Genomic DNA, 72,089 nt, shown 5'->3' with positions numbered 1-72,089 from the left:
TATTTAATATCCAAACTAAACCTCTCCTGACACAACTTCAGGCAATCCCCTCAGGTCAGTGGTCACAGGAGGAAAGAGGCTGATGCTTGTGCCCCCTCTTCTCCAGGCTGACCTCAGCTGTTCCTTATATGGCTTCTCTTTCCAGACCCTTCACCATCCTTGTGTCTTTCCTTTGGATGCCTCTAAGAGCTCAATACTTTTAGTAATTCTCTTTTCTGGTTAGGTTAGAAAGTCATAGTTGAGAGGAGTTGAGGGCTTAATTTATTTGAATTATTGTGTTCTAAAAAGCAACCTTTGATGTCAAGATGTTCATATTTGTACCGTGGCCCTGACCAGAAATAGGAAGCAAAGTGGGAAAACGAAAAACAAGTCAGTGAGGTACAAAGCTCTTTTGAAATTTGTGGGGAAATTAGGGGGAAAAAAAGATTTGCTGCAAGCTTTTAGTGGCAATTTAGATTCTGCCCTTATTTTAGCTAAAGCCATTCAGCCATCTGATATTAGCAAGTCATGTTTTCAGGATGAATGGCAGAACACATCTGCAAGGAACAATTCTGACTTTTTGTAATGCTAAGAAACATTTTATGAGTGATTAGGGTTCAGTTAGTAACTATTCAACCTAGGCTTTTTGGTTAACTGAAGCAGATCGACAATTTGAGTTTCTCAGAAATACAGATGGACAAGGTCAGTACATCTCTGTTTTTCATCCAGGTAGTCAGGTAGAAAATTAGCCAAATGAACTTCATAACTCCATCTGTCTTTTTAAATTTTTTTTCATTTCCCTTTTCAAATTTTTCCTCTTCTCTCATAATTGGGCTTGTGGATAAGCTTTAAGCTTACTTTTATTTTCACTTTTAGCCTTTCTCTGTAGGCTAATATTGTCCTATCATAGCATTCCACAATTCCTTTGCTTCTGTGCTTTTTGCACCGCTGGCTACAGATTTTAAATCAAAGTCGTTAAATTGTTGTGCAATTTTTAGTCATATGATCACCAAAGTAAAGGTCAGGTCACCCATTTCTAAGATAAACTGCTGAGTTATATTTTTATTGAGTATAAGCCTGCATAGACTTTTCTTGAAATTCTTCAGTGGGAAACATCCCTACATTGACACAAAGTGTGAAGTTAGATGAATTTAAATTTATCAGCCATAAATAGAAAAAAGACTTTCTTTTTCTGGCCCTATACTGGGACCAGAATATATGATATACAGCAGTGACATGACTCATGTGAGACTGAGAAATTGAAGTATAGTTCCTGATTTAAACAGATAAAGACATTGAATCATTATATCCCACGGGAATTTTCTAACTATTTTGAGTAACTGCCATTTTGTGGTTCTTAATAATTTTCTCTCTCCTACTTCTCTGTTTCTCCTGCCTTGTCTTGATTTCATTGTAACACAGAATTGAATTTTTTCTTAAATGTCATATTTAATATGGAAACCTTGATACTAAGAATGTTAATATCTCCACCCGCAGCTATTCTATCAGACATCATGTTTTAAGCAATTCTTACATTAAGCACCAACTCCACTGCAAAGGGACAGATATTTCCCAACAGAAATGATTGTACTTGCCACTGCTGAGGCCACACCTCGAATCCTTCTGGGCCCTCACTGCAAAACAGACTTTGAGGAGCTGGAGAAAGTCCAGGGAAGGGCAGCAGAGCTGGTGAAGGCTCTGGAGCACAAGTCCCATGAGGAACAGCTTGAAGAGCTGGGGATGCTCAGCCTGGAGAAAGCGAGGCTCAGGAGGGACCTTATCCTGCTCCACAGAAGGTTTAGATGGGATGTTAGGCACAATTCCATCACCAAAAGGCTGGCAAGCACTGGAACAGGCTGCCCAGGGAAGTGGCTGAGTCACCATCCCTGGAGGTGTTCAAAGGGTAGCAGCTGTCCCGGATTAAGGATTAGACTTGGTGATCATAGGAAATTTTTCCAACTGAAATGATTTTAAAGTGATTTTAAAGCTAATGTAGGGATGATATTTTTTGTCTTCGGGGTGTGCTGCCACAGAATACTTCAATAATAAACTTTATGCTAATTATCAGCAGCTCCTTGAGAATCTGCATGTAGGTAGCCTCATCTATTTCTCTAGCAACGCTCTCCATTTGGACTACTTCTTTTCAATGGACAATGTAATTCTTTCTCGTCATAGTCTTCAAATACCCAAAATGAGTGATGGAAAGTCAAGAAATACCACTAAAACACCACCCATGTCTGAGCTCTAGTACAGAAAATAACATGGAACACAGTATAAGTATTAAATAAAGAGAATGGGACAGTAATCAAATTAATCACTCCACAATTTCTCATAAGGATATCAATAGTACAAAAGCTATAATTTTTCTGGTAATATGGAGTCGTTAAGTGACACAAATTTTTTTGGTGTGTACCTCTTCTGAAGGAGAAGAATTAACACTGCACTTAATAAATGCAATAAAACCCTGTAAAACATAATGATAACAGTTTCTCTCTACTGTTTTAGGGAGAAGGAACTTGCTACTTTAATTTAAATTGAAACACATTTTTAAAGTTCCTGACCCCTAATATCAAAATTCTAATTGTTCTACTTTTATGCAGGGTAAGAAAGTAGTCACAAAAAAAGACACTAAATGAGATCTAAAATAACTTCTGTGCATCAAAAATGCATTTTCAGAGTGAAATATACCCAGTGAAATCCTGGTAATGATCCTTTTCAGAGGTAGAAAGGTGCCATTTTAAACCTACAGGGTTTTAAGATAAAGAGACTTTAGCTCATCCCACAACATAATCTGCTTCTGGCCTTGAATATGGACCCATTTTTCTAGATTTCAAATTTGTGGAAAAGGCGGAGAGGGAGACCAACTGAGTTATTTTTAAAAGTAGCTTGAAAGTGCTAAGAAGTTGCAATCTTAAAATAAGTTCAAAGGGAACTGGATTAACACAGGGGCCAGATTGGGAGGCTAGGATGAGTAAAAAATTATTTGTGACATTTTGTGCCACGCTATATAATTTCTTTTTTTTTTGCTATATAATTTCAAACTTTTTGCTGTCCTTACACAAATGTACATAGATTTACTAAAGGGAAAACTGAAGCAAGAGAATTATTTGAAAGATTTATTTCTATTAGAAGTTTAAGCAATAGCTCAGTTTCTTATTTTTTTTCAAATGTAAATATATTGCATAAAAACAAAAATGGCAAATCAGAAATGTTGGAGGTGAAATGCACTTATCAAGCTATACAAAGTATTTGGACTGAGATAATGTCAATTTCATATCATATTTTAAGTTCTATTTTCAAACCCTATTATTTTCACCTGGAATTCCAAAATTTAGGGGGGCAACTTCCCACTGAATTAACAGTTCAAATTATCAGGCTCCTAAGCAAGCTCACAGTTCTGCTAACTCAAATTCTGCTTCAATCTGCAAAAGCAGCACTAAAATGGGCTGCTTATTTTAACTCTGCTTTAGCATGGAATCTTCTGGATCAGGAGATAGAAATTAGCTCAACTCTTGAGTTTACATCTAATCAGAATATTTTAAGACACATACTTTATTCTCTATCCAGAAAAAAGATATCACTTACAGAAAAGGGATGTAAAGTATTTTTCTAATTAATATGGATTTCAAGTTGACTCTGAAGCTACTGAAATGCCTGTTACTGTCTATTTTTTCTGAATTGTGCATCAAAAAACTGTGAAATTGTTGGGTTTGTTGTATGTGGGACACAGGATGTTATAATTTGTGTTTTGACAGTGAAATGCTCTTTGGGTACCTTTTTTTTGGAGAACACAAGAAATCTTTGATTACAACACAGATGAAAAATCACATTTAAAATATTCCATTTTAAAAATATGAATGTATTTGTAAGGAACATCAGCTATTATCAGAATCCTCTGAAGCTCTACAAAACAGTCTGATACATGAAAGTCAACATTTAATATGCTATAGTTTCATGTTTCCGTGCAGTAGCTCCAAGGAAATCAATTTTTCAGCTCGAGGGTGTTTTGATTTGGTGCAGTTCTGTAACATTCGTAAATGTTATCCAGAACGCCTTCAAAAATAACACAATTTAATAATCACAAATGTTCCTACTCTGTCTTCATAGCACTGCTAAAATATCATGACAATGAGATTTATCAGATTTCATGGTACTACAATGTTCACTGAGCTATTTTTGGCAAGGTTTTAATATGACGAAAAGTGAATGAACTCAATTGGAAACTTTAAGAAAACTTTGCATGAAAGTTTTGTGATATTTTCAAAAGAAATGCTGTCCTCTTCACAGCTGAGATAGGATCAAATTACAATCATGTGATAAATTCTGCATTTGTGCTCCAGGATATTGAAATTTTAAAATGTTCTCCTGAATCTGGCTGAGGGATGAAATGCTTTAGTGTTTGAGGCATCCTGGGCTGTTTCAAATGGTAGTGATGCCAATTGCTCTGAAAGGACTGTTGCAGCTAATGCATTATGATGTTTTCTCCCTCATGTCTCATCATACTTAACGTAGGTAGGTAGAGTTTAAACTTCAGGCTCCTAAATTAGCAATTTGCCACGGTGTGCCACTAAAATCGCAGTGAGTAGATAGAGATGTTATCAAGGGCTTCATATTGCATTCTCTGGATCTGTGGAGGCATCCACATCTCCTCACTGACTGCAAGGGAGGTAATGACACTGAAAACAGGCTCAGTTCAGAGGCCAAACACAGCTCTGATGGGTCTTTGCCCTACAGTTTAATAGGGAGAGATTTCCTTGTCCTTTTTTCTGCTAAAGCAGTGCTGCAGGCAGGCAAAAGGTTGATAATCTGTCCCCAAAAGTCCTAACAATCAATAAATAAGAGGGAGTTTTGTTTTAAAGTATGAATCAAAAGCCGTACGAGAAAGTGTAAATGTTACGTTTTAAGCTTGGCTTTGTGGAATAGTGAAGTCAATGATGGTCACAGATTCTGGGACATCAAGATTCCCCCTTAAGTGCCTGGAGGCAGAAGGTGCCTTGAAGCTAAAAATAGAAAAGTAATGACTGACAGTAAAAAACAATCCCAGAACAGAGGCATTTACCATAAGACACTCTAGTTCTTTGTCTACAGGTCTATGCTTTAACTACATATTGAATAAGCAAGGTCAGTCTGCATTGTCTGCATCCTCCACTCGTTCTTGTCACAGAAATAGATCCCTCTAACCTTCTTTCTACTTAAATGAAAGCCTTTTACTTCTTTTTTTTTATTATTCTCTAATGTTTAAGGAGCCACAGTTCTGTGCTTGTAGAAATTGCAGTCAGAAAACAGGAACACAAATGATAAAAGGGAAAAGTCACACATAATACAGCATTAATTTCCATTAAAACAGTACCTCTATAAGCCTTTATTATGAATTTCATGGAAAACCTCTCAATGAATTTACTATGATGTTTTGACTTGGCTGAAAACATTGCATTGCTAAGAGAATGAAATGATGTGAGGTAACTTGCACATTAGTTTTTGTTAACTTGTCTTTTTTATTCAGCATTTTGAAAATGTAAGTAATACAAAATGAATGTTGTTGCAAAGGTCACAGGTTTTAACCAGCCTATTGCATATATTTCCTTTGATAAAGAACTGAGCATTTTCCATGCTGCGTATTTGCCATATACTTGTAGTTCAATTAGGTGTAGAGAATTCTGATTTTTGAGTAGCATGAGAAAACAAAACATATTGTACAACTTTAAGTATAGTTTATATAATCCATGAGTGAATTTTGTTGCTCATGGAATATAAAAAAGCCAATGTACAAAAATTAAGTGTTGCTGTTTGACTCACTCAGCCTAAACTGTGGTGCAGAGAGAGCTCATAACTGTCTGGGTCTAGATATCCCATTCCATCTGTGTTTTAACTGCAAAGGGACTGAGACACAGACTCAGACCATTGTCTATCGACCACACCATGGCTTTCCTTCAACAGGGAATGCAGAAATACAAACCATCAAGTAATCACGGCTCTCTTCAGTAGGTTTATTTGTCTGGGCTGTTGGGACACTGGGATAGGGAATTACTAGAAAACACCTCACTTGCAATAAATTGTCACAGTGAAATAATCTAGGATTTTTAAAAGCAAGTGTGGGGCACTTCCCCCTAAAGTAATTTTCAAGGCAGTACTAACAATATTTTTACAATATTTTAAAAATTAAACTCCTTTTCTTTGTCTTCCATTTGCACTTTTGTCTTATCCTCAACTACTGTGGGGTTGTTAAGGAATTTTTTTCACAATGATAAAACATGGAATTTAGAAATTTTCTATCAAATCCACTGACTGCTTTGTCTGGCTAACCTGACCCAAAAGCCTTTCTCTGGAGAGCATTTTCAAAAGCCTTAAATTGACAAACACTTTTGTGCTTGTACTGTTTCTACCTGTGAAATTTAGCAAACCTATCATTTGGACACAGGCTCTTGTAAGTAACAACTTCACCTTTGAAATTATATTACCTGTGCAAAGCACATCTGAAGATAAAATGCTTTGGGTACTTTTGTTTCTTTGAAGCTGTAATTTTGATCTTCTAGAAGAAGATTAGTATCCTGTGTACCACTGTGTATATCTCAGTGTGTCTCTCTCCAACACCTACAGCACAATTCCTAATTTAGGGACATTATTTGAGCATTTAGATTGGAACTGAGCTTTTGTGGTTTTTAATGTCTTAATAACAATTGCTATTGTGTTGTGTGTGCAGCTTGGTTACTTCCTGGCATTTCTGTGATGAGGCCTTGGAGTAAGATGCTTCAGTCTGAAAACGCTGTCCCAACAGTGTGAGGACTCTGGATTATATCATATCAGCAATAAGTGTAGACTCCTTTTTGGATTTTTTCAAGTGATCCTGCAAGCTGGTGAAGCCATTGATGTAGGAAGGTGGGTAGGTAGCACAGTGTTTGAAAAGAGGGCTTATGGTGAGTCTGATTCCCAGCAGACAGTACCTATTAGACACAGGTAAGTGATATTTTTTTTGGCGCAGTGAGACTTTAGTGCCATATGAACGACTGACACTGGCCATGGGCTTACTCTGACAATATGCTCTGGATCAAATGTCATATTTAGTTAGAGCAGAATATTTTGGTGAAGAGAGGAAAGTAAACTCCTGTCTCTCTGTAGGAACGGGTGATCAGGAGACATGACTTATTGTGTCAGCCATCGAAGGAAATTTTCCCTCAGTGCAACTGCTAGAGGGTTTTCTACTGAGGGAAATGCAATCAGTACTGCTAACGCAGCAACCACTGAGACACCTCAGCTGCCTCTGCTTGTAAGGTTGGATTCAAAGAATGCTGAATAAATGGAAAAACCTTGCTCAGAAGTCTCAGGCAAGTGGTTATAAAATATCAAAATCCACAGCTCAGATTCTAGTCTTTTGTTTGCTCTGGAGGAGCACTCAGCAGACAAGTGGGGTCTCCACAACTTTTATACAAGTGCCAGGTCCTTGAGGGCAGCAGGGAAAAAAATTGCTACTGCACTCTGTGCACAGACTTCATTTAGACCTTCCATAGAAATGGTATTCAACCTTCTAAAAGCAGAAAAAAGTCTATTTCTAGGGTGCAGAGTTCACATTAAATCCTAGCACAAACTGCCTGGCAGAGTCCAAGAAGCATTTGGACAATATTTTCAGGTAGATGGTGTAGCTCTTAGGAATGATCCTGTGCAGGGCCAGGAGCTGGACTCTGTGATCCTTGTGGATCCCTTCCAACTCAGCTTATTCTGTGATTCTGTGAAGTTCGGTGATGATCAATATCCATGCTATTGGTCATTGCACCTCTCTGCAGTGCCTTTTAATCAGTCTGACTGTATACAAACTGCAGACCACACGCTGCACGCACTGCACATCACTTACTAAAACAGCAAAACAGAGCAGTTGTCATAGTAGTACAAGAGTTTACAGAAAGAAAATTAAAATAAGAAAAGTAACAAAACACTAATTGTCACTGTTGTAATTTTATCATGAGAAAGAAGCTCTTTATTTTCTAGATAGGTGGCAGAGGTTTAATATATTTTTTTAATCATTAAAAAAAAGTCCAACCAAAATGAACTTTTTATTTTTTTATGTTGGAGCACCAGGTAGGTTTTGTCAGAGTGAAATGTCTCACTATCACATGATATTTTCTTAAATGTGTAGTGTCTTATTAGCAGTGCCTGCTCTGTATGTTTTGTTTTGTAAATTTGGCTGTCATTTATCCACACTGTGCCTGCTCAGCCCTCCCATCCTGCTCACACCAGCCTGCTAAAACACCACTAGTTTTCTTTGCCCTTGCTCTTTCAGTGATATTCTTTTTCTCTGTCTGAGTCAATCCCCTCCTCATTCTCACTGCCTGCAGAGTGATGAGTTCACAGTGCTGGGGGGATCAGGAGAGGAATGGAACCTGTGAGCTTGGTCCAAGTTCAACCATGAACACTTCCAAATGGTTTTTCCACAAAGAGACTTCACTGATTTTTTTAAGCTCAGAGAGAGAGTAGCACTGGTGATACAGAGAGTACTAATAATTTGACAAAAGGAAGTTTGTTTCATCCAGGTCCCATTTCATTTATACATATTGGCACTTCTTCTACATGGGATGAACTCTTTATGTAAATTCAATGGCTGTGACTTGTGAGTGAGCACAGAAAAATGATCAATCTATTGTTGAAAGCATGATCTTTTTGGAGAGGATCCAGAGTGACAAGTATCATTCTATAGAACGTGATATTAAAAAATGGGGGACAACTCCTATTGACAAATGCTAGCATGGCCTCACTACTGGTACAGGAAAAGAGCAGCAATTTTCATTTTGCTTATCTCTACTTTAAATACAACATATTGCATGGGACCCATTATTTCCAGTCATTTTCAAGGTTTCTTCCAGTCTTCTCTGTTTCTAATTCTACACCAGACATCCACTTGAACGATATAAGCCATCTGTAGTTTATAAAACACCTCTAAGCTATTGTTTTAAAGTTTTATACCTTTTAATGTTTTCGTATTTATTTCCTGCTGATATCAACACATATGCTGCCAAAAGCAATCTTTAGTGGATACTAACATATTCATATTAAACACTTGATCCAGAAATTTTGCAGATAATAGGCAGAGGGAACATCTGTGAGAAGCAGATAATTTTTAATATTTATGGATAGCTCATTTCCATGTTGTAATCCTTAAGATGGGAGCGGGTTTGTAAGGCTCTGTGCAATGCAAGACATTTTTCTATATTCCCATCATGGTTAGGTAATGAAGGGAGAAGTGGCTCTGAAGAGGGAACTCCAACAAGTTTATTAATTAATGATGGAGAAAAGATCTCTACTGTTACTTGAATGAAATAGGAATAATTGTGCAAAAAGGAAGATATTCAACAAGTTAATACTCAGGATAATTTTTCAAACTGGACAGTTTAATCTGGATGGAAGACTGCTCAAAAAGTAAATAAGTAAGCATAATTAACTGTTTTCTGAACTTCTAAATAGACAGCTTTTATTAATAAAGTCTAAGGACCAGCAACATACTCAAAGCACTACCTCAGCATTAACAATGATTTACAATTTTTCTTCATTGACAATTAAGTCAGTAGGTTAAGCCCTTGCCTTGTCAATGGATTGAAATTCTATACTATTATTTAAATTGATGCAGAAAAATGACACAGCTTAGACAAAAACACTTTCATACTGAATTTTATTCCTACAGTCATGAATGTGAAACTGGAGATTCAGAAACCTGGCTTATGAAGATAGTGAAGATGCGTAAAATTGGAACTAGATTTCTTGGCCTTATTTATTGTCACATTAGGTTTGTGTGGGTTTGCAAACACTGTAAATCATAAGTGTCTCACCTACTATTTTTTCATTCCTGCTTTTAACAATGAAAAGTACACCTGATGTAAACTTCTTCCTTTTCACTTAGAGGCTTAAAAATTGTTTTACCTTTGATACCTCAGTTATGTTTCACTAATAGGAGCAACACCTTGTCTAGCACATTATCTCTTAAAAAAGTGAAGAACGAATGAAAAACCAAGATAAAAATCCTATTTTGGGACAGCTCCCTGTAGGTCCCTATGTTAATCAAACATGTTTAATTTAAAATTTAATTTAATTTAATTTAAATTTGGTAAACTATACACTTTTCTGATAAAAAGAAGCAGAATCAGACTGTCTTGTTTGTCTGTTTACCTTGCTTTACACACCCTTATGAAAATTTGAGTGAAGGCTGTAAAATTTGAGCCTCACTGAACCATCCTATGGCCAAATATATGTATTACTTTATAGAGAGATACTGTGTTTTCTGAAAATCAAATGGGGGGAGTTGAATCATTTTATATTAAGAAATACTTCATTGCTTGTGGAAATGAATAGGCTGAAGTACATATATGGAAGAGTTCCAGTTTGTACAAACAGGCTCATTGACCAAATATCTCCTTCAAGTGGCATTTGCAAAGGGCTGCAGCTGAGAAATACTAAGAATGCAATTAGAACGCAGTGGTGAGGATCCAAACTGGAATGAACAAAGGCTGAGATGCAGGAGAAAATTTCTATCACCATTTAAGGTTTGCTTCTCACACTCTTTAACAGCTGCCTTGTCAGTCACATGAAGTCTGAGTGGATTAGAAGGATTATCAAATGCAGTATGCCATCTAATTCTGCTTCAAAGCTAATCAAAATTGGGTACACACGCAGTTATCCAATGCCAGCATCAATCAGAGTGTGACTGATGCTGACACTCCCTGAACTAACTCTAGGATGTTGCCCTACTGAGCACAGAACTAAGCATCTCAAAATTCCCATTCCCGTGAGACTCACCTGGACAAAAAAAAAACATCCTCTAGCAATTCAAATTCAGATCAGTTTTTTAAAATATATGACCAAAGCCAAGTTCAATTTTCAGCAAGAATGGCACATATTGAAATATGCCACTTTCAACAAACAGCTGAGATTTCCCAGGGACACCATCTTTTCACACACCAGCATAACTGGATACTGCTTATCTTAGGGCATCAAATGAGATTCTGCTCCTGGTGTTATATCTCCAAGTAAACATGTGGTAAACAAAGGAAAAAAAACAAAGGCACCAGACCTTAGACTGAGACTGCTGCAGAATACTTGGAGCCTGGTACATGCATATGAATGTGTTTAGAATGTGTTTCAGCCTTGGCTTCATTTCAGGTTTATTCAGAATTTCTTCTGAACTTTTAATTCAGTAGCAGTACCAGCAGCTCCTCTCTACTTTTCCCTTTCACAAAGATCTCAAAAGACAGGCTGAATCTTTAGAAATATATTCTGACCCCAGCCTTTATTGGGAAACAGAAAGGAGTGTATCCATTTAAACAGTGACAATGAACCATGCAATTAACATTAAAAGAAAGGGGCAACAAAACACCTTACATATAAGGACAAAATCCTTATGACATTGAGAGAAACCCCACAATAATAGTTAAAGTCACAAAAAATACCAAAGCCTATGAAATATTGTTTATGGTTGTGAATAATGTGAGGAAAATCAAGTAAATAAGAAACATTTTTAACAAATATTGAAGTCAATCAATGTGTGGCTGACATCAAAGATTCAGGCACCAGGAAAAGCAATCTGAACTAAAAACTGTAATGCAAACTCGAAAAACATTGACAACTACCAGAATATATCAAATGAGAAAGCTACTGATAAATGTGGAGATAAAATATATTAAACTAAGCAGATTTCTAAAGTGTCTACAAATGTCAGCTGCTTGGTACTGTGCATTTGTCACTAGTACAGTTGTCTTGGCAATGAAGATTATATTTTTTCCTTCATTATAGAATTTAAAGTTATTATTGGGAAGTTTCCCTAGATAAATGTTTATCCCTGTGCCTCAATGGGTATTTAGGAATCATCCAAGATAATGAATGATACCATTGGTGGAGTGTTGTCACATAACAAATGTGATCCAAATGTGATACATAAGGTAAAAGTAGCAAAGATTTGTTTCCTTTGTGGGCAAGGTACTGGAACTGGCTCTTTTAAGATCTCAACAAAAATCTAGTTCATAAGGCAGGTAGAAATTCTAGAAAGAACTGTAAAAGGACTTACCAAAATGATCCTGACTCTAGAAAATAAAATTTGCTATGCAAGACCAATTTTGATGTATTCAGTTGGTTAAAAAAAAACTAAAAGGTGATGGGATTACTTTTTATATGCAGTAACAGAAGGAGAAGATTTCCAGTAATTGAGAGCTATCTATCTTTAATGTTCAAGATGTACAAAATCCAAAGATTAGAGGTTGAAACTGGACCTTATTTTTTGTTTTTCCTTCCTTAACACCTATTATCAAGATTATTTTCTAGGCTCATCCAGGCATATTTCATCTAATTAATTTCCTACCATTGCAAGGGCATTGGGGATTAGTTCCAGTCTTTGCCTATAGCATAGTTAAATCTCATGAGGTCTAAAATTCTTTGTTCTAATGAACACCTTTATGTCTAGAATAAAGCCTTGGTAAACCTTAATGACCTGGTATAGATGATCTGAGGATCCCTTCTGGCTTCAAACACCAGGAAACTTTGCAATCATTTCAGAAATCATATTTATTAACCTATGCTGTACTTGATATATAAGCCACCTAGCACAGGTGATCAAAGAGAGCTGTCCCCCTTGAGCCAAGAGAATATTTTAGAGAAGAGCATAAGAAATAAGTGCTAGTTAACTGAAAGCACTCCCTAAACCCCTGCGCCACGGAGCACTCCATTAAAATGTTACTTTGAATCCCTAACAAGCTTCAGTGAAGGCAGACTGTACCCTTAGCCCCCAGCCCTGTAAGCACCTAATCCTGCAGAATTCCGTGTGGGTGCCCCTCTGCCTCTGCCTGAGGTGTGCGAGAGCTCATTGCTGGGGCTGGGGCTGCCACCAGAGAGGCCAAGTCTGCTCTCCCTCCTCAAGCACAGCGCCTGGGGAACCGGGGCGCACACGGGCCAGCACTCCTCTCCAGAAAGGGAGTAATGAGCTTCCCTTCTAGTACTGGCAAGTGAAAACTAAGCCTTCCTGAAAAAGAAATCGACTTTGTGCTCCAGAAAAAAAAAGAAATGGATACCTGGGTTATTGGGAAGAGATGGCATGAGAAAGAATAGGGTCTCAGAGAATGGACCTGAAAAATTCTGGGGCCAGTCTGCTATATTTACTCTTCCCCGCATCTGCAAGAAGTACCAGAGTTTTATCTAATAAATTGCATTCAGCAGTTATGCTTCACTGAGGTTTATGCAAACTTAGATTTACAGAATGTTTATTTTTATGTATAAGTATCTAAAATCACCAGTATTTTCCTTGTGTGAATTTAAGGCTCAAGATGAAGATAACAGGTTATTTGCAATACTGGCTTCTCTTCTATATTAACACAGATGTTTATAAACTTATAAGAAAGTTGTTGTAATTCTTTGTGCAGAATAGAGTCTCTCAAAGAATTTAATTTTTCATTGAGACGGCACCCTTATATTGAATACTAAGTGATTAGTAATATTTAAATAAACTACTTACTGATGATAAGTGGCTATATAACAGACACATATCAATGTGATGGGTTCAAAATCTTATTCAATATATTTTGGGTATTCACTTGGTTGTTAACCAATACTGTACTGTGTGGCTGTTTAGATATCGTTTCTAAGGTTTTTGAGCTGGTGAAAAGCATAAAAAATGCAACAACTGTGTTTAAATACATAATCCCCAAGGTGTTACTGCATGTACTTATTTAATGTTAAAATCTATGTAATAAATTACCTACTTTAACTTTCACAGGTGTTAAATAGACACAATTTTATTATTTGCCAGGCAATCAGGAGAGATTAAATACCTTAATAAGATTCAATTAAAATAATCAGATATTTATGATACTCATTGTAAAGGTTCATAAAAAATAACCTGTCATTATTTATAGCTCTTCTCAGATGACAATGTTTCTGAAACAGACTGAACCATCACTGCCACTAGCAACAATTTAAGAACAGGATTATTTAATTTGCTAGAAAGTAAAGTACAAAAGTGAAATCTAATAGATGGTCAATGAATCAATTATTAGTTGGGTAGCCAAGTGAAATTCTGTGAAGACCAAAACACTGCTACCTTCCCCCAGCAACAAGAATTCCCCCCTAATACATACTAACTCATCTTATTATCAGTTATCCAAACAAACATGCATGTGTAATGACCTCCACTGATGAAAATTATTACAGCACTATACAGGGGCATTTGCAGAATACAGTTTTTGTCATCTTTTGTCTTTGTAGTGTTGATTAAATGAAGATGATAGCCTCTTAGTATGAAGCATACCTGTGCTTTTCAGTCCTCCTTTCAAAGACTTGTATTGTATAAATTATAATTGGGAGGTAACTGAGAACCACGGTTCCTTATGAATCTGTCAGTTCCGAGAGAAATTTGAACTTCAAAAATTCCTTTCTTCTGTGTTTATTGTGTATGTGGATCAAAAAAAGAACTGTCTGGGAACAAGCAGTCTTTGAGTAAGTCAGCATGAATCCTCTCTTACACACAAGCCACCCACCCAACATTAGACAGCTATGAAAAGATTAATAGAAGGATATTCGACCTTTATATCCAGCAGTTTTTTCTGTAGAGAATCTAAGTTTTAAAAATAGATATTGAGATAAATATGTTAAGAGGAGAAAAATAGCACGTGTGAGAAATGTTTGTGCAAGTCAGAAAAGTACCTGTTTTCTGCTTTATTTATTTCAAAAAATTTTCATTTCACAATATCCACACCAACAATAACTGATTGAAGAGGATTTACATTGTCATAGAACATCCCAGGATGGGAGGGACCAACAAGAATCATTGAGTCCAACTCCCAGCCCTGCACAGGACATCCCCAAGAGTCACACCATGTGCCTTGGAGCATTGTCCAAATGCTCTTGAACTCTGAAAAGCTTGGTACCTGGCTGATAAATGCCTAAGCATCACTAAAAGATATATTAGCATAAAAAAATCCCCCTGACTATCAAGAAAATATTATAACAGTTGCACAGAAAATTGTTATTCTGGTTGTTCATCACTGACAGAAAGATTTTATTTATGTGTCTGTTTATTTATTTATTTATTTATTTATCTATCCTCTTTAGAGTGAGGAGCAGCTGTTCAGAGAGTCATGAGTGCTGGAGTGTAAGCAATGCGTGGCTTTCTGCCACTAGTAAGACCTGGTGCTGTCACTGTGACTTGTTAACACCAGGGGAGAGATAATGTGAGTTAGCAGTGGCATGAATGGGTGTCTCAGGGTTGGTACTTCAAAACCTTCATTACCAAATTGCTATTTTGAGGGCTCAGAAAAAGAGAAAGTATCTGTTCAGCAAAGGCATGGCATTGCTGTAGAGGAATTCCTACCAGCACAAACCTTCCCTTTCAGTGACTATTTCTCAGATCCTTAGTGGATTTGTGCACATACAGTTACTTAAGAAAAGGACAGAGACAAGGAATCAAGGTCATTATGAGACTTAATGTGGTCAAAAGTAATCTGTGATTCTCTCCTTGTCTGCTCTGCTGCAGAATGGCAGAGAATAGCTGCAGGCATAATTATTTGGATTTTGTTTTCACAGAAAGAGGGAGTGGCAGACTGCTGAGATCACAAAAGGGATTTTTTTAAACACAGCATCTACTGAATAACTTCTCAGATACAGTCCCCTCACCTTTTCAGATTTTTCCACTCACCTTTTCACATTTTCTATGAATGATCTGCTTCCCAGCTGATCTTGGAGGAACACAGAGAAGAGTGTGGCCTTTATTTTATGACATGTAACCAATGAACTTACAGCATTTCTTTCAGAGATGAATTCTGGTTTTACAACTTCCACCTCAGCAGTGAGATTGCAAAGTGATGAAGGGAAGTCTCCATACAAATGTATCTAACCTGAGGTGGAAAATGAAATTCATGCAGAACACACACACACCCTGAGGTCAGCAGCTGCCTGTGAATGATCCTGGGCACTCTGCACAGCTATCCTGGGGCTGCACAATTATACAGGGTTTAAAACACCTTGATATTCCTCTTCCTGCTTGAAATCCCGATGAAAAATGAAAATTGCTTGGATCAATGGATTAAAAAATATGCAGTTTGCTCGTTCTTCTCCCAGATGATGTCCAGAAACTGGAGGTTTCTTCTATCCGGCAGGAATTACAATCAGAAATAAAATAGACACAATTTTTAACCTCACAACAGAATAATAGGGCTTGGTTTTAGGAATCTCTTTGAAAGGAAAGTATCTGGGATGAGCACTGTTGATAAAATGTCCCAACTTGAGTACTGTCACATCTATAACTCATGGTTAGCAAAGGCTTCTGGATTTTTCTGAATAAGAGTATAAACACCCTTAACACATCATTTTTCCTTAAGGTGAGAGAGTGCAAATAATCCACACGTGGTAGGACTAAACATTTTGCTTTGAAATTTTAGGATATGGCTATTCGTATTTTGGAATTCAATGAAACAAACTAATGATTTTAAGTTTTGATGCAGATGTTTCTTAAAGATCCTCTCTTCCAGAACTAAAATAGCATTTAAATGTATGATAAACCTATACCTGTAAATAATGACAAACCTAGTCAAATATATACATCAGACCTAAAGGGTGGTCATATTTCCAATTTTTAATTTGTTTTTATGTTCTCTTCGCCCATCTCATTTCTCATTTGCAGTTCATGAGAATTTTCTTTGCTATTGCAGTTTTTTAATGACTTAGTGTTCTGTTGCTCTTTCCTTGAAAGCCTAAAATGCAAAAGATTTATAGACCAGGATTTTTTTAATTGGTTCTACTATTTTCCCCAAGAAAGAAAGGATGATGTCTGGCATTTTTCATTTGGACACAGTGCACTTTTATTGAAAATTAAAGATAATGGCTTTGGCAGTTCCTTTTTAATCCAATCTACTGCTTCGTGTCCTCGAAAATAAAATTGGAGAACATGGCCACAGTTGGCATTTTGTGATAGAGTCCATTTTTCTTGTATTGAGGATGCAAACAGTGGCTGACATTTCTCAATTAGGTCTTCTTTTTTCCTATTGATAATGAATTCTTTAATGTGGCTTTCACTTTAAACTGCTTTATACCATGGACTGCTCAATACAGTGAGTCTGACAAGTATGTGAATAGCTGTTTGTTATAATTTCATAGTATTTCCTGTAATTGCAAATGACACCATCCTTTGTTCTAATACATATAGTTGGGAAATTTGGATTTATTTGTGTAACACTCAATAAAATCATTCCTTTACTGTAACACAGACAATTATGATAATAGACTTTCCCCCTACTGTTTAGCAACTAATTTTACAGACAATTAAATTACACTAATGAATAGATTAATCAACTTTATTGTGAATCAATATACTTGTTTTCACTATATTTTATTTAACAGCAAAATATGTCAACTTCACACATACATGTAGAAAAATATCCACTAGCCATTTATATCAATGTCTATTATTCAATTAACCCACTTTTTATGGATAATCAATCTGCATTAATTTGGCTAGGGTGTTCACTAATCAGATTAGGGATGTGCACATGCACAAATCAATTGTCTTCTAAAAGGCATGCTAGAGGAATCACACAGAACTGGCTATGCTGATTGTGCCTATCTTTACAGTAGAAATAAAAAGAATAAAAAAGTTACTTATATGCTGAAATTTGAAAATTCTGAAAATTTTCTTATGTTTTCTGCAGTGTCTGTTAGATATTTTTATGCAACTGCCCTAATATATGTACTACAAATAAGCTTATAAGGAAGTTTGCCCTGAGGTCTATTTTGATAAAACCTAAAAACATGAGCTTCCTTTTTGAATTCACTTTAAAGCCTAGAAGTTCTTATTTTACCTGGCAGCAATATGAACAATTTTTTTATTGGCATGTTCATTGCTTCAAAAACTTTTCTAAGAACTAAAATCATCTTATTGTGGCCGCGCAACAAAATGACCTGCCTTATAAAACAGTTTATGCTCTTTGGCCCAAGGACTTATTGTGCTAATAAATGAGGACAAGGCCCAAGATTCCTGGGACAGAATGGCTGGGCTGTGGATTCAGAGCAATCTGACAGTCCGTAGTGCTGGGGCCTCCCTCCCATCTTTGCTTTGCTGGAGCTCCAGACTTATTCAGACTTATGCAAATAATTTTCTGATTAAGAACCAGATTCTTCAGTAGACGAGTATTAAAAAAAAAAGGGGAAAAAAAGGAAATTAAGTTCATTAAAAAAATAAATGTCAGTTATAAGCCAGTTGACTTTGGGTACATGTAAGCAGAAAGAATTTTGAAGTTTATGTGTGCTGTCTGCAGTGTGAACACATTTTGGAGTAGCATCTTTTTCTGAAGACAAGGTGAAGGATAACCCTCAAGGGCAGAGTTGCAAGCTCTTTTAAGACAAAATAGAAATGCCAATCAAAGTGCAGATGGTTTTTCTCCTGAGAGGTGATTATTTTTTCATAGATCCTTTCCTAGAAGGATGGCTTAAATACATCAACTGAACTTCATAGTAGCATTGCAATAGTAAAAACCAAAAGGAAATATATCTCAAGCATAGCTCTTCTCCAGCACTTTAAACTACATTTTCACTCCTGAATAAAAAATCCCCACAAAAAAAAGTCCACCTTAAAACCCTCCACAAACAACAAAAAAACCTAAACAAAACCAAACACTGCCCTTTTTTTCTTTTTCTGTGCACTAGCAAAAACTTTGCACACCTGATGAACCTTAACTTATGGTTGTATCTCCACTCTAACATATATTTTCTGAGGCAGGTCTTCTTTTTAAGCCCTGTAAAACTGTTTAACTACTTAATGTTTTCTTGCAGAAATGATAGTCTGAAAAAAAATAAAGGTGTTGTACAGAAGCACAGATCTCAGATATATATATATATTTTAGTTACAGACTAATGTCATTTAATAAACTGCCAGATAGAAATGATATTCCATTTATATTTATTTAATGTTTATTATTTGCTTGTTTGCCTATTAGATTTGAAATTTCTGCTGCTTAAAGTATGATTTTGAAGAAAAAAATTGGTGAAAATAACTTGGAAAATGTCTATATACATCTAATGGCAGATGAATAAGTAGTCCACTAAACCAGAAATAAAGCTTTTCTGGATGAATAATTTAGCATTTAGGTTAGAGGATTTGACTTTCTTCCCTGGGTGGTGCAACATTTCATGTTCAGTTATAGCATTCCTTAATTTTATAAAGGAGCCTCGAAAGGTATCTTCACTTATAATTCTTTTATCGTTGGCTAATAGCCATGCCTCTCGTCCAAAAATAAGAGATGTGTTTGAATTGCTGAGACTTTACAGAGTTTGGAATGTAGGTTTCATAAGACCTATAACCACTCATAAGAAAGTGATCCCAAAAGTCATTATCAATGTGGTGACAATCAACAGGATGTGATTTGAGGAGTCACACCTACTGTTGGGCTTTTTATGGTTGCTAGCTGTTTTGTAAGGATTTTATCAAATTCTTCAAAAATATGGAACCTGGGAGTTTCTTCTGTTTTGACATTGGTAAACAATTATTTTGTGGGAGCATTTCAAATGAAGGCAAGAGGCATGACTAAAACAGAAAAAAAAATGTATTAGTAAGTCTATACCTCGGCTGGATGCTTGTTTTATCCAAGAGACTCAAATTCACACTGCAAAAGTAAGACTTAGAAACTGAATGGAAGTAATACTTTAAGAGGATTCTATGACGTGGAGGGATGAAGAAGTAGCTTAAGAATCTCCCAACTGTATCAGTTTTCTCCATGAACTAATCAGAAAAGCTAAAATTATCAAAACTTTAAAAAAAAGTGTCCTAATGAAGCAGAGTAATGAATGGCTGGTGCAATGAGGAAGCAGCTGATTTTACAAGATCAGTGGCAGCTGGAATTGCACCTTGCCACCCAGCAGGAAAAAGTGACAGGACCTCCAGACTTGACAATCCCATGCTGTGAGTAAGGTGTTGCTGCAGAAGGGGAAAAAGCAGCCAGGTGGCCCAGTAGCTGCTCAGTTAAATTCACCAAAGCAGACTTAAAAATGCAGAATTCAGCTGTATTTTAAAGCTATTCCTGTTGATGCAGCCTTTTGGTTTGATTTGAAAAAAATTCATTTTAGTTTTGAGCTGTGGTCTGCTGAGCATCAGAAAGGTTCAGGTTTTGAGGTCAGGGTTTACAACTGGGGTTTAGATGAAGTTTCTTTAAATTTGAGCCAGCACCTTTTTCTTGCTAATTACTTGGGGCAGTTAAAAGGTATCAAGAGCATTCAGGACCAGAGCAGAAATGCTAAATGAATTCAGATAACTAGAAATAAGGAATCTGAAGTTACAAGAAATAATCTGGATAACATTTTTGGACCCAGCACATAAAGACAGTTGCAATTCATTCTTCCCAATCCAAGATAACTTTTAAGCCCCACCCTATTCATCTTTACATCTTCTGCCCCCATTCTAATTTCTCCTTCTGTTCAAGATGAAAACACCCCCATTATTCCTTACTCATTAAAATCACAGAAATATTACAGTAAGTGAGCTGAGAGAATTTCAAGGGAAGTAAGGGCAACTGAGTACCCAGTTACTATTCAAAATCCATAGAAGTTGGGTCCTTTACCTTTTTTATGTTAATTCATTCCCTCTTCCCATAACTCTAAGCTTCATTTCCTTTGGACAATTTTTTTCCCCTTGAAATAGAAAAAAAAAACCACAACAGGAATAGAAAAGAAAAACACATTTGAAGAAATGGGAATAAAAAAGGGAGACTTTTCTAGTTTTCTGAAACAAAAAAATTGTCAACATCTGCTGCAGCTTACTTTATACGACCTTTTCACTCTGCTTTCACTCATGTGAGAGGAAATAGTATAGCAAGTAAATATACTGCTGTTGATCTGGAATACCAGTGATGTCAATGTTTGTGGTTATCAAGAACACAATGAATGCCCTTGACACTTAGGGCTATAAGAAATGAGGTTTTTTGAGTTATTTTAGTTTCTTGCTTCATTCCTTACTAGGGCATTATTAAAACTGAAAGCTCCACAATTTTCTCATTCAAAGACCTTTTCAATAGTTAAGAATATGCTTTCAAGCCAGAACTGTATCAGGATGTGTGGTTCTGCCTTTGTCAAGAAAATACATACACATTTTGTTTGTGATGCTGTCTAAAATCTTGACAGCTAAAGAATTCATCTTTGGAAGTGTAGATTCATTTCTGCTGTTAGTTGCAAGGGAGTAAAAGCCTCCCTTTTATAGGCTGGATCCAGTGCCACATCGATTATGCAAATAGCCTTTGTGAATGCCTCAGGCACACATTGCTGGAATTGCAAGGCAAGTATCTCAGAAGGCAGGCCTGCATTTTGAAACCAATGAGTTGTTCTTATATTCTGGCATTAGTAAATTATAATCTACTGGGAAATGAGCTACTGACACAGGCCTCTGAGGAGACCTCGTAAAGACGTTCCTGCACCTAAAAAGGGGCTACAGGAAACCTGGAGAGGACTTTGTACAAGGTCATGTAGTGATAGAACAACGAGTAATGTCTTTAAAATGAAAGAGGGTAGATTTAGACTAGATATCAGGAAGGAATTCTTTACTGTGAGGATGGTGAGAAAATGGATCAGGTTGCCCAGAGCTGTGGCTGCCCTGTCCCTGATGGGCTCAAGGCTGGGGAGCTCTGAGCAACCTGGTCTGCTGGAAGATGTCCCTGCCCAAGGCAGGGGAGATGGAACTAGATGATATTTAAGGTCCCTTCTAAGCAAAATAATTCTGTAACACTCTGATTCTGTGAAATCTGTTTCCTTTCTCCTTCTACAAGGCACAACTGTTCTCAAGATCTCTTAAATACAGATTTTCTTCACAGGAGAGGCATGTTAGCAGTGTTCATACTGTGAGATGACATTTTTTAATTTAAAAACTGTTCTTCCCTATGGGAGAAAATACTTGTTTTAATTAAAAACAAACAAGCAAAACCATAACAAAAGTGACTGTTGAAAAAAATGAATTAAAAGTTAAAAGGTAGTTGTCCTGAAGACCTCTCTTTCTGCTCCTTTCTACCCCAACACTACCTCAGTTTTCTATTTTGATGAAGAAAGAAAGGTCAGAGTATTTGGAGATGAATGTGAGGAAAATAAATAAATAAAAAGACATAAAAAAAAGCCACTTCTGGTCAACTCTCATGATGATGATGCTGTCTAAGCTATTGCTTCTGCTATGAAACTTTTATTGTCTTATTACTGGTCTTCCAGAAATGTTAGGGTCTAAAGATATTTTCTTTAGGAGAACAAATGAAAGCTTTGCCAACAAAAGTGAGATACACCTTAGAGAAAAAAGATTAATGAACTGTAAATTTCCCGGCAAGAAAATCAAACTGTATCTTAACAAACTACTCAGTGGAATTCAGAAACTATGCTGTGAGAGACTGGGAGGTTAAAGGTTCAGGACTCAAAAAATTGGTAATTTGCAAAAGCAGCAGTTGCTTTGCTGAGGCCAGGTTTTCACCTCAAAGCTAAACAAGAGGAGCATAAACTGGAAAGGGAGGGGGGTGAAAATAGTTTCGCTCAGCTGCCACAGCTTAAAATTGAGATGGTGTCAGGTACTGCAGGGAAAGCAAGGAGGAGGCACCATTTCACTCAGTTCAGTGTGTTCCACCCATGGTCACAGTAAACATTACTGGAATGACCTAAAAGGTCTGTAGGAATGAATATGATAAGTGTGTAAGCAGCCAAAAAAATTGAAATTAATTATTTTGGTGAAGTTCTAGTGATGATAAATGATTTTAAACCTGTGGAGAGAATGTTTTAATAACAAAAAGTGTATATAAGGAGAATGCTATATTTTTTTTATATTACAGTCAGAAGCATTTAATAACTTTTCCACTTTTATATTATAATGATGAAGTTACATTGATTTTCAAAAGTATTTAGCAATTTCTGCAGCTATTTTTTAGTGTCTGTGACTGTAATCCAAATAAGTTTTGGAATCTTTCTTAGAATAAGGACTTTGTAATGTGTTAGGCAAAAGATTTTCATTCATACTAGAAAGATGCAAGAAATAAATACTATCTGTGACATAAAGCACTTCCTTTTATTAAAGATCCATAAAGATCCTTGTAATATAAGACATTTCAAATGGTCCTTAATTTAGTACAGTGTCAAACTAGTCAACTACTCATTGAGAAATTAGCTTTTTACAAGCCATATAACAAACTAACTGTAAGCCAGCTAGGTGAAGAAGAGAGTAGAATCTGTAATAAAGCCAACAGGAATGAATATAAAATATTCTATGAAAATCTGGATATTTTTCATGTCTCATTACCCAGTGAGATTTAATCAGGACTTTTTCAAATACTTTGCAAAATAAATGACAACAATAAAGGCCAATTCAGAATAACCAAGTTGTTAATAATTTCAGATATGCAAACTCTGTGTGAATTTCCAGCTGCCCTTCATAAGGTAGTAGGTTGCAAGGTATTCTGAGATGGAGATTTCTCAGCATTTCCATCTGGAACTGTTCCACTTCATATCAATAATTAAAAGTTTATTGGAGCAAAGACATGAACTTCTGACTTACTCTTTCCAAGTGAGTGCTTTGAATATTGTCTGTTGAATATTGCTGCTGTCTTTGGCCAAGTGAGTGAGTTACTAAAGATGGAAGAGCACCAGAAAGAGTTGTTAATAAAGTCTCACTCTCACTGTCTCTCTCCAGTGCTCTGGTAAAGTGATGAGAGCACATCTGACCCTGGATTAAAGTTCTTCTGTTAAGTATCAGTGAAAATTCAGAATTTGAAATCTCAGGAAAAAAACATCAGTAGTGATTTGAAATTCGAAAGGATTGTGATTCCTATCTTGAAAAATCACACCTATGATATTTTAAAAAGAGTAAGCATGCTACTTTGTTAAGGATGAAAAGCCTATCAATGGAAAATTATTCTGTAGACTTAAACTTGAAGCTGAAGACAGGCTACTTTCCCTTGCAGGGAACTAACTTGAAGTTAATTGTATTACATTTGAAAACATACTTGCAAGAAAACACATAAGGACTATACATGATCTCTTTATTCTTCATGCTCAGATCAGCCTGGCTGTATAGAATCCCTCTGAATTCTCACCTGAATTTGCTGTGCAAACAGAATGTACTGAACATTTGGGAGAAGAGAATGCTCTACAGAACCAACACTTAGAAGATGACTAATAGCAGGTGGCTTTTAAAACAAATTCAAGAAGTGGAAAAACAAACCTAGAAAAAACTGCTGGGAAAAGTTAAACGGTAGGAGACTTTTAAGAAATGTCACAAATAGCAGTGAGACAAGAATAAGGTAGAAAAGCAACTGCTAGGAAAGCTAAGCAGCAGGAAACACAGCAGCAAAACAGTAGTAAAACAAGAATAAGACAGGGAAAAGGGAACTGAGGGAACTTAACCAGTAAAAGATTTTAGACAATGAAAAGGAGCATTTGTACTAAAGTAAGCCAGGAAAAACAACAGCTATAAGAAGATAAGGAAGATCATGGTGAAATCAAAGAAAAATTCATTTTCTGTGAGGAAAAATCTTCAGTTCCTTGGCATGGACCAAAGGTATGTATTCTGCCAGCCTCAGATAGTGACAGAGAAGAAACTACTGTACAGAACTGCTTGTGTAGAAATGTCACTTTCAAAAGATAATGCTGTATTAACAGTTTCCAAGGTTACGAATAGAAAAAGGAAGACATATACATAATGTTTGTTTTATGTCTTCAGAAGATTCTCACTCTACATGTGGCTGGACTTTTAAGTAAAATCAGCTTCCTCATACTCCACAAAGATTTCACAGAAGACCAGCATGTACTGGGAGAGCTCATTAACTTCCACTGTACACATCAAAGGAGCACAGCCAAGAGAAAAACCAGCATGGTTCCAAACAAGGAGATAGCAGGCTTGAAGAACCAGCAGTGGAAATCAAGACAAAGAACCAAACCAGGGAAACAAAGGAACTGGAAGAGTAGATTAGGAGTAAAAGTTGGTTTCACTATTTATTAAAAAAAAAAAATCATTATACCAAAACTTAAATTTAGCAAGGTAGATCTGGGGTCCAGCAGGATAATCAAAGTAGATTTACATGCGGATGTTTTTTGTCATGATTCATCCGAATTTTGAGCAAGTTGCTTAAAATGTTTTTGCATGCTGGGGAAAAGTGCAGAAATGTACCCAAGTTTCCCTTCCTGGAAATGAGGGTTCATGTGCCACATGTTTAACCAGGTATTGAGGCTGGCATGCAGCCATCATGTCACCAGGGTGGCAAGCTGCAAGGATTTGCATGGGAAGGGTCTTGTACAGCTCATGTGTGCACCTTGCTGTGCAGACAGAACACTGCCTGCTCTGGATTCAGGTGGAATGGAAAGATGCTACCTTGAACAGAAGAAAACTTCCATGCATAATTTTGTGGGATGCATCTTTCCTCTGTTGTGAATATGAATCTTCCTTGCCAACAGATTATTAATTTTGACATTATCTTAATGGCAGGCATGAGGAGGAGTCTAGAAAAATGAAAGGATACAAAACAAGAGAAGTCAAGAATACCTTTGCTTCAGAAAAGTAATAGAGTAACTCCTCATAAATGAGTGAATTACTAGCTTAGAAATATCATTTAATTGGGATAAATTCTGTGAAACACTAGATGAGAACTAAAAATGAAAATTTATTAAGGCCGCCCATCCTAACTTCCATAAAGAAGAGGTTTTATAGCTGCATTCTGAAACCCTCCTTTAAAAAATGAAAAACCTCTGTTATATTATATACATAAATAGAAGAAATAAAATATTGTTGAACTCCAAATGATATTTCCTATCTGACACACAGTTGTGCTCAGCAGAACCTCAATAACAAGCCGGCATATTTAGAATTCAGTCTGGTTGAGCACAGACAGAATTCATCAAAAGTACTTCAGGCCAAAGTGATTCACAGCCGCTAAGAGTCTTGTTTTCTTTCCTGCCTGTGCAACATGGATAAATTGCACAAAGTCTCCCCTGGGAGAGGAGCAATGCAAAAGGGAGAAGGGTGTCCTGCAAACCCCTGTTTCTGCACTCCTTTGCAGATAGACAAAGACTAAGCCCTAGATTTTATCCTTTTTCTTTTAGAGCTGTAGAAAATACTACTAAGCTTCTCTCTTCTTTTAGCTTCTCAAAGATGTAGTTTTCCCAACTTTTCATTAATGGTTGAGAATATTAAGATCAGTCTAGGAAAACTATTCAAAGTGAAAGATGGTGAGAATTAAAGTATCATAAGAGTAAGGGAATATGGGAATATTTGCAGAGAGGATCTCAGAATACAGCAGGGCAAAGTTTTCAACACACTGCTCAAGACAAGGCAGCACTGGAATGATTCCCATGTGTGTTGTGTTACCATTTGTGTCTTTTTTGATTGAAATATTAATTCTAGCACTCTAAATAATGTATTTGAGTATCATTATTACTATTTTTAAATTTGAAATATTTGAATTCTTCTTCCTTCATCTTTTATGAATTTAAAGAGTTAAAAAAGTACTCCTGATGAAAAATTTTCCAGCTTCTACTGGTTTGAATTGCTAACGGCTTTTTAGCTTAATTTTTAACTAACAACAGTATTGCTTCATTTCTCACTATCAAGCAGAGTGACTTGTCATTTTGTGTGAGGGTCTCAGGAGGGCAGAATAGGTGGTGGTACACAGATATATGATTACAGAAGTGCACAGGATAGAGAGAAAAGACTGATGCCAGGTAATTTTTCTATGGTTTGCTAACAGAAGACAGTTTGCTCTCCATCTGATCTATCTCTGTGTGGGTGCTGGTAGGTTTTTGGCTGATCAGCTGGATAATCATGGTTCTACCTGTGCATTAATGAAACCAAATAGATCCTTATTGCTAATTTGGTGAGAACAACAGTATCTCTTTTGGTCTGAAATTGTTTCTTTTCTTAGCTAAATGATTTTTTTAAAGGCTGAAGATGCAAATGTAACTAATGAAAAATAAAAAGCATATGTATTTGGTAGATCATTCTTTTACATCACATGAATAGAACTTCAAATAAAAACAAGAAATTATATAGACACAACCCACAACCACAACAAAACTACCACACAATGACAACAACAACAACACAACTCTCAGCCTCGCATTTACAGCTGTAGTTTCTAAGTCCTTGAGAAAAGACATGCAAATCCATGGGTGGACAGACTTTACTGATGAGTTCTAAAGCCTCAGGCAAAACTGACAGCCCCAGGAAGTGAAGAAACAGAACAATTTACTTTTTCCTTTATGAAGAGAAATCACTAAATATTTATTAATTTTATTAAAGAGTTTTCAAATTTGGGGTTGTTTTGTAGAAAAAATTGTTGACATCCTTGCAGAAAAACATCTTTTGTACATTCTGGAGGACATCTCTCTTAATTGATTTCATTGGTTTCTATCATTGGGGTACTAATTAAATCAAGCTTTAGAGAGAAGAGCTATTTCTCTGGTACCTAGTCAAAACAGACCATGCCTCTGGCTGCTCCCACTTCTGACTCTTAGTAATCAAAGGAGACTTGTGGTCACATCATTTGCAGCAACCAGGATAGAAATGATTTGGCAGAACTGATGGAGTGAGCTTGCGTCACATTATAATTTTATCCTTAAGTTACTAATTGGTCAGTGCTGTGTTCATTCCAATTACTGTTTTTTCTTTCTGCCTCATTAATATGTACTGACAGGAGAGAAGAGTGACTTCCCCCAGGGGTGGAAAGGCGAGCTGAGAGTCTGCAGTGTGACTGCTGGGTGACATTCCCAGGATCCCTCCACAGCAATACTGTGAGGCTGGCTCTGCCTGCCTGGATTCTCTCCCAAGAAGGACACTGAATTCAGCTCTAAACCTGCATCTTGGTGTTGGCTCCCTAAAGCCTGCCATTCTTTTTGTTCCTATTTACTCAAGGCAAAATTGTCAAAGAGATTCCTTTTGATCAGTTTTGGAAATGCTGAAGAACCTCCAAATCAATGCAACTAGAGTGAGTAAATGGCTATATGTGAAATTGCCACCATATCAAACATTACTAAATTATATTTAAATGAAACTCCACAACAAAATTAGTTCATTTTCTGATGTATTCCTTTCAAATAGAACTCCAAATAATGATAATGTCGACATATTGATTTCAGACACTTACCAAGTATAATACTCAATTTTTTTAGATTTTAAAACGACCTTTAAATTTCATTTTTAAAAATCTTCATATCTTTATATATGGTAACTCAAACCCTCAAAAGTACAGATTTCATCTGTAATTTTAAAAAATCTTTTCTTTCAATTTGGATACTGATCCGTTTTAAAATTATTTCCAAGCAGAACTTCATTTTAAGCATAGATGTGTTACTATCCAGAGTTTAGTTTGCATCTTATTGGGCTATTTCAAAAACATATTTAAAAAACACCTTAACCAAGGAATAATAGCTGCCCTAAACAGAATTTTAGTTCAATAGGCTTTTATTTTCTACTATTCACCTACAAATATTTAAGGAAAATGGGCCCTAATATTCCATGGATTGGACATCATCCTTTACTCCCTTATTTTTAAATGTCTTCTCTGATTCCCTTCAGGTTTGTAAGCTGAGATTTTGTATTAAAAAATAACTTTTTTTTTCATGAGTTCTTAGGACATGGAAGTGTCTTTCTTTCTTTTAGCATACACTCTTCAAAAATGCACACATCAAAGTCTTTAAAACCACTTGGGTAAAAATCGTCAATTCAAACAATATAATCAGTAACAGATAATATTTAACTACATTAAAATGTAATGGAGAACTTCTGTCTTCTGAAATCAATCAATTTTTGACCCCCTTTTGTCAGCACATCTAGAAATGGATTCTCCCTTCCGACCCTTTTCTGTCTTTTTCTCCTTCCCTAGGCCCTGTCTTTCAAGCCCAAACCAGAAATCAGCTCTTTTGATATGCCTGTCATATCATACTTCCCCACCAAGGTGTCTCTCCAGTTGTTCTGGCTTATGATATCAAAAACTTCCTTCAATCCATAACTCTTGGTGGGGAGACCCATAACTACTTTCAGTGACATTTTTTCTTTCTCAGTCTCAAGACAACTGTGCAACATCAAGAAAAACTTTGTTAGAAACTCTTATTAGCCATTCAGTCAAGGAAGTAGCTCCAGTCCAATAGAGGTAGGAAAATAATTTACAGTCTTTCACAAAACATCCAAAAAAATATCATTATTACACGTTTAGTACCACTAGTGACCTGTATTGGCTGATCAAGTTCCAAAGATTTGCTCATATTTTTCCACTTTCCAAAAATTATTATTTGAAAGGTAGACACAAGGGGGTACTCATTTTAAGACAAAGCATGGTGACATTTTGATGTTCCCTGTTGGTCTCTTCCGACTCAGGATATTCCAGGATTTTATGGCACTTGGTGCAACTGACCAAGAGTTTCAAATGTGAACAAACCACTTCCTGGGGTCACAGTTCCTGTGGGTTGGACGCAAATTTCTTCACTACCTTAAGGAACAACATTAAGCAATGATTTTCTTCACAACAGATATATTTCAAGATGAAAGACTGAATAAAGTCAAGTTATGGAGGCAGTATTTGGAAATTCAAGGTGCTAAAGATTGATTTACAAAGAATACCTACTTTTCATATAAATTCTTGTAACTCATGAATGGCATCATTTTATATAAGAACAATTATTTTCTAACTCAATGATACACAAAACTGCGATGTAGCCCAAGGAAGCCCTTTTATTCAAAATCATCTGTGATGAGCAATACTTTATATATTATTTTTTTTCAAACAATATTCAGTCTCAGTCAGTGCAAGAATCACCTTTCTTTTTACTCTATTAAACTGTATCTGCCCAAGTCAAGAACATTTCTTTAAGAGATTTTTGAAGAGACTGGTAACTGTGCACTTCATCTTGTTTTTCTGGCCTTGTATCCTGGGCATTTAGCATTTACACACCTTAGCAAATTGTGTATAATCTCAAAAACCATGGTTTATTTGACTATTTAGGAGCAAATCAAAATAATTTGGCCCAATAAGGCACAACCTAAAGTTTCTCCTACACAGATATTCACTGTTCATAGTGTTGGATGGATGCAGTTTTAGAGTGGATATCAAGAGCAGTGACACATTACACATTAACCCTTTTACTCCTGTAAGGGCAAGCTGCCGGCTGATCCAGATGTCACAATACAGTTGAACTCCTTCACTTCAGGATACAGATAAATTTAACATGGACAGACTAAATATCTGTCTCAACAATTTATCAAAATGAAAAATTATGAGAAATTAAGATGAGAAGCATTGCTGTTATTTAAGAACATTTTCAAATCTTAGATATTTACAGTATTATTATTTTTTCTCTATGGTAGGAGACATATCTTGTCATTTCTAAATTAAAAAAGTGAGTATGTTACATAAACTGAGCGGTAGCACATAGCTCCAAAGGAGTATTTTTACCTTTTGTTGTATTTGTCCCAATGTTCAACATATAACCTGCTAAGGACTCCAAATTCATTCTTTTTTGCACCTATAAGACAGGAACATCCATAACATTGAGACCTGAAATCTCAATGCTGTGCTTCACCAGCTTGTTAGTGTGTAATCTTTGCACCCCAAAAGACAGATTGTTCAGTAAAAGACACAGTTGTACGTGGGATGGAAAAATCAAGTAAGGGGTGTTACAAATCCCCAGTGCTTTGCTAGCGAAGGATAATTTATGTAGTCAGTAATTATATAAGAGAATCTGATGAAATATAGCTTCATTTCAACTCACTCTTTAAAATCAAGATCCTAAATGTAGTTATCTTCTTTCCTGATTTTTAGATTTTATTCTGAGGCTGCAAACAAAACTAAAAAATAAAACAAGAAAAAACCCCCAAAAAATCCCAACAAAAAAATCCAAACCTGGCAGTTAATAAAATATTCTGAATTTTTCATTAATTTACTCTGAATGAAGGATGGAGGGCACTGGTTTTGAATAAAACATATGATCTGGTGATTAATCAAATCCCTTCTCTGATGGAAGCAATAATCTGTCTGGAACCTGAAGGGTATACAAGGACAAAAATGAATGCAGTGAAGAAAGTAGTATTCCCAGACTGAAAGCATCTAACACTCACTTATTCACAGAGAAAAAAGAATATATTTTTGTCTTTGAAAAGGATTCATAAATTAAGGTTATGGAATAGATAACATTAGATATATGTGACCACTGTAGTAATTAAGAGAACTTAACTCTGCATCATTCCATTGATCATTTGAGTAAAAATCTTACTACTAAACAAAATATACCTTTCTTAATTTTATTAATGCAATTTTTTCTATGTCGCTGTTAATCAGCTATAACCATTTTTGAATCAGTTATTACCTCTAATTTCCCTGCATTTTGTATGAAATTCTATTTCTTTGTCTACTGCTCAAATTTCTATGTATCATAGAAGATGAAACCTTTATGAACTACAAATAAATGAAGTTGTTGGTATTGCAGTATAAGCCAATTAATACTTTCATTTTAGCATTTGTCTTATTGTTTTCCTCTAATCTCTAAACTTCTAAGAAAATTAGCAGTTTGAAATTTAACACCAACAGGAAACCAGATTTTCCAATAGACAAAACCAGAATTACTATATTAAATCTATCATTTACAGAAAATAAGAAATAAATTCCGATGAATTAGATGTACTAATGTCACATTAGTAATAAATCAAGCTGAACTTTCATAAGTATAAGAGTAGATTGTGCATTTCCAGAACATTTCAACTTCCTTTAAAACTTTTATTTCATAGGAGGTGGTCAGCTAAATAAACCAGCTGAAGGAAGCATATTAATTTGTTAAATCAATATGACTGTAGCTGAAGTTATTCATGTGCTTAAGCAACTTACTGGATTCAAAATATTGAACCATATGCATTTCATATAGAGCTGGTACAAAAAGAAATTCCTTACTCTGTTCCACCCTTATCCAGATCAGTCCTCTCAAATGATTCTAGAAATGCTCTGATCATGTATTATATTTCAGGCCAAACAGATTTTGATTTGTACCACTGGAGTCCTTACAGCAAACTGGCAAGTAGCAATTCAATCATTGCTTGCTTAATACCTTTTGAAGCTGCAGTGAAAATACTGATTTCTGGTTAAAAATTTCCAGTGAAAATTAGAGCAGTGATGTAATAATTCCTTTGTCGAAGCAGCTTTGAGATGTCTTTTTTTTTAGCACAGGGTAAATTAAAAACTTTATGACAATTATATCTTTTTAATTGTATTTTAATTATGCTTGTTCTTCTTTAAGAAGAAGGAAGTTTACTACTGGAATTTTTTTTGGATAATGGCTATCCTTTAGCTGACCTGCAAATTATTAGTAATTTCTTATTTTTTTACAGTTGGAGCAATGAGTGGCAGATCTACAACCTATTTGCTATGCCAGTGCAGTGAGTAATGGCCACAAAGACAAATAGAAACATTAGTTCAGCATGAACTTTATAATAGATCTGCCTCAGAAAGGGCAACTGAGTTTCCATTATAGTATATCATAATGTTGTCAGCTAATTACCTTCAATACCTTAAAATCTTTACCAGAAAAACATCTCCATCTTCTTTCAGTGAACACTTCATAGAGCATTAGTGACATAATGACACTGTGTCAAACCCTAAATAAACTATTCAAAACAGATTTATTAAAACAATTGCCAACATTTCAAAAGAAAGAGTTTTCTTTCATTTGAAAGAAAACTGTTCAATGAAAAATTGCCTAGCAATATAACACATGGGAAAGCATTTAAATCTAAAATCAATGTAGGAAGAACAACTGTTTTTTCTATGATCCATTCTATTTCTCTCAAAAACAATTTTTGGGTCTTCTAAAACGAAAAACTGGTATTAACACCTAGAATAGCATTTTTTCCAATTTCTTTCTTTCATAGTTATGTTAATTGCAGGTATATCTCGCTGTTCCACAAACATGTCTTGCACTCAGCAATTTGAGGATGCACTATGTACACCACCTTTTTGATAGACAAAGATTCAAGATTTCTGATTGCACTGAAACAGGCGGATTCTAAAAATCTCTCCAGTGGATTTAGTGTCCATTGGGTCAATTATTAATTAAATGCAGAAAACTAAAAAAAGTGGAGTAAATATTAATCAAAATTTAAGGTGAAAGATGTTTCCAACAACTGCTACTTCTAAAAGATCAAATCTCAAATCTATAAATACATATTTGAGCCCAATTAAGTTACCTTTGAAGAGAATTTTTGTTCAACTGTGGCAACTCATTAATGTGGCATATCCAAGGACAAGAAATCTCTTCTGCAGTTAGAAAACAGTCAATCAGACTCAACAGCAGTCATCATAAATATATACATATATAAAAGCTTCATCTTCATCAATTAATGTTTACAGAATGAGTGGAAGATGAAAATCACTTTTAAAAATGCTATTTCTTGCAAATATTAATCTAAGAATTGTTTTAAGTCTGTTGTGGAGATTTCCCTGCTAAAAAAAAATATAAAATGTCCACTACAGATGTCTTCCAGTCAAAGTCATCTGATACAGAACATTACTATAAATGCCAAAGTGTAACAATATAATCTGTACAATTAATATAAAATATTAGATATTTAGGAAGAAAAATAAAACCAAAATCTTGTGTCAGTTTTCAATATTTTAATGATTAATAGGCTATTTCAAGTTATTTTAGGCTAAAGGATAATAGTAAGTTATATATAATTCATACACACCAAAGAATATTGTAAGAGCTCTTATTATTCATTAGGGTTTTTATCAACTAACCTTCTCTAGTTTACTTTTACAATTATGACATTACAGAAGCTCTGGGAAAAAAATAAATAGCAGTTTTACAGTATCCCCTGACATTTACTTTTATTCTCTGTTATTCAGTTGCATTAGCTTGTTTAGCTACTGTGACATTTAATACAAGAAATATATCTTATACATCTTGTTAGAAAGGTCTACCACATACTTAAGGGGATGATGACTAGGTTCTACTAATCTATATTTTAGAAGCTTTTTATTCACTCTTCCAAAAAGCTATGTTATTATTCAGATTATGAAAGCTTTTGCTTGAAGTCCAGACTTGATCAAAAGTATCTTGCCTAGTTGATGCTATAATAGCTTTGCTATAATATAATGTTTTTTCCTTCCCTACTTCTCATTCATTTTCCAAACACTTGCATAATGTTTTTCAGTTTTCTAATAGCACTGAGATTTCCTGGTGTGGGATAAAAGGAAGGAAATGGCTAAAATGTTATATCCCTACAATGCAAAAATAAAATCCTTTCACATTATAAGGCCTGTCATTTCATCATTTCATCATTTCAGAATTCTTGTGACCAAACTTCTTAAGCTGTCTCCCATAACACAGGACTTTACATGTGTCTTAGAAGGAATTACAGTCCCATAATACCCACTGAGATTTAATATTGTTCTTTCTGTTATTTGTGTTTATGTCTAAAATACTCCTCTATGACTGGCTGTTGATGGATGAGAAGATTGAGCAGCTGCCTCTTGAGTGCTTACAGGAATCTCAGGGAAAACTGCAGGCTCACCAAAATGCCTTGACATAAAAAGGGAAGCTAAGCATTTGCAAGCTCTGCAGAGGCAGGATTTACCTTACAAATAAGTGCTGCACCAGGAAACCACAGCCTTTTTCTTAGAATGAATTCAAACCATTTTCTTACAAAAAAAGTTAAATCTCAATGCTTCTTGATTATTCTCACTCTTTCCAGCAGGAACCAATCTGGTTGCTTTGCAAGTGTATTTTGGCATTTCCAAAAATGTAATTTACAGGTCCTGTAAATAAGCTGCCTTGTTAAACACTAAAGAGAGCAATGCCAAAATTACAGATTTCTTAAAAACAAATAATGAAAGTTTTTCACATGAATCCAGCATTTTCTAAAAGTCCCACACTAAAAAGAAAACAAACTAAGTAAACAGCAAACCAAAACAAAACTGTTTTTGGATTCTCTATACATTTTGGAAATATTATTATGTAGCTGTAAATTGGTGTAACCAATAAACTGAGATAGACAGCTAACACTCATTGAAATATATTGAAAACCATGTTGGTCTCACAATTATATGAATTCATCCATTTGTTAAAAAAAAATCAGCAATATAATGCTACCAAACTCTGCATTTAGTAAAATTAGTATGTGATATGAGAAAGTCTGTGAGAAAGTTTTCAAATAAAAATGAGGCATTCTGTTTCTCTCAGATTTCAGGCACCAAGTCCTAACCCTTGCTCCTCTGTAAATTACATCTCTTATGCATTGCAGTTTTTTTGTTAGACAGTGATGTAAATCACTCATAATCAGAAAATGATTTCTCAAGTTTTAAAATTCTTTTCAGTAATTTAATTCAAGAGTCAGTTCCAGAAAGTTGCATTCAATGGTGAGTATTGGGGAAAGTGTGACTTAACTTGTGAATGACAACCACAATATTTCTAAACATCCCTGTAATAAATTCTGGTTCCTATTTCTTCAGTATGACATTAACAGAAGGAGAAAATATTTCGCTGCTTGCTGGGTAGAGAGTGGTCTTTCAAATACATTAATATAATGCAACTATTACAGAAAAAGAGGGGGAAAATCCTCTCCAATTGAATAAATTTTGATTCTTTTGGCAAGCATGACCTGAAATAAGCATTGCATGATTATTACCTGAAATCTCAGTAAGAATGAAGCACCTTTTTTTACTCCAAGGAACATATTCAGCCAGCAGGTGACAGGGCACATGCACCCCTCTCTCTCTCCTACATAGATACATTCATATTTATCTGTTATCTTCTTCATCTAATATTTTTAGTTGGTCTACAAACCTGCCCACAGGATTAGTTTATATAATGCTAAAAAGCACATTTTAGCACACCTGTTTCTCTCCCATATAAATTTAATGGAGGAGAGGCAGACTGGAAATGAAGAGCCTTCATCAAGGATAGTGCTTTCTCCTGTTATGTGGTGCTGTTACAATAACACACAATTTCCCCTACCTTCATTGGGCTGCATCCTTGTGCATGAACAAAAACTTTTAGTCCCTCTGTACATCTCTCTGCCACTCAGGCTCACTTCCCTTCCCCGCTCCCTCCCTTTTCAATTATAACAGCACAATACTCTCTGTCAGTGGAATATCTAGGCTATGTTTTGTGCATAATATTTTTAAGGCATGGCCTTTCAATTTAAACAGGTAGTACTCCCATTCAGGTGTTCAACACTTTTCATCTCAATTACAGCATTATCCTTTTCCCTGGGTGCTTGAAAAATACAATCTTGTCCCATTCATATAATACAAGATAATTTAAATGTTTTTGCCACCTGACCATGTCAGCTCTCTTTCCATACTTCCACCACCTTCCTTTTCTTTCCTTCCTGCCCTCATTACAACACACACCTGCCTATATCACCAGGTTGTTTATAAATTTCCCTTTCAGACTTTCTACCTCACTACCTGTCTACTTCGCTGTTCCTCACTTTCTGTAAAACCCCAAAAAGCTCCAAACCAAAGTGCCTCATTGTAATCTCTAAATCTCTTTGATTCTGAGACATCAAACACTGTCAGTAGCTTTTATTAACTGTAGCACTTCCAATCCTGAAGAGCTATAGCCCTGTTTCACTGAGCATATCTTCCTGTCAGTATCCAAGAAGATAATAATTCCTATTTAGATTGCTGTCCTTCTTTGCTGATGTTTGCTTCTCACACACCACCTTCTTCATGGCTTATAGGTGTTGCAATGACTAGAACAAAGGTCTCTGAGGGCAAAGCACTTAAAGCTGGAGGCTGCCTCAGAAGTTGTTGATTACTGTCATGTCTAGTTTCACTGAAGAGTGAACTATATGCATTATTCCACTTAAATATTCCTTTCAGCTGTGTCTGCTAATGTAACAGCGGATATCAACACTAAAACTGAGTTAAACACTTTATCGTGACTCATCAGGGCATGCAGGGAGAGTACTGCTGCCCCTTGAGGAAAATTATAAATGGTCAGATTCATGACTTGACAACTTGTCTAGCAAAATGCAGTTTGCAGCACCCAAGCAGCAAAAATAATGCTTATTTGAGTTTCCAGAATACTACCTGAGCAATAAAGCAATAAATAACTTTAGAGGGAAGAAATCCAGACTTCCTGGAGGAGTCCCAGAAGATAATTAGTTATAAAAACCAAACTGTTTCTCCAGAAGATACTCTTCTCTAAAGAATGCAATAGGAAAAAGGAAAAAGGAAAAAATACAGAATTTGGGATCACGTGTCTGGATTCTGCAGAAAAGTCAACTGGACAAAAGGAGTAAAGAGAGTGCTAGCAGCATACTTAAGTGATAACAACATGCTTTGTTTTGTATGTTTGGGGCTTTTTTTTCTTCAGTTGTCTTTCATATATTTTTCTAAGCGTATGGTATATTCTACATATTATAAATTATTTCCATGTATTTATTTGATAAGAGGTGGTGCTCAATACAATCAGATAAACCCCTGGCAGTACTAACCAAGCATGTGGTGAACCTGTGTTCTGGTGACTGAGGTGCCCAGTTCCTTCAGCTTATATGGGGTGGTGAAAGGTTTTCAGACAAATTCCATTGCCTGTTCAGTAGCTAATATCATAGGGACTAGTGGCAAATGGGCACTGTCATATATAAAATATAAATTGCATGTTATGAAAGAATATTCAAAGGCTTTTTTTACTGTGTTGTCACACAAATAATGATGAAAGAAGAGACTTTCAGGGTCAAATAGGGACTATAGTAACAGTCACATACTGAGAGAATTAATGGATAAGCTGCACTAATCACATAAAAACATTTTTCCCCTGGAATTCTACTGCAAGATGATTTTCTGCTAGGACTACTCTGCTAAGCTTATTGTGGACTTGTCACCTAAGAGGAAGATAATAAGATTCAATCAAAAAAGGGTTTGCATTTTCCCCCCTCACTGCTTCCAGGATGTATAAAAGAAAACTTGGTTAAGAATTTGATCATATTTGGCAAATGTCACTTATTTCCTACTCACTGGTTTAGAAATCTATGCAGGAGCATGAAGGACTTGGAAAAGAATATTCCCAAGGAGGTGCTATATTGTATAACTTCATGCAGCTACAGAGATGGCTCCAATTTTAGCTAGTGCTGCTGTGATGTCACCAATTGTCTCAAAGATATTTAGAGGAAGGATATTTTGGCACCAGCCCTATACAGTGCTAGTCTGTTAAAATGGAATTCCTGGTTTGGAAATGTCTCTTCTAGCTGAAAACAGAGCAGAAGGAAAGAAGGTGCCAGCAGCAACTTATTAAATATAATTTGAATTATGTTTTTTGTCTAAACTAACCACATATTTGTTTTAGGCAGCATGTCACAGACTAGTCAGCCATTTCCATTCATTTCTTACACTTTAAGTAGTCTCCATTTATCTATTTACAATTAAATTGGAAATTGCAAATATGTATTATTTTTGCGTTGTGGGCAATACCTCTTTATATCTAATTGAATACACAGGCAATAATGCAGTCTGTCTGTATTGTTGTTGCTGCAGTTCAATAAACCAACAAGCTTTTGTGGTTTATATCATCTGCAGAAAACCAAAGCTGAATTACAGCCCTGTATTCAATCTTTGTGTTGTGTGCAGAAATTGCCAGTCTTTCAGAAAGTGCAATTTAGAGACACAGGATCTAGAGACCTATAAAGTGTATTTCTACATGTCAGTGCCAACAGTCAAAGTCATGAGTATTCAAAAGAAAAACAAGATATAAAAACACTTCAAAGTATATCGAGATTTCTGCAGATTGCAGAATGCTTTCATTAATTTTCTTGGAACTTTACAAAAACTATATTCCACATGATCCCTCCAGAGACAATCTCAAAAGTTAATCATCAAAGAAAGGGAGATGGAATCGAAAAAAGAAAAACAAGTATGAGGAAAGGAGGACTTCTTTCAATTCACATCTTAATGATCTGTGGAAAGACGAGCAGCAAACACCTGACATATAAACTGTGTTTTTAAAGATGGTGAAACAATTTACTTTATGAACTTATACAAGAAAATATCCTGCCAGCAAGGTTTCATTTTCATGAATGCATTTCAGAAGTTGCAGCAGGGAGTCAGAATCACAGAATCCCTCATTTTATTTCTGTCTCTGCCACTGATTACTTGACAAATTTAAAGTTATTTGATCACAATCAAGTACCTGAAGTACCCTCAGTCTGGGAATACACTTATATTCGTAAGTTATCAAGCTGCTGGAATAGTTGGCACTTTTCCAAAACCAAGCATCTAGAACAATTACAGGAAACAGATGGATAGCATGTTCTGAATTAATGATATATATAAGCTAATATTGCTGAACTGGAGAAAACATCTATTCTTTTAGTGATGCTTTGAGAGGCTACCTAGAACAGAGGCTAGACTGTGCTAAAGGAATAAAGTAGGTATTTATTAAAAAGGCCTTCAAAGGATACACCTTGGGCAGTACAGAAGCTTGGCCAAGTCTACACCCGAGGGATGATGGGTCATGAGTTTTTGGTCCATTTATATATTTGGGTTAATTGTCCAATTACAGCTCCAGGTTATGCAGTCCCACCCTCCCAGATTGCTCTCCTCAATTCCCTGTTTACACTTTTGGGGCCTCAAGCTGTAATGGTGTCCTTGGTTCTTGGGCTGGAAAAGCATTGTTTTGTCCAACTAAACTGTGAAGAGAACTTGCTGACACTCTATATGAAGTTCACAGTTATATACCAATCCAGTACAGAGTCTGGAAAATATGAAAGCTAAAACTTAAGGCACCATTCACATGTTTTTGGAGAAACCATCTTGTGAGAAACTTTGTTTTGACAGGTTTCTTGGTAGATATTTCTTGCCTGTGTCCAAACTAAGATTGGCAGCAACAGTAAAAACTGATACATCCAGCGCCTGTAAATTGAACCTTTCAGCAAGTGTCAGTTCCTGGACAATGGAAATGCAGTACCTGTTTAAAATAAGAAATGCCATGTATTGATATGAAATTGTTCATATTGTTCCCAAGAACAATAGTTTACAACAACAGCAGAGCAGTGAGATGTACAGAAGCCCATGTAGTCTTCTGGGTACCGTATCCTTTTATGTATAAGACAGAGAGCACAATTGCTTACTATTTAGGTTTGATGTGAAAAAAGATTTGTTATGTGGCTAAGAGTGTGCACAATGGCGCAGAGAACCACAAGGAGTGGCACTTAACTGCTCTTTAAACATAGTTCTTGCAAGGATTCTTAGGGCTTGCAAAGTACAAATCCATGTATAAAAAGTTCATCGGGTCGAGTGGCTTTGAGTTGGTTTAAGATTTTCAAGAGAATGTTAAGAATACAGTTGCATTTAAAATGCAACTGCAGTTCAATTGCAGTTACAGTTAAATTAGCTTGAAGTTTAAGAATAGCACATGTTGTGTCTCAGAGTGAGGATTCACACCTATATAAAAGAATCATTCCATACAGTTCAAAGTTAAGAATCTGAATTTTCTTAACTGCGTGCTCCTCTTGTATGGGTGTGTATAATGAGAAACAGCAGATAAAAAGCTGTGCTTTTACTTGCTTCTCATTCCAGAACAAGGACCTTCAACAGTGGGATTACTCTTTAAATTTGTCCATACGTACCACAACTACAACTGTGTTGAGATGCTATATGGGATCCCCACATGACTATTTAGTCAACAGACACCTAAACTAATTTGCACAAATAATTTAAAAGATATTGGAAGAAAGATATAAGAGCTATGTGAAACATCTGAAGTGCAGATGAATGTTCCAATGTTGCTTTGATTGTGCTTTGCACGGTACAGAGAACCTTCTTCTTTAACCATGCTCCTGCTCTTGTGCAGGTGATGATCTTCCTCAAACCATAGACTTTTCCAGTCCTGTTGGCTGTGGTAGTCCTCCATCTGCCTTGCTTTCTTTTGCACATTTTTGTACTTTTCTCTTTGTTATGTCTAAACCTCAATGAAACTGGGCAATTCCAGCAGTCTGATGAGCACTGGGAACACAAAAAAAAGTAGACAAAAAATATACAATTAGGACTGGGATGGGATCTGTTAATTTTTAAATCTATGTGAAAAGTCCAGATGTTTCCAATCAAATATTGGAACATTCATATTTTGAAAAGCCTTTTGAGAGAGGAATAGGATTGGCTTGATGGAATTTGAAATGTCACTGAGATTCATTCTCCTACATTTCAAATATATCAGAAACTTCAATGTTAAGAGCAGCATATCTAAATGTTAACAAATAAGATTTCAAAAGAGAAAAGTAATAATTATTTTTTATAAATATAGGGCATTTCAGGATTTTAGCTCATTAACATTCTGAATTATAACATGGAACTTCCTTTGCAGTGGATAGTTTTAAATAGAAGCTATATTTTAAAAGCACTCAAAATATGCAACTGCATGCAAAAATAAATGGTAATATTACCATAAAAGGAATTTAAGTGCTTGTTGAAAGCAGGAATTAGGAATATTTATACATGCAAATAAATGCTTATTGGAGAATCCAACTGTACATTCTTACAAACGAACAATAGCTTTTAAAAACATAAGGAATACCAAGAACCTTTAAAGGTGGATTGATCTGAAGACAAAAATGTTAATTGGCATGTAATTGGTGTTGATAAACACTCATATTTTCTTCAAAATTGTTTTTTTTTATAGAACTGTGAAAAAGATTTAACTTAATATGAAATATACATCAGAAGAGTATAGGGTCAAATCTGATCTACATTTCAAGTAAAAGAGAATTAAGCCTTTAGTGAGCATACATTTCTTTCTCTCTTTTCATACCAGTATATACAATATGCCAACCTTCTTGCTTTTTATATTCAAAGCAATTGAAAGCCTCTATTGTGAAGATTAAATCCAGTGACTCTCAGGTCCCACTTTTAGCTTTTGCAAACCAATAGACTACACAAATGATTCCACCTTGAGCTTTGCATATTTTAATTTTATGAATCACGTTAATTTAAAATAGGAGTTTTAAAGCTCCAACACTCGAATAACACATAAAAATTCCACTAATGGTCACTGCAAAATGGAACTAGAAGGGTTCAAATTAATGTAGGTTGTCTTAAATATTTAAGGTTATTTAAGGTATACCAGTAAACCTGAGCTGTTCAAGAAACTTGAAATCCAAGTTTAAATCTCAAAGGGTAGATTTTAACTTATTATTATTATTATTATTATTATTATTTTAAGTTTGACTGAAGGACCATTATAAGAAACATTCTTACATTTTTCAAGAAACATTGCTGTCAGTTTTCTCAGACTTAATTGTTGCTGGATGTTTTAGTAATGACACATCTCCTTCAAAACCTGACCCTATAGGAAGTTTATGGTGGAGAGAGTTTAATAGTGGAAAGTTTGACAGGGATATTTAGAGAAAGTTGCAGACTGTTCAGGCTGGTCTCTTTCTTTATAACTGTTATTAAGTAATTTGGTAAATCTGGTATCCATACAGCATTAATTCAAACATATATTGGTATTACTATTTAAAAGCTGATGAGATGCTAGGTACGTATCAGGACAAGAATAAGAATTCTTCTCCACGTCAGTAAGATTTCAAAAGATTAAAAAATATTACATGGTAATAATCCAAGAAGACATTCTCAAGCTTGGTATGCTCTACTAACTTAAAGGGCCCTTGAGAACAAGAATTTACAGACATGGATGATCATAAAAACATTGTAATGATGAAGAACTAGTCTGCAGATATCCTGGTCAAGGTTTTATGCCAGATGATGATTCTATGGGACATTTTAGATATATTATCTGTGCCAAGAATTGAACTATGAAATTGCCATTTTGGTTCTAATTCACACAGTTTAGGGCTGACTCTGAGGCTATATCTTACTGTACAGTCTTTCCTTCCACTCTAGTTTTATACTTGCAAACATGCTCCAAAACCTTCTCATTTTCTACAGTTTTCTGAGGCTTCAACCAGTTTACGAGTTGGCCTGTTACATTTAAAATCTCAACCATTCATGGAGAGAAAAATAATGAGTCCTTCTCAGGATGAGTTGAAGATGTTTATATTCAATAAAAAATTCTAAATTGCATTACTATAAAAGTTGCCTCAGTGTTATGCATGTTTTGCACCTTAAACCTTTCATAACTAACAACATTTTTTGGAATCCTACTTGGTTTACCATATTGGGGTATAAGCAGTCCCTACTCCCTTTCTGCAGTATTATCTTTATTTCATAAGACTGCAGGACACGGTTTCCCCTTTAATGTCACCTTCTCTCTGCTTCATTATTTTTAGACATCACTTATGTAATACACTGGCAGAGAAAAGATGCTTCACTGTGGTACCATGTAAATGCCAGCTGTGTTTTATCCCCCCATATGCCCCTTGAGACTGCCTCAATTTGCAAAGAACTGTTTCCCCTTGACTCAAAATTATGAAAGAAAAGGAAGAAGGTTGGAAATAACATCAGCAATCTGACAGTTTTACATTTGCATTCTGATAATTTGAATATATCCTATTAAGGCTTATTTGACACAGGTTTAGAATGTATACATTGACAGTTAATTTAGGGGGTTAACACTAAATGCAAGCTTTCTTATAATTAATCGTCACAAACTGACATCTGAGATTCTTGATAGACAAGGACAAGCAGTTGCTTCAAGAAAATTTCAATAGATAGCATTTTGTAGGCAAACATCCTCCAGAATGGACTGGTCTATTTTGGGACCATTAACAGCCAGTCCAGGCTTCAAATGCTAAATTTCATTAGAGAAGAGTTTCCTAAGTGTTCTAAATGAGATGTCTTGCATTTGTAGTGAGCTCATAAAATGGCAAACTTTTCTCAGTTCATTTTACAGGAGGCACAGTTGAGTACTTTATGATTTAGGAGCCACAGTGGTCAAGATGGAATTAAATCATAGTTGTACTGATAAAATGAAAATAGATTTAAATTTTAGAGATATTTAGCACTAGGATGAATGGTAAAAATCAAGACTATTTGGTGAAAAAGGGCCTAAAGTATTTTATTGTGGGGAGGCTACATTCCAGAGAAATATTTTAATTTCAACCTTCTACTGATTTTTTTTCCAAGAAGTTTCTTCTCTGTTAAAAGGCCGGAAGGCATTTTGGTAAGATTGAAAGCTACAAAACCTACAAATTATTAAAGATGCCTGATGCATTGGCAAATTTTTATTCTCTTTAGTTTCTATCAGAATCTGTGGAATTTATATTATAGTTCAAGTGACAGGTGCTATGGAACAGACAGATTACTATTTTTTGTAAAATTTCACTACGGCATATTAATAATGAAAGTATACCAGGAAGGAAAGGCAGAATACTGTGGCAAACCAGACTGTCATAATGAATTAACTAGAAGCAAAAATCATGGAACAGTATATCCTATTTTAAAAGAATAGAAGAGAAAGAAAACAGCACCAAGCTACCACAAATTCTGTCTGCAATTATTTTAATTAGGTTCAATATATTTAAAGTGAATGGTTTACCTAATTTATTTGTATTCAAAATCAACATTTTTCTTGCTAAAATTAAAGTTTTGTTACGTATTTCATACTGGCAACATGATTTTCACTTCTCAGGACTTACTGATAAGAGGGGAAGTAAAAAAAAAGAAAACTGTTGAACAAATAGAAACTTCTTTGATGATGTTTATAGAAACAGTTATTTTTGATGGCTCAGATAATAGGGCTGTATCAGTGTTTATCTCTTTCTAGATCTGCTGGTGAGGTATTTAAATTCCTAGCAGAAAAATAAAATCCTTTCTGCTGGGAGTGACAGAGCTCACCTGTAACTCTTAGCAACAGTTGAGGCAAAGCTCTGAAAGCTTGGTCCTACCCAAACCTCTCAATACTACTTTGAACTGAAGATTTCCCTTGACTTTTTCAAAAAGTAGCCTTTGGCAGTGATTGAAGATCTCCTAGGTTTCTGAAACCAATGTTATTCTACACACTGAAACCAAAACGTGTTCTTCTGGTTTATACCATAGTTTTGAAAAAAGCACACTCCAAATATATTTATTGCAATGTAATGTATTTTTTCAAAAGCTTTTCAGAAGAGAACACTCCTGGTCCTGAATGATTAATTTTTTGTTGCCAGTGTTCACTGCTCTCCTAGTCTTGGACTCATTCATTAGATGTCAAATGTTTCTAAACATCCCTTGCCTGGCCACTTCGTGAAGCCAGGCTACATTTCCCTTATAGAAAGGATTATGGTATTTCTAGCAGTAACTAATGACTCAAATAGTTTTAGTCTCTATGTCATGAGACACTGCCTTTATTCAAAGATCCTCTCCTAAGAACTTCTCATCAGGAATTTAAATTTCATTTAAACTTCATGGCAATCAGGTGCATACAGCACAGGACCTTGCTAGAGAACTCCTTTATCAATTCAGTTTTCAGTCAGGACCTCATGTTTTGCTATTACAATTCCCTTTGTTACTAGGAAAAACACCCTTAAAAGACAGGGTGTGGTTTCTATATCTCTAAGTTCAGGTGACGCACACAATAATGACATCTATAATATTTCTCATAGAGCTGAGGGTGACAGTGGAACTTGAGAGGGTTATTTAAGACAGAGAGAAATAATTTCTCAAATAATCCAATTCTTGACAGACCTCAGGTGATCAGAAAATTTACAGGCTTCAGAATTTTTCATTTAGGAAAGAAATGCAGCCTATCAGCAAAAAATGCTTCTAGGAATGTATCCAACTCACTTTCATTTTGATGGACAACACATCTATCATTCTTTCATGGCTATAAATCCTTCCATGGTCCTCCAGTATATCTCACATGCACATCCTTTCTCATGGATATATTTATTTTAATAACGGGGCATGGCTTACATAAATGGCAATAGTTGTTGCCAGTAAGTCATAATAAAGCAGGTGCTTTATTTTTATTTTTATTTATTTCAGCATTTGCTGAAAAACAGCCCTTACAGCAGTGGGTTCAATCCTAAATTATATTATCAGCTATTCCCCAACAATGGATGCTAAACCCAGCACAAACATAATGGAATCTGATGGTTTTAAACTTGACTACTGATTGGAATAAGGAAACTGCTAGGAGACTGTAATGAGAAAAGCAAGCTTAAAAAAAATTGACAACTTGAATATAAGCAATCATCTTCATCCTGGCTTTGCCTCAGGGGACTGAGCCCTGTCTTTTCTAGGTATACAGACAAAGAAAGTGTCAGTTTTATTCATGTGCCAGCCTAGAAAAATTAAAAAGTACTGTTTGAGATCTGATATAAACCAAGGGAAAACAACTTGATACGAATTTTTATTAAAGTTTTACTTGTCTGCATCTCCTACACATTCTTTTTTATATAATAGCAGATATATAAAATGTAATCCTTATACCAGATAAAAGGAATAAAAAGAAGGAAATAAAAAAGGGAAATTTTGTCATTATGTAAAGTTCAAAGTAGATCCAAGCATTCTGAAAATGTACAGAATATCTAAAGTTTTTATAATCTCAATAAAAATCCTTTAATATCTCTGTATTTGGCCCACAGAAAAACAACTCAGAATTCAATGAGTTTCACAGAAAACATTTCGATGTACCCTTTTAATAACTAAGCAACTATCTGAAGTAAAGACAGAAGATGGAAGAACAATTAAAATTCAAGAAGCTTGAGCTATAAAATGCCAAGATGGAGTTAAAAAATCAGGAAAGCTTACAAAATCAAGGAAGCTTACAAAATATTCCTGATTCCAAGTAATCTCCAGGTTGCACTCAAAACCCTAGATAGAGCAGGTTCTCAAATTTCAGGGAAAAAAATTAACCAGAGATTTTCAAGCTAGGTACTCTTGATTAATAGTGCACTGGTACAAGGTGTTCTACTCCAGAGTTTATTTGACTGAACCTACTTAAAGTGCAGTTCAGGGCCAAGATTGGAACAGAGGTCCCAGCTGTGCATCCTGTTATCCCCGTCCTGCACATCCCAGTTATCCCCATCCTGCTGCTTGGAGGATGGCACACGAGGCAGGCAGGCTCAGTTAGGCAAACCAGAACTTTAAACTTGTCCTCTCTGTTGGGAGACACAAACTTTAGGTAACTCATTTGATGCTAGCAAAACACGACGTCAAATGTCACTGACTGAACATGCAAATCATTCTTTACTTATAAAGCCTCCAGTGAATTTAAACCAGCGTTGGATGGCTGGTAGTAGTCTAACATAATATAACAAGATTTAAAAAATCAAGAAAGAAAAAGATCTACTTTTAGTGTAGCTAAGGAAGAAAGAAGAAAAAAATAAAAATAGAAACATAATTTCTAGGGGAGTACAAATGAAAAATTAGAAAAATGAAACTTAGATATCTGTTTTCAAGTTTGTGCCAAAATGTTTAGTCAAGAATTCTGTTCCTGGTATGTGTACTTAAAACAACTTTATAGCAACAGTGACCTTTCTTGCAAATCCTGAAGGGGGTATTGAATATTTTTTAGAAAATTATCAGTTCTGTTAAACTGGACAATTCTGTTCCTCATGGAATGTCCTGACAGCACACATCTTCCATGTGCTCGAATAATATTTAAATGTGAGATTTTAAGACTATAATATAAATTGAGATAGACATATTTTCCTGTGGCAAGGCAAGAAGGTGAAGGAAAAAAGTGGACATGGGAAAACAATCCAGAGTTCCTATAGGTCCACTCTAACAGCTGAGTGCTGCACACAGACATGCATGTGAATTTGAACTAACAAAAAACTCCCTTTACTCCCTCTGTCAGAATTTTAGAATTCACTGGCAAACTTATTTATTGCCAGACCCAAACAGCCTCAGAGTAGGAGTGATGTCTCAGCTCACATTTCATTTTGGGCATCTAAAGGTCCAGCATAGACATAAAGACAAGATCACACATACTGTTTTTAAAAGTGGCTACATAAACAGCCCTGTCATCAGAGCAATCTTGTTTGCTAGGAATAAACACTTGGCAAGTGGGACACTTTCCATTGATTCTCTGCTCAGGATTGTCCTTTGATGGTTCATTCATAGCTTCCTTAAGGTACCAACACAACTATTGAGCTCTGTGTAGTTAACAAAGCTTTCAGTGTTTGGTATCCAGTTCATCCCAGGTGGGTTCAGTGACAGATCTGGAGGCTAGAGATGCAACTTCTGAACACACCACTCTGTTCTTTTCTAGTTTCAAAGCCCTTTCAGTCTGCATGACTGTTCTGATCATTATGCTATGGGGAGAGCACACCCGACCTCGGAGAGTCTGACATGATAGAAGAATCTATAGCTAGAAAACAGTAGGATATTACTCTAAACACTTGTTTGCTAATTCCCATCTGTGCTGCTCCTAAAATACATTCAAACTGTGTCTCTTGATGTATTTAGACTGATAAAAATGATACATCAGTCTGGCATACATACACTACTCTGTCAGCATCAGCTGTATTGTTTGTGATAAGAACCAAAAAGACTCTGTTTATTAAAAAACATATTCTCCCAAGCTTCACTGCTCTGATAATTATGAAAATTGCATGACACTCTTACAAACTTAACTTCTTAAGTTCAGAAGAAGTCATCTAGGGTGTGCAAACAAGGCACATAACATACATACACATACAAGGGGATAAAACTGAAACAAGGACCAGTTTCTTTAAATTTGAAGTTTCTTTAAATTTGAAGTTTCTTTAAATTTGAAATTCAGACAAACTGAATATTTAAATAAAATGCAAATTGTTATAATTTTGGGGTGGTAAAATTTACAAAGCATCAGGAAATATATACTGGAAAACATTCTGAAAATCTTTAAATTAAAATATCTGGTGAATATCAAGGAGAACTAGTGTCACCCAGCTCTGCAGCCAATAATAAGGAAAAATCAGATGAGTACTATTCCCTACACATGTGGTGCTGGTGAGAGTCATGACCAGTGGGGATGAAGGACTTAAATATTCCATAAACCCATTTTCAGTGAAGCAACGGGCAATGCTCCAGTGCTATCTTTTTAAAACTACTGAATTGACTGAACTTTATAAAACTACTGAAGTTTACTAAAGTAAACTTCTCTGGTCTTGGAGACAGAAAAGGAAAAACATTAACTTCCCACCCAATCTTTTCCTTTTAAGTATTGCTTCTGATATGCAACAACCACTGGCATTCAGAAATCCTATACGTTTTAAAGTAGAATGTACCTTGCACAATATTTGTTAGGAGAGGGTAATGCTCATGCTCTTATGCTGTGGACACAAAGTAATCAATAATATACTTTCTGAAAAGTAAAATCTGTAATATTTCATGACTGTTTATAATTATATAAAAAGAAAACAAAAAGGAAGAGGATTCATGAACACATTTAAGGTAAGAAAGAGAAGGAATATGAGGAACACTGGGAAATCAAAAATGAGATATAAAAGCAGAAAACCAGAAAAAATCCTTTCAAAGAGCAGGAAAAGAGATACAGGAAAAAAAACTCAGACCATCAGCAGAAACAGAGGTGTAGCTTTTGTTGTAAAACCATAGATTCTAAATAGTTAAAGTCATCATCAGGTGAATTAATGAACCTTAGAAGAAGCAATCTGTTATCTCGGAATACCAAGTCTCTAAAAGTCATCAATCCTTCTTTTTGTGGAAAGACAGAAACAAAAGAATAGAAAATTATTATATTTCTTAATTCTTCAAAAAGCATTTGTGGGTTTTTTTATATAAATATTGAGCAATGAAATCCTGAACAGGTATATGCAGATGCCCATGTAATTGTTTCTGCATTCACTGCCAAAGCAGTTTAATCAATCTGATCTGTAATTCAGTTAAAGATGCAAGCAACACATGTAGATAGGATACAATTGTTATTTCCTCTTGTTTTTCTCCTGCCAACAACTGTTGGTTGGTCAGGGATTTCTTTTTTGCTATGATTAAGTTTAATTTCTTTTTCAAGCATGTAATGTAAGCATTTTCAGTGGATTTTGTTTTATGAAATGAAAAGGAATGCATTCTGCTATTTTTATTCTTCCCTCTCCTCGACCATATTTGTGTAAGTACAGGGGAAAAAAACCTCAAAACACCAAATAATAACCTCCTAAAGAAAGCTTCCATTTGGATATGTTAGTACAAATTCAAAAAAATGGTTTAGCATAACAAAAAACCAATTGCACTGTAACTAAAAGCATGTCAGATAGAAGATTGTTCCATTATCACTAACAGTTTAGCACTCTACATTTCACATACATTATCTGTAACAGCACACAATGATGTTCACAGTTTAGAATTTATATCTTCCTATAATATCCACAAAGTACTTCAGAAATCTAAGGGCTCAGATTTTCTGGATAGTAACTATTTCAAATTAGGTGCTGAAAACTTTTAACTTTCTATGCTTGTTCAAGGGATGTGCCTTAGATGTGTCAGTGTTAGGTCTCACCATAAGCAACATCCCCTCCTCAAGCAAACAGTCAGCACTGAGGCCATGGGATTTGGGAGCCCAATCTTTAGTGCTTTTCCAGTGGAGCATTGCACAGCACCATAGTGCAAGTGAACACGCTTTGGTTTCTCTCTTTCTTTCTATACTTTGCCACTTGTTATAGAACCTACTGCCATGATCTCAAAAAGAAAGTAATGAGGGTTAGACATAACCTTACCAATTGTTTAATTTCCCAATCTACGTACATTTTAAGTCCTAAATACTGTCATCAACTGAGAGACAGAAATATCCTTGAGAATACAGTCAGAGCAGTAAAATGCCATATTTAGAAAATGAATCAATACTAAAACACAAACTGCTTTTCCATTTAGTTTCCTTTGGTGTCCAGACACTCCAGTGCAACAGAGGTAAATACGCTACTCTGGAGTCAGAATGAATTTTGTTCATCTAGTCCTGCATAAGAACATGACACTGGGACTCCTAAAAGACAAATTCTTCAGATTATCAAGCTAGATGTAATTAATTATGCATCCCATAACCCAAGCACTTTTTCTGCTTGTAACAGCTTTGTATTCATAGCTTAAGTTCTGAAACACTATTGAAACATTAGTATTTTAAAATATTGCTTCATATTTAAATTGAATTAATTAATTTTAATTAGTTAAGACAATTTTCTGGCAACTCATTATTGTGGGCTGTACTGTACAATCTTGATAATATTTCTAGTAAACAAATGGCAATAAGAATAAGACAACCCAAGTGAGATCATAGCAAATCACTTTGTCATGTACTTGCAAAAATTAAAGACTTTGAAACTGACAAGAATAACCCAAGATGCAAAATAAGAAGTTGATCAGCTGTCTCCAGATCTCCTCTAGGATATTGTACCATGAGCACACTGTATAAAGCAGGAATTGTAGATATCTGACTACAACAGAAGAAATACATTGCTTCGTGCTTTTCATGATATAACATGCACCATTTTATTTTAAGTACACTATCTCTCTTGGGAGCAACACTAATTACATGCTAATTCATTTTAATGCTGGCACATTATCATCTGATAATCTAGCAATTAACTGAAGTCACCATGAAGGAGTCTGAAGAGGTCAGAGAATCAGAACATACTTTGGTCGGTAACGAGATCTTTAAATCAATGGGATGCTTTAAGAAGAACCAATAGAAAGACTTATTGGGTGGTGTAATAATGATATAAATTGACATCAAAATTAGACTATAAATGGATAAAAAGCACTGTAGAAATACCACAGGCAAACTAAGCAGAAATTTAATGAGGTGGAAAAAACCCGCTAAAACCATCAAAAATATACCAGTCTTAATTTATCAGATGAAAACCAAAATATATTTGAAAATATGGCTGGAAAATGTGATTATATAAATCATGAAGAATTGACAGAAATTTTTTCAAGGGAAAGATTTCCCTTTTCATATATTTGGGTCCATGATATCAGTATTCTTTACGAGAAAACAATAAAAATAATAAGAAAAAATAGTAATATATGATCAATATATGTTCCATTGCAAAAACCGCATTAAAAAACCCTGATGTTACAGCTGTCTGTTTTGCTCACAAGAGCTAAGTAAATACTTTAATAAATACAACTTCTTTTGTAACTTCTGTTTGATTCACACGGAGATTCTTTGAATATGCACAGGTGAAGAAATATGTGTTTTGTTTGCCTACTGCAAACATTTGACATTTGAAATTCAGGCTGTGTTGGTTACCTTTGATTAGATACATGAATTACACAGGATGTTTGTTCACTGATTGGAGCCCTTAAAAATCAGGTTTTCAGGATGAATATTTACATTTACAAGCTCAGAATTTGATCACCTTGAATATCTTCCACAAGTCCGTGAAAATCGCTAATTTTCTAAAACTTTTTTGCTAAAAATTCTTGTCTCAATATGTATTAGTAGGGAACACAAAAAATAAAGAAAAAAAAGTATGAATGTTCACAAACTAAATCAGTGAAGGTACTTACTTTACTTTAAAGTGTTTGTGATGGCCTAACAGTATTCTAATATCAAAAGGAATGTGGCTTTTCCAAAGTGAGGAATCAATTCAAGCAGCAAAAAGCACTTAGGAGGAGACAATTACAACATATGAACCAAATTCAATAAAGCTTTCAAAATGCCTTAATTGTAAGTTCTGGATTTTGGTGTGTCTTCTCATTTGCTATTTCTCATAAAACTTCTTTCTTCAGTTTCCCCCACACATATCCAATTGTACATCTTTCAAAAGCTGAAAGAGTTGAACTTCTGGAAGTTAAGATTAGCTTGAGCTAATAAATTTTTCTGTCCTTGAAAAAAAATTTAAAATTACTGATGCGCAAGAAATAGCCAAACCCCAAAATTTTTGAATTTGAGTTTAGCAAGTATCATGCAAAGAAGGAAAAGGATTTATTCAGAAAAATAAAAGTAAACTGAATAATATAATGGAAGAAAAAACCTGATCAGACAGAAGCATGAACAGGAACATCTAAGAGAAAAATGATAGCAAAGAATTATATCAAGTTTAAAGTTGAATGATGAAGTATAGGAAAAACTGATCAAGAATGGCCACTTTATTGATCACTCCAAATGACACTGCACAATTATAAAAAGGACTAGTCTGTTTACAAAGTTAGTTCTTTGAAATTATTTTGAAACTATTCAAATATAGTACCCAGCATTCTTTAGCTTTTACTACATTTTTTATTATTAGGTGACCCTCTATGGCACATGATAGGTAAAATATTCAGCAATAGTAATATAATTGAAAATATATAATGAATAGATAGTTCTTCTGGCAGTGTGTTATTTAAATGTAAGGAATTAATAATGTGACAGTGGTACCAGCATAGTGGCAAGAGACAGGGTTAGATACTTGTATATGCCGACATAAGAGTAAATTTTCTGGGAGTTCATTTCTTGAGTTATTATGTCTTTATTGATAAAGCCTAACTCCTAAAGCAAAAATTGTTTTACTTCTACATGAAAGTATTCTATTCCTCTTTATTTGTGTTGCTCCTATATGCATCCATACTGGGCAAGACTAGCACAAATGTCTTGCTAAAGGAATTAATCTTCAGTTACAACAGAAATCCAAATGAAGAACATGGGACATCTACATTAATACCAATTGCTGATTAATGCTGTTAAAAGATATCAAAGCATCTGACAAATTAAAATCATCACTGTCACTACTGACAGTGTTGGGTGCTTAGCAGGTACCTGTGGCATCACAGCTACAATGAAATTATCAGTGCTGTACAACCCAGAAAAATAACTCCCTCTCTCCAACTGCCCCCCAACCAATCTGATCAAGAGTAAACACTTGACCAGTATGTAAATAGTATATTGATAAAATGTTTAGCATCAAAACAAAGAGAAACTGATCTCACTTTTTAGATAGTGATTTCAGGAACATGCAACTTTAATTTACAACATGAAGATAAACCAGCAACTTGAAGAAATTAATCTACAATTTCTGCATTCACAAATAATATTCACTACAGTGATAGTCCCAGAAAATTATCTTCCAAGAAATTATCAAGCATTAAAAAGCATACAAAGAAGAACACAATCTTACATCTGTAGGATTTTAACTAAGCTCCTGGAGTGATGAGAGATGTCTGGAGAAACATTGACCTAATCCTCTGACTGCACAGCAGGGGACATCATAAGAACACACAGTCTGGTAGCCATAAAAACATAATTTTATAGCAATAAACTCTACTGCCTTAATAAATGAAATAAAGCATTTCTAGAGACTTTGATCTATTTAATAGATACAAACGATGCTTTCATGCAAGGATACAAAATTTATTCTCCATAAGAACAGTGCAGGCAGAAAAAGGATTTATTAAAGTAATGCTACTTAAAGTATTGCTTCATGATAGTCCAAGCCCACATTCAGACAGAGCCCCACTGCTCACTTTTCATAACTAGAGTCACTGAAGTCACTCAAGGGAAGTTACTCTGCGCAAATCCCTGAGCTCAGAGATGAGTGACTCAAAGGGAACTCTCAAAGCATTGTCACAGCCATGGAAAAGCCTGCCTTGGATTGTTGGGTTAGAGGCACTGAACACAGCAGGGGCTCCCCACTGCCACAGCGTGCTGATGAGAGGAGAGTGTGGGTAGGGGAACTGAGAGACCCCAACCCAGCAGATATCCCGGGCAGCTCTGCCTGGATATACCCGGGGAAAGCACGATCCCATTTCTGGTTGAAAACAGGAGAAGAGGAATCCAAACCAGCACCCCCATGAGATTTGGGAATGGTGGTAGCTTTTGGGCCCTCTGATTTCAAGCACTGATGTTAGAATTATTCATAGGTGAAGGAGATCTTTACTAAGAAACCTCTCTCCTTCACTGCACTGGGGAAAGAGCTGGATACCTCAGGGAGCTACCATCCCAAGGATGGTGCTGCACAGAGGCCTGTATGGCCAAGACTGCATTCTGGGGAGAAGCAAACCAACAAAAACGCTCTGTCCTGGAAGAGAGCCCTGCTGTGCCCTGGGCACAAGGGCAGCAGTGCTCAATGGGTCCCAGGGCTCCCCTGGCACTGTCCAGCTGGGCCCAGAGCCCTCAGGCCCGGGACAGCCCAGCCCAGGCTGCAGCCTCTAACTCTGAGAAACAGAGAGTAAGAAAAGCAATAAGAAAAAATTGTCAAAGCAAACAGACATTCAAGAAACAAAAAGTAGAGTTGCCTGGTATTGAAAGTCGGTAGTGACTAGAGAAGGGAATTTGTTATCCCAATAATATTCTACTCTTTGTCTGTTGGATTGAACAAGATTTATTACTGGGTTTGGATATATTTTCCAGAATACTTTGGAGGTTTGTTTTTCCAAAGCAGTCTAAGTTAGATGTTTTAAGTTGATTTCATGTAATAGTAGTTGGCAAATAGGTGTAACTGAACAGCTTATATTAAAAAAAAAAAAAGACAAAATATTAGGCTTCCTCTGGCTCCAGTAAAATTTTTGGAAAACTGGAAAGGAACCGAGGTTACACTTGGCTTTTCACTATCTTACATAGCTTGTAATTCTAGAGGGCTTGGTATAGATTTTCTACTCTATATATCTGGCTGAACACCACAAACCCCGTCTCCTTCCCCCCCAATAATTTGGTGTGATCCACAGAAGAAAATTTTCAGAAATGAATACATTCAAGTGGGGAAAATCTCTAGTCCTAAATACGCTGTATCTAAATAGATACTCACGTTTGCTTGTCCAGAGGTCTTTTTGCTTTAAATGGTAACACAGTTCACTATCAATTTGAAGTATCATTAGCAGCAGTAAAGAACAACTGGAAATGCTGATAACATTTAGTTCAGAGCAGAGAGGTAAGTTTTGTAGCAGAAATTCATTGGCTATGCATTTTTAAAATTGTATAAATTTAGTAAATATTAGGAGCTCATGATTTCTTTAATGAATGAAATTTCTAACAATAAGCAAAAATTGTCTTATACAAAATCTAGAGTGCTTTTTTTTCTTTCTAAATTTATACATTTGCCCAAATGTGATGAAATTTATGTAAAATATGACTTTTACTGGCTTCTTTTGGTTAGCATCAAGGAAAGCTCATAATTGTGATTATGGCTACACTAAAATGACCTTTTATATAACAAAATAAGACCCTTTTCTTTTTTATTCATCACATCCAGCAAACATTATCCACACTTGTCAATTATCAGACTTTGTAACACTGAACTTTCTCATTCCAGCTGGACATGGTTGCATTAAAATTCAGAGAGTGGGAAATAATACCCAGTGCTGCCAGTCAAGTAGGAATCCTTTCCTCTGTTCAGCAGGAGCTTCCAGGGCTTAAAGTTTAACATGTCTAGGGAATACTTTGGGGTCTTTTTATGTATGAAGGAGCATAAAGGCCAGATAGAGATATTGCTGGAAGACAATGAGGAGAAAATATTAATCTTAGCTCAAAACCAAGCTAGCAGACTTTGTTTGGAAGGCACATTTGGATATATACCATATGAGCTTATGATAAGGAAAAATTAGTATTCTAATATTTCAATCTGAATATAGCATGAAAATGTTTTCAGTGATTTATCCAGTCACTGAAACTATCAAGGCAATTCTTAACCATGAGTAAATTAAAGATATTTTTACTTCATTTAATTTGTAATTGATACAAAGCTGTCACACTGAGTACAGGATTTACAAACCCTTTCAAAGCATTGCTTGGCCCAGCAGTTAAAGACCCCTGCCAAACCACAGTGATACCATGAGTGGTGACCTCTATATTGTACTGTAAATTTCTGTTCCTTGCTACCATCTCTAATAAGGATTCATTTTTGAACAAGCGATTATTTCGGGAAATTCTGTCAGGGCATAGGTATTGAGAAGTGGAACTTGAAAACCTCTTACTTTGCTCATCTCTCATTGGGTGTTTTTCACCAGTGGTATGAAGCTTTCATGCTCATCTAGACATGCCTGAAATTAATAATTTATTATTACACTATGAACTTAAATCGCAAAGAAGGCAATAGTCAAAGTCATAGATGATAAACTGGGCCATAAAACATATTGATTCTTCTGCTGTCTTCATAAAATGTGATCTTGAATTGATATAACTCTTTGTCTCTTTTTCTCTGTAGAATACAGATTAATTAAAGTGAACGAGAGACTTTTGTTCTCCATATGGAGAACATGAAAAGCATCTTTTGAACTTTATGTGGATCACTAGGAAATAAATTCTCTTAGATGTGTTAACAAAGCATGCTGAGTCATGAAGCATCTCTGCTAACCTCCAGCCTCTGACCTGGTCAGTCACTTGAATCTTCTCAAAGAGGACAGTGTAATATGATTTATTCATGACCAAGAGCAAAAAAAGAGATCTCTTATTGTAACATGAGACTCACTTTGTCTCTAGAGAGGAATCTTCAAGTGTTTGTAAAGAACAATCTATACCTTATGAGTTATTACTCCTGATTTCCTGGTCAGAAAATTAAGGCTTTCTATGGGAGGCTGTTTGACTGGAATTATCTGGGTTTTTAATTTGTAATCCCCAGTATTTTTAGTAGTTTGCTACCTTTGTCCAGCATTACCCTGTTAGGTGACTACACCTTTGGAAACTGCCAACGAGAGATCCTCGTTCCTCACAGCTGGGAAGTCACTGGGTTACTTAACAACACCATCCCAGCTGACCAGAAATGCAAAGACCTGGTTAAATTACTGTCATGGAGAGGCAAGAACAAGATGTTGGGCAGACTGGAAGATGTCAGAGCCTGGCAGTTTTTCAAATACCCACATATAATTTCACACAAGAAGAGGATGCCCAGGGCTTTGGAAAGAGAATCAAAATACAATTACAAAGTCTATGTATTTAACATTAAAATAAAAATTGCTTGCATTAGTTGTCTGTCGGAATTATTCTCCTAAAATAAAGGAGGAAAAGTCAAAAGTTCCCAAATTTCCCTGATAATACCCATGACAACAAATCACGATAATAATGCAAGAATCTTAGCCTAATGCCTTACTGTATTGGATATTCTCCCTAGAAAAAGTTATGTTCAATCTGGTTTGTGCAAGAAATCTGAGAGACACTTTGGAGCAGAAATCCAGTAGTCCACTCCATACTAAAAGGATGTTTTTCTGTCTTCAAACTGTAGCATTTTAATAAGATTTCCTCTGATTCTTTATATAAGTCGAAGTCTTAACTTCAGCCTAAATCTTTGTGTTGGAAATTCTATAGCATCCAGTAAAGCATAACACGTAAAATGTATCATGAGCTCATAACACTGCCATTTACTGAGATCTGAATTTTTTAAATTTCAGGAGTATCGATAATTTTATTCTAAATAACCTCTCCTACTTCAGGTCACTAGTGTAGACACAAAGTTTGGGGAAATTGAATAAAAAAAGCTAATAGAAGAAGAACACAGCTTTATCCTTTGTAGCTATAAAACCATTAACAATGAAATGCCATTCCTTATAAAATCTCTCATTTCTATCATAAGAAAAACATTGATACAATTTTTAAGTAAAAAATTCATTATCCTATTTTATTAAGATAACTGTAAGTAGCAGGATAATAAACATTAGAATTTTAAATAATATTACAGAAGAATTTATAATTGAATAAATTCTTGTGAGATTAAATTAGTTGTAATATTGGGTACATGCTAGAACCTGTAAGCCTGAAGCATCTTTGACCTACTCTAGCATAATTAAACAGTGATAAAACCTAACTTATTGTACCACTTCTCATACCATAAACTGGAAACCAAATGAAATATTGCAATTGTATGTGGAGAGGGGAAAAGATCCTTGCAATGTCAAAAGAGAAAAGTTTTGTCTTTCATGCAAGATTGAAATTCAATACTTAAATTGTCCCTAATAACATTTAGAATTGAGTATTTCATACCATGCAGTAATCTAGCATCAATGAATTAAAGAAAATGAAAATATTTAAAATAGACTGGACTGGAATTTTTTAGAAAATGTGGGAAAAGGGCACATATTTTATATTTATTCTGACTAGACTTTAATATCCCAGATGGTGCCTATGGAAAAAAATTATTACTCTGTTTTTGCTGTTTGATTAGAATTTCAAATATGTTAGACTCACAATCCTTTGGACATGAAAGAAATTATACTGATAACAGTGGAATTTCTGGAGAGAGAGAACTTTTGTGATTAGATAAATTTTAATGACTTTTGCAGGAAATAAAAAAAAAAATGTCTTATTCATGTTTATTCAACAAGTGAAAAAACAATTGCCGAGAGGAGATCAGCTTTGCTGATTGCCAAGAAATCATGACTAAGTACAGCAACAGATTTTTCCCAGTTGGTTGGGGAACTACATGTAATACTTCACCTATTTAAATGGACAAGAATGACTAAATTAGAGGAATGTGTCAGCTTTTGTAATTTTACTTTGGAGTTAAGGGAAGACACCTGAGGTCAGAACAAAATGCATCAACTGAACTCCATAGAAATTGTAGTAAAACAGTTTTCTTAACATTTCTATGCGACAATTATGGGTTAGCAGTTAATGGCACTGTATAACCTTTACCTTAAAGGAGGCATGACATTAATTAAAGTAAACCTTATTCTTCTTTCCTGTTTAATATCAGGTCATTCTGACCATCTTTTCCACTCTAATTCTCCTCAAGCCTAATTGTTGAAAGGTTTAACAATTATTTTTGCTATTTTCTGGTAGCTTAAACTCTCTTATGCCCATTATTAATCCTGGTCTAAAAACACTTCACCCAACATCACTTAAACTCCCTTCTATGAAATAGGATTCCCATATGTCTGCAAGCCTCTGCTAATGGCTCCATTAAAGACACACAAAGTCAAAAAGTTTGTACCGCTACTCAAAAATCTCTTTTTATCTGTTTTCCTAATTTCCATGGCACAGGCAATTTTCTTATCCGATTTTCAGTAAAATGAACGTGGAACTATTTTGGTATTTCCTCATGGTGGTATGTTTTTTTTCTGTTTCCACTTTAATTCAAAAACAATCAGAAATTTTTATTAAATTATTAATAAAATTATAGTTCATGGTTTTGTAATTAATATAAGAACTGATTCATTTAAAATGAATATTAAATATTACATAAAACCATTGGATATTTCATCAAACAATCAACTTGTAGGTATCACAGATCATCTTCCCTCTCAGATTACATTCAAGGTGTTGAGTAACATAATGGAGAAACAGGTGTTGGAAAGCTGAGGAGAGCCTTCATCTGCCTTTTCAAAACAACAGAATTCTACTGAATAGAACATATCCAGGCACTCAGAAAAAGCATTTAATTCATATTGAAGTGAGTGTACATGTCTTTACACCTCTGTATGTTTCAAGCCTTTTTTTCTATGTCATTAATTTAATGAATTTTCTTTACCTCATTATAGTACTTACTATAATACATTAATTGAAAAATTATTTCTGTGAAGAAATACATCCCTGGTGAATATGAACGTAACAAAAACCTTGACTACTTTTTAAGGAATTAAAAATCTTAATAAAAGGAGATCTATGGGAAGATGAAGTATTGTTTTAGTTTGGTTTTGGGGTTGTTTTGGTTTGGTTTTAATATTTATAGTCTGAGTTAGCAGTATGAGGAAAAACCAAAACACACAAAACCATCTAGAAGCTCCACTGCTGGATGTTTGTGAGGCTGCTGGTTTTCTGTGTGCTGGTGGAGATCCAGCACACCCTATCCTGTAATTGGGAAGTTTTCTGGAGGTCAGTGAGATGCTTCCAAGACCTTTGGCTGCATCTTTTCTGGTACAACTTATTTTCTAGTCTTTTTTTGTTTTTACACCTTCAGGAGGGTGGAACCTAGCTCAGTTTGCAGCTGGCCTATGTTTTCAACATCACAAGTGACTTCTTGAGACACCTCAGTAACTTAAGCATATTTCTTTTAAAGCTCTGACCTGAGGCCAGTTTTTATTTTTCTCCTCAAAAACCTGTCAGAGAAATCAGGTACTCTTCAAAATTCCAACACTGCTTAGTTCTTAGGACAAGAACTGTAAAGGTTGGAAAAACAACAAAAGCACTTGTAGTCTTTTACTGACAACTTTCCTTACCACAGCCCATTTCCTTTCTGGTAAATATGGATCTTCTTTCTTTACTGTCTTCCCAACTGGTGGTCTTCTTCTTTGTCCCAGCTTCCTAACTCATTTTCCTGTGATTTTGGAACTAAAACCAGCATCCTCATTCTTTATAGTTATGCACTTTTCTTCACATTTCTTTATGCTTCATCCTCACTGAAAAACATATATTTTACCATGTTATATAGTTTTCCTAACAGTTTTAGTGTTGTGATTTTTTAAAAAATATTTTACCATTTTCTTTTTTTTGTCAATTGATTTTTGGGATTGGGTTTTTTGGTTTGGTTTATTTCCCCCCTTTTCTTTTTTAACCTTTTCAAATACAACACCAAAGTAAAACACTGTAATTCAGAACCACAGGAAGAGCAGTTATGTAGGTGGCATATGTAGATCAACAAAATTAGGCTGCATCCTCTGCAATCTTATCTCATAAGATAACTTTTCTACCCTTGCCTCCATAGCCACATCAACAGTGCTTAGTGCAAAATTGAAAGAGCAATTAACATTCCATGGAAACATTCCTACCTTTAGTTAATGTTTCCTATTCTGTATTTCATGCAGCAGAAAGTGGAAAATAAGCACTGTTTCATCCTTTCTCATTTTTAATCCTGCAGTGGTATTTTTCTTCCCTGAGCTAGGGATCATAGAATGCTTTGGGTTGGAAGGAGCCTTGAGTTCTAGTTAGAACAACTAGATCCAAACCCCCTGCCCTGAAAGGGACATCTTCCACTAGACCAGGTTGCATAACTAACTTTTTAGCAGCTTGAACAATTTGCCAAATATAATATAAATAATATATACACTTGCCTTTGCATAATATTCTTGTCTTCAGAATTTTGTGGTTAACATTTTTGGATCACTGAAAAGGATAATAGCTTGAGTCTATAGGTGAATAAGTTATGGAGCTGAAATCACCTATTAAGGGTAAATATGGGTCACAGAGATGAAATTGTATAATTATTTCTCAATTATTAATCTCAAATAGTAAATGTCTGGGTTGCAGAAATAGATGTCACGATCTGTCAAAATCTGTGACCTGTAAATCGTGTCCTACTCCATACACTCTCCATTGTTATCTAACATCATTAAGAGGTGCATATTTTTGTAATATTGTGCAATACTTAATTCTATATGATCCAAGTTTTTGTTTTTAAATTATTTGGGGTTTTTTTAATGTTATCATAATCATTTTCCAATACTACATTTTGTGCTGTAGTTAAATGAGAAGACTTTTTGGATGAAAAATGGAAAATAGGATTAAAAATAATTTATTTGATTACTTCTAGTTTATAATGTTGGTACACACTAAACTGAATGTATGCATCCAAGATAATGTTAAGATCCATCATATGTTTAGAAGAATAAAATAATTTTATCTCAGAATAGTTTTCATTCTTGGTGAATCTCTTTTTTTGCTATTTTTGAGTGCAACATCTGAATGAAGAATAAGCCAGAAGGTTTATTATTTTTTAACTGCATTGTACTTAAACAGTAATTTTCCTGTTTAAATACCAAAGAGTCAGATGTTTATAATTAAATTGCTAGGAATATTATGTACTAGCATGACAGCCATTATAAACTCATTAGGTTATATATGCATGTCCTAATAATTCTGGAGTTCTAAATATGTAATAAAAAAACCCCAAACTAGCTGGAATTGTCTTGAACCTAGGTCATTTTCACTTGTCAGCAAATTAGATTAAAAGCATAGAATATAGAATTGATGGAGCTCTGAACAGAAAAATAAAGGCTTGATAGAATAATGAGTGAACACAGAGGTTTCACATCACAGAGAATGTAAATGAAATACTGGAGCCATGTAGCCTTCCTGTGTTTTCAATATGATAAACCTGGCTAGTTTTTCTGTTTACAGGAGCTGAAAAGTCCAGTGGTATAAACTGAAGCTCTTCCATTGACTCTTCCCGATGATTTAGGAAACAATTTACAATTTCCTAAAATCAAAAGATGTAAAAGCACTGGCACTGATGAGATGAATTTATAAAGTTAAAGTACATATTGTCAAAGATATGAGGGCTTTTGTGACCTAAGAAAAATGCATGTTACAATAGGTCATTTCGTTTTATCTCTTCAATGTGTCAAACGCAAATACATTTTGCATCTTGAATATTTCAATTATTATTTTCAATCATTTTTAATAGATCATTAATTTTTTGTGGATCTTCAATTAAATAAATTTAATAAATCTTTAGTTAGGAATAAAGGTTGATTGAGAAGGCAGTAGCTTCTTAGAGCTTGGTTCCACCCATATGATAATACAAATGAATTAACCCCTGATTCAACCTGCCTACTGCCTTGGAGGTATGATCTGCCTTTGAAGTCCACTTGAGGGCAAACTTGTTCCTTGTGCTACTTTGCACATTGGAAAAAAATGTGTATTAAAAATTTGATTTAGTTCATATTGAAAGTGATACATCATCTTCTGAAATGAATTAATCTCTCACTAAAAAGACCAATCACCTTCAGCTGCAGATAGAGTGCATCCTCTATTAAATCAGATGCATTATTCACTGCATCAAATATATCACTTGTTAATTAAGACTCTACATTTGTATCAAAGCCTTGAATCAAATACATCATCCATTAAATCTTATCAATATTGAATAAAATAAATTGCGTGTTAAGTGGAAGCATCACCCAATTATAACATGAAGCCTAATAATGTTATAAAGTTTTGCAGTGCTTTCCACTGCTCAAGTGTATTCTGACTTGGGTTTAGTATTTTCATGACTTGAGATCTCTGAGGAATCTCAGCAAGCGAGTAACAAGTCTTGATGTCTTTTTCCTTAAGGGTAGTATAAATCATTCTTAGATTGTTCCAATGGTCCCATAAAGCTGCAAGGGGTGCTGTTCCTCTCAGGAGAGGATCAATAAAGTTCGGTCAGAATGAGAAAAATTATGACCCTTGCAAGTGTTACTGAAGTATCCTGCAAGATGCTTCATCACTGACGTGGGGCCGGTGACAGCCGCGATTAATGGCAGCAGCGCTGAGGGTGCTGGTGGGGTTTGTGAGAGCAGATGCTCACAGCCAGGGCACAGGCAGGTCATGCACTCCTTGGCTCCAACTGCACTTTGTAGGTGCTGCCAGGGATAAAACACAGCTCCTTCCAGACTCATGTGCTGGGACTAAATCTTCTGTGGTAATGTGACTCTGCTTCCTGCAACTCTGCTGCTGCTTTGTGAACATGATCACTTATAATGAGGATCGCTCTTTCTCTGCCACTGGTGCTGATTGTTATCTTGAAGATTTAGCCTAAATCTCTCAGGTGAAAGAGAGGTGGGCATATCTATGCACAGAAACAAAATAATGCTTAGCAATAAGAAAGAAATTTTCAGCAAACTACCAAAGGCACTTTCTAAACACAATTCTTTTAACTTCTGCATAACTTTAAAGTTACCTTCATGTCAATATTATTTTCCTTCTTCATGTGCTCAGGCTGGAGCAAATTTGCATTCTGTTTAGATTAATCAGTTATACTGGTTATATCTGGTATGAAACTTTGTGGGTTTTCCCCTGAATGCCTGCTGAAATTTTAAGCTGTTTTTTTTTATTTGTGTGTTTTTCACCCCACAATACCTTTCACAAAGGGAAAAGAGAATATTGCCATAAAAACTGTTTAATTCTTAGCTCTCTTCCTTAACCCAAACCACTTTTACTTAAAATTATCTATTTTTTCCTGTGCATTGCATGTAATTTTATACTTTCTCTATCTCTTTCTTCCTTTTAAGAAGCACCATGACCATTTTCAACTATCTCATAGCAAAACTCACAGTCTTGGTGAATGGATTTCTCCCTTTCCAAAGCATTTCCAACTTTGTTATTTTGGCTTGTACACCATCCCCCCACCTTGTCTGAATACTTCTTTTAGCATTAGCTTCATTTTTTCTATTTCACCTATTCTGGCACTATTAAATGCAAACTTCAAAAAACCACTGGCATTCCTATCATACGTTTATTTGAAGATATAAGAATTTTTAAAATCAATGTATCTGGGATTGTTTATTCTTTTGGGTTAAAAGGGCTTTTTCTGTTTTAATTATTTGTATTTATTCTTGCTTAATGTCAAGAAACATGCCAAGTGCTCCTCAGTAAAAGGAGACTGAGTTGAAAGAAGAGTATCAGATATCAGAAGTACCACAGTAAAAATCGTGGTATCAAATCTGGTCCCTAATACCATATTTTTAAGTCTCAGTCCTGGTCCCTTAACTTTACTGACACTTTCTATGAAGGTAATTGCATTTCCTGTGTCCAGGTTATAGTTTTTTGTAGACCTTTACAGTTTATTGCAATTATTTTAAAAATGCCCATTTCCTCTTAGATTTTCAATGCAGGTACTGTTACAGCTTCCCACACATTGTTGATCTGAATCTTACACAGAGCCCATTGTTCCTTGTCAGGGTGGCAATTTTTCGGTTAATATCCGTTGATGCAGCAACAGGTAGTATGCTGAAACATATATTCATATCATAAAAAAGAACCAAAAGCTAAGTGATTGCATGCAATTGAGAAACTCAAGAAAAATAAAGCCAAATTCTGAAAGATTTGTATACATTGTACCTAAAGAAATGCATTTTAGAGAGCTGTGCTATGTCCCCACAGTTGGAGATACCCAAGGCTGATTCTGTTCATCTGGAGAGGAAGATCCATTAAACTTAATTAAAATAAGAAACCTATTTCTGTTACACAAATAATATTCTCATGTAACCTAATTTAAAATAATTGCCTACACTGCTTTTCAGAAGGGAAACAAAAACTAAAAGAAGTGCTGACTTATTGAAAATGGTTGTAATTATATTATTATGCTATATTTTGCTTACAGCTTTTCTGGTACTTTGGTTACATTTTTTTTTAAACTTGAAATCTGAGGAAAATATAGTGTATTCACTGGTACTAGAGAAAGATCTGGGTAAAACCTAATTTGCAACTCACAGTTCTAGGTTGAGCAGATATTAATCCAGAGAAAAATCACCAAGGGTTCTCACTGTTATGTAAGTAAATTTTATGTTACGCTGTTATGTAGGCAACCTTTATTTAATATAACAGAAAAAAAAATAAGTATTAAATAAAATTGTTTGATTATGTCTTAAAACAGCAATAGGAAAATTATTTTCACCATGACACTTCAATGACACTGAGGGATCTGAAGGGAAAAGAAAAGAAGGTTCTGTCATATAAGAATTACCACTTCTGAGCTGAATCATGGAGCCAGTACTAGGAAAAAAAAAAGTCCAATTATCAAGTTGCAATTGGTATTGTACGTAGGTGCTGGTAATCAATCTGCAATTGACTAAAGAAATAAGCAAATCAAAAACAAAACAAAACAAAAAAAAGAATAGGTTTGCAAGGTTTGCAGTTTGTTTATTTGTTGTCCTGTTTGTTCTGATTCAGAATTACATACACTCCATTCCCTAGCAAAAGGAAATACACTGATTTTCAAAGAAGTTTGGTAGTGAGTGGAAGTGGAAATGGGATCAGCCCTGACAGGACATCTGACCATCTTCTGCAGAGGGATATGTCCTGAGATAACCTTGAACAGATGTAACAGGCATGAGGTGAGTAAATATGTCTGGGATAAAATGATGCCCGAGTCACAAATTAAAATAAGAGAAACCAAAGAGTAGCAGAGTAACACCTGGAAAAATAGCAGGCAGAGAGGACTCCAGGTGTCCCTGCCTCTACAGGCAGCAGCAAAGTCAAGGCAAAGTGGAGAGCAGCTGTTTCATCAACTTGCGTTAACTATTGCAACTGTCTGATCCAAGTACACCACTCCATGGAAATGTTACTTTTTGTTTCAAAATAAAGAACAACCTATTCCATATGTGAATACTCCAAGGACATCTTGTACCATACTATTTTCATTTCAACAGCCATGATCAAAAAAGAAGCTGAGGGACTGGATCTGTGCTTATACAGCCCCAGGTAAAGCTCAAAGCATGGCTCAGTGCATGGCAAACTCATCTAAAGATGTTCTACAGTAAATGGATGGAATACTGTAATGCCATTATGTATGTGCCATTATGTAACCTTAGAGCAATGGATCAATTCCTCCTTTTGTTTAAATTCCCACCATCATCATTACTACAAGTACTTTGAAGACAACAGAACTCTACAAATTGCTTTCTACACATTGAGCAACAAGACTATGAATAAAATAAAAAGGCTTTGAAAAATCCCTAAACCGTGTGGAGTTACTTTGTCTGCATTGTTAGTAATTTTTGAATTTGTTGTCCTTGTTCTCATGAATAAGAAATCCATGTAGTCTTTACTGGTTCTTACAGAACACTTGGAACAAAATACAAGTCTAATGTCTGCAGGAAACTGCCTCAAATTTATATACCTCATGCCTATGTTACAAGAAGTTCTTTAATGAATAATTGCAAAATAAGCCTGTAGATAGACTCATAGATGGATTAAATGCAGTAGTACCAGAGACAAATATTGTATTGCAGCTACAGAGACAGTAAATGAACTGACAAAAATATATACATTGTATTTCACTGTTTATATATCACTTTGAAAAGGATACAAATAGAATTTTCAGTACAAAACATTCCCAAATATTCGAATTCCTGCTAGTCATCACTTTGACTATTTTAAGTGAGAGTATACTAGCAAAGGCTAATCTTTTCATTTACTCAGAGCTATGTTCTTCACAGACTGAAACTTTTAAGCATTTGAGCATTCTCACTAAAATTGGCTAAAATTTACATTCTTACTTTGAGACAGAGATAAGCTGTTTTTATGAAGCTATTAAATACAACTTTTGGAGTTTTTAATATGTGAGATGTTGTTCAGACACATAAAAGGAGGGCACTAGTGGATATACATCTTGTGTATGGTAATGATGAGATGAATTCAAGTTATCTACAGTGTGGGCAATCTAGATTGGGATTTTTTTTGGATTTCCACACATATTTTTCAGATATTATTTCAAAATCCCTGCTGAATTCTCAGAGACATTAAAAATTGAGATGCCAATGACAAGCACAGTCATCAGCTTTTATGTATATTAATCATCTAAGCATGATTAGAAGCCTCTTTCATGCTTGCAGTATCATAGAAGAAATTAGAGATGTTAACATGCATTTCAGTGGACATATATACATCTTTGCTGTAAATATTTCAAGTAATATGACACAGTATTAAATTTTAATTGAAGTTTCTAGGAGTTCTGTAGCTTTGACATGGTTCGTTCACTTATCCTAGGATGATACAAGTTCTGTTGGCACCTAATTACAAGTAACCACAGACTAGACCAACCTTAGAGATCTGCAATTTAGATTATACCCTGTAGTAAGAGATTTTGGACGTGAAGGAGAAAGGATGAAACCAAGCAAAACTTTATTGAAAGTGTCAGAAAGTTTAGGGAAAGACCAGGATTGGAATTGATGCAGTTTTTCTGTATTTCTCACAACAGGACATGCCATTTCTAGAAGGAATTAAATGATTCTACATTATACAACAAGGAGTCAAGTGATAGCATGGAGATGATATGGGATTAGAAGATCTTTGATATTAAATTGTTACTGAACAGCTAGAGAGCAAAATATTCTGCTGTTTATTGTAGCATCAACTCAGAGATGCCACAGTACTGCGAGTCTCTATTACAGAATTCCTATCACAGTGAAGCAGACTTGCTCTGGACGTGCCCCTTTCTGATTCAGAAATAAGGTAAAAAATGGCTGGACTGCATGGATTAACTCCTATAGAGATAGGCCTGAATTCATAGGGTGATATGTTACCTATTTACAATTGATTTAGAATCTTAAAAGGCACAGAGATCTGTTTTACAAAAGTAAAGCATATCAATTTTTAGATCTGTCATGTCAATGCCTTTCATAACTGTTATTCTGCTTTTCTAAAAAGCAGATTTTTTAAAATATTTTTCCCATGACTAAAAATCTTGGTTTAAGACAGAGCCAGGAGCAAAAAATAGTGGGAAAGTTTTTGTTTTGATCCAACCACTATTAGGAGATACTCTTAACAATAGGATAGAACTTTTGTTTGGAGATTTGCAGTCTAATCCCAAGGAGACACAGATTTCAGAATAACCTTAACAGCTGTGGGCTCAGCTGACAGTTGGATGTAGACCCATTTTTAGTTATGTATTCCAGTTATGTTTACTGAATTTCAGAGTAAATTATATAACTTAGTTAACTGCTAAAATGTCAGTAAAATGCTGACAGCAGTTTAGGAATGCCCTTTTTCCTGGATCTGCATGTTTACCATTGGCAGTGACAAGTAAAACACCAGTGACATAAATTTGCTGATTATAGAAAAAAAGTTTTGATTCAGTAATACATTTCCAAAGGTCAATGAAAATCTTCACTTTTAAAATCCCTTCAATCCTTATTGACACTTCTTGGTGCTGCTGTATTGTACTACATGTTTAAACTGTCTGTCTATAGAAATATATCTTGTGTTTTGATAGCTCAAGGAAAACTTAGCATCTGACATTTGGGAGTCCATCTCTAGTCCCATATTCCCCCCGATATCCCTATCTCATGCAGATATGGTATAAAAGATAAATTGAAATAAAGGCAGTGTTAGTGGTACTAGTCTTTAAAACCAGTTTGGATGCTGCTTTCTAATCTGACAAGAGAAAAAAACCAAGAGCTTCGAGAATCTGGTAAAATTCACACAATTTTGTCCCATAGAGAAATTCTGCCTTCAGATACATACTGGCTGATGTTATATTTGTTGATGTCAATGGAACTGCACTTATTTATTAAAGCTTCCCCTTCAGCTGTTTAAAAGGTTATAAGGTCAGAGTATTTCCCTTAATCTTTAAACTGGTCTCCCTGCCATGTACAATCCACTGAGATTCTTCTACAAGTTTCTTCTTCTAGTCAGTGTCAGGAGTAACTTCCCCCCGTCTTTCCATTGTAAAATATAATCAACTGAAAACTGTATAGCAACCCTATATAGATTGTTATCAGGATGAATGATTTCATTTCTAAATACACCACACTGTGAAGATGGGAATACTTAAGCTGTTAGTTAAGTTCTGGTTTCTATAATTTAAATATGAGGAAGATCTTGTCAGAAAAGTCTCTTTATGAAGATTTACTTGTTCAACTGCTTCAAAAAAAGTTTTATATGTGTAAATCTTCCAGGAGTACTAAAAAGAGGATTTTATCTCTAACATTTGGAGAGGACATAGAAGGATGGAAAGAATAAGTTTTAATGAGATTTCCTTGTGGGATGTAGTTATGATTCTGGTATTTATTAGCGGGCATTTATTTGAATATGAAAAGCAATATGAATAAGAGTGAGGTGTTTGAATATATATCCTTTGCTCCACATGCTGTCATTCAAAGTTGTTGTCAGTTATATAGAGGTTGAAGGGTCCTTTTCATTTTTGTATGAGGGTTTGTTGTTTTGGCTTTTTTCTCTTTGTTCTGGTGGTTTTCTTCCTGGCAGGAGGAAGCAGAAAGGTTAACACATCAGGAAATAAAGTAGAGAGAAATTATTTTCAAGTTTCCTAGAATATGTATGTGTGCAAGACATGACTGAATAGCTGTGATGCTAAGCATTTTTCATCTGTTGGTTTAAGTGTTTAAATTACTTTTTCAGTTATTTGATTTTATCCCTACCAGACTTTGTCTTAAGAAAATTCAGGTTGTAGGAGGGAAAGAAGCATTGTATTATTCTGGAAACTGACTATCTCAGAGCATCCAGAATAGGAGATATAGCAAGAAATCCTCTGCTGTCAGAGGTGTTGACTATTCCAAATTCTCATTAGTCTTATATTTCCTGACTAACTAATGTCTAACTGACACAGGTAATTTCATTATGATAGGTATCAAATCAGTGAACTGACTGGGTTTACTTCAGTGTATCCCAGGTCCACTACAGGTATTATGTGTAAGCACAGTGCTCTGCGAATTTTCAATTGCCTATCTAAGTCTTGATTTATTTTGACTTTTATAAAGATTATGGCATCTTTTTAACAGAATTCTGACATGTCCATCTCCTCATGATTAACCTATATATTCTAAACAATGAAGGCTGATGGAGATTAAAGTTAGTTACAGTTAGTTATTGTTAGGTACTATAAGAGGATGTGTAATCAAGTACATCCAAACTAAGTAATCCCTTACATTTTAAAAGGAAATACAACCTAACTTGCTAGGCAAAAAGGCTGTAGAGGGCAGTGTTATACCCTCACCAAAAAAGGTCTTTCACTCCAGATGTTAGGCTATCTGATTATCAGGTCCGTTACACCAACAGAATAATGACTCTGTTGAAGGCAAGGAAATTACATCAGTGTATAGGCCCAGTATTTCCAAATCACTGCATAAACTTGACAGATAGAAAATCAATAGCACACAATTCAATCATACCATTAAGCTGCTTGACAGAACGTATATATGAACAATTGATGAACCAAGTATTAAATGAAAGGGTTTGGCACTATATGACTAAGTGTATAATTGATAATTATTGATTGCCATGTGAAAACATTAAAGTGCATTCAATACTCTGGGGAGAATGTTTCAAGAGGTGACATACAGCACAAGTGAAGAGAAAGGAAAGCTCTAAATATTAATAGAATAATGTGTTTAGGAGAAGTTTTCTCTAAGTCCTTTGATTGTCTCCTTTTGTTGTTTGTGTGTGATTTTAGCTTATTTTTTTTGTTATTTCCAGGAATGGAAAAAACCCCAAAACCGAAATCAAAACCAAAACCAACCTTCTGCTAGTGTAAACAGATGTAGAAATGCAAATTTCTACTAACTTATTTCTGGTAAGATATTCATCAAATGTTTTCAATCAAATGAAAGGAATTATTGTTTTGCTCCTGCACAAGGAGCAGAATTAGCCTGGCAAGCTGTTGTCCTTGTCTTGCTCCCATCCTGTGTCTGTGTGAGCAGAGGTGAGGTGCACTGGAGAAGTGAGGGTAAAGCCAAAAAGGAAATGGTAGAGGGATAGAAGATTTCTTTTACTCATGTAATTTCCTGACTTTGCATTTCCACGTGGTGTGTGCACAGCTATGCTGGCATGGGAGAAAGGGCAATGTTTGAGTGGGAGAAAGGCTGTGGGCAGTAGCTGACTAACTGTCCATGCCACTGAGGGTGAAATCACATGTTTTTGGAGCCTAAAGTTCTGCTTCTTTGCATAGACAGAATTTCACTGCTTTTCTTAAGTCTTGACTCCTAAAGGCCAAGACTATATATGCACTCAGACAGCACTAAATG

The sequence above is a fragment of the Melospiza melodia genome, chromosome 11 (assembly GCF_035770615.1).
Source record: "Melospiza melodia melodia isolate bMelMel2 chromosome 11, bMelMel2.pri, whole genome shotgun sequence".
NCBI classification, from domain to species: domain Eukaryota; kingdom Metazoa; phylum Chordata; class Aves; order Passeriformes; family Passerellidae; genus Melospiza; species Melospiza melodia.
Note: the sequence above shows the minus strand (reverse complement) of the source record.